The sequence below is a fragment of the Electrophorus electricus genome, chromosome 17, assembly GCF_013358815.1.
Source record: "Electrophorus electricus isolate fEleEle1 chromosome 17, fEleEle1.pri, whole genome shotgun sequence".
NCBI classification, from domain to species: Eukaryota; Metazoa; Chordata; class Actinopteri; order Gymnotiformes; family Gymnotidae; genus Electrophorus; species Electrophorus electricus.
This window is the reverse complement of record NC_049551.1, coordinates 15,907,506-15,968,453: the sequence shown is the minus strand read 5'-3', so window position 1 is coordinate 15,968,453 and position 60,948 is coordinate 15,907,506. Positions and strand designations below refer to the sequence as shown.

General features: G+C 46.1%; 4 protein-coding genes across 4 annotated transcripts; 2 read left to right on the top strand and 2 right to left on the bottom strand.

The window, feature by feature from the left end:
• The first annotated feature begins 948 nt into the window (after positions 1-948).
• LOC113573289 (bone morphogenetic protein 10-like) lies at positions 949-4,071 on the top strand. The gene is made up of 2 exons (XM_027003440.2): positions 949-1,450; positions 2,067-4,071. The coding sequence occupies exons 1-2, from the start codon at positions 1,093-1,095 to the stop codon at positions 3,104-3,106; spliced, it is 1,398 nt and encodes a 465-aa protein (XP_026859241.1). The 5' UTR covers positions 949-1,092; the 3' UTR covers positions 3,107-4,071.
• Positions 4,072-5,827: 1,756 nt separating this feature from the next.
• smad4a (SMAD family member 4a) lies at positions 5,828-13,475 on the top strand. The gene is made up of 12 exons (XM_027003451.2): positions 5,828-6,103; positions 8,059-8,379; positions 8,720-8,894; positions 8,985-9,014; positions 9,148-9,351; positions 9,543-9,668; positions 9,933-10,040; positions 10,130-10,180; positions 10,335-10,518; positions 10,598-10,766; positions 10,847-10,985; positions 11,147-13,475. Exons 2-12 carry the CDS (start codon positions 8,140-8,142, stop codon positions 11,356-11,358), a joined length of 1,638 nt encoding a protein of 545 aa, XP_026859252.1. The 5' UTR covers positions 5,828-6,103; positions 8,059-8,139; the 3' UTR covers positions 11,359-13,475.
• Positions 13,476-17,544: 4,069 nt separating this feature from the next.
• Positions 17,545-30,514, bottom strand: rfx3 (regulatory factor X, 3 (influences HLA class II expression)). Its single transcript, XM_035535656.1, has 17 exons — positions 30,435-30,514; positions 24,785-24,909; positions 24,598-24,686; positions 23,138-23,405; positions 22,328-22,402; positions 21,692-21,873; positions 21,458-21,577; positions 21,231-21,355; positions 21,035-21,150; positions 20,677-20,792; positions 20,439-20,593; positions 20,254-20,351; positions 19,801-19,950; positions 19,486-19,694; positions 18,969-19,122; positions 18,618-18,660; positions 17,545-17,834 (listed from the first exon to the last, which is right to left on the bottom strand). Exons 2-17 carry the CDS (start codon positions 24,902-24,904, stop codon positions 17,545-17,547), a joined length of 2,310 nt encoding a protein of 769 aa, XP_035391549.1. The 5' UTR covers positions 24,905-24,909; positions 30,435-30,514.
• A 1,865-nt stretch (positions 30,515-32,379) lies between these two features.
• glis3 (GLIS family zinc finger 3) lies at positions 32,380-46,512 on the bottom strand. The gene is made up of 12 exons (XM_035535811.1): positions 46,217-46,512; positions 45,144-45,507; positions 43,262-43,445; positions 41,937-43,107; positions 37,317-37,478; positions 37,089-37,199; positions 36,219-36,360; positions 35,985-36,118; positions 34,715-34,922; positions 34,125-34,349; positions 32,987-33,154; positions 32,380-32,873 (listed from the first exon to the last, which is right to left on the bottom strand). The coding sequence occupies exons 2-12, from the start codon at positions 45,454-45,456 to the stop codon at positions 32,740-32,742; spliced, it is 2,952 nt and encodes a 983-aa protein (XP_035391704.1). The 5' UTR covers positions 45,457-45,507; positions 46,217-46,512; the 3' UTR covers positions 32,380-32,739.
• Positions 46,513-60,948: the final 14,436 nt, after the last annotated feature.

The window sequence follows — 60,948 nt, the reverse complement described above, 5'->3', positions numbered from 1 at the left end:
TGTGCTCAGCGGCCGCTTTGAAGTTTGGTGCTGTTGATTGTTTTCCTGCAACGCGTCACTGTGTGCCTCGTTTTACCTTTGTATTTGCATTTATTTGGTTTGTAAGCTTGTATGTTTTTGTGTTTGCGTTGTGAATTATGAACTAGTGGGTCATCGTTGCCTACTCAACTAAAACCCAAAGGAACTGATAAGAGAAGTACTGAAGAATATAATTTAATATAAATAGCCTTGTCTATTTATATTAAATTATAACTCTAGTCACATTTACATTTAAATCGTGATGACGAGATGATGAATAGCACACAGTAAGAACATCTATTCAAACATATTTTGAGAGTAATACACAAATACGCATACGCATGTATTGTCATACTGTTTATTGTCAGCCAATGCTCTGCCCCCTTGTGGACATTCTGAAGCACACCCGCAAAAAATTATATAATGTATTATCCTTCGTGCGCTTTCTGCACAAATCAAATCAAGGGGCAGCTGACTATAATGATATACATATAACAGCATTAATGATCTAGCCAAATCTCATTCTCAGTAGCACCCCCAATAAAGTATTTTATGATTTATCATAATATGGAAGGCAGAGACAGAGAAATCCACGTCTGTGCCAACTGAGTGGTTTGTTAGCTGGTCCATTCCTGGTGGGACCTCAAGTTTGAACTGAAAGTCACAGAGTGAGGCATGCATGGAAAGAAGATACAGGATGAATGGTGAACTCTACAGCTGTCACCAGCCACACTACAAGAGGGCCAGAGACCAACCGAGTGGCAACATCTCCAGACTTGTCAGCACAACGAGGTTGACAGCATAGTCCTGCCCTCTGTGCTGGATCACAAGATCAACAAGGACGATGCGGTTTGTTCCTCTCTCTCCCACACTCTCTAGCCCACGACCACCCTCATATCAATCACCCCCACCCCCCTCCACACCAACACCACACCCACATCAATCTGCCTGCCACAGAAGTGAGAAATCGAGGGACACTTTCACAAGACTACTACAGGCACCTGGAGTCCAGTACTCTTTTGCTCTATCTCCATATTCCTCCTTCTTACATTGGCATTGGTTTGATCTCACCCAATGGCTGTTATAGAGCTGTCCATGCTCGGCTACGTTCGGACCATAATCCTTTGTGTCCTGCTGCATCCACACCGAGGTCAGGCAAGTCCGATTCCATCCCTTGATGAGCCCTTGTCAGTTTCTGAAGTGTTTGGTGCTGTGGATCCATCTATGCTGGAGCAGGAGGATAATGGAGATGTCCAGGCGTTGCTGGGGCACTTCCTCTACATGTTAAATTTAACCGACCAAGGGCCACAGGCAAGGCCTCGTACAGCTCACGTTGAGCCGCCGGAATACATGCTGGAACTGTACAACCAGTACGTTAACGACCGCACCACCGTGCCTGCCGCTAATATCGCACGCAGTTTCAAGAACGAAGGTATTAATGTTTCTCTGTTGTGTTAAGTTGCTTTTAATGTATGTTCATTTCATTGGAGGTTGTATGATTATTCTCAAATATCTTTACACCAGATGCCATAAAAGACGACAATCTGATTTCAAAGTTATTGGATTGACCAATGCAACTTGATTAGAAATTAATGTTGTAAACATATTAAAACCTAATGTTGACCATAGGCTGTTGATCTTTTCAGATCTAGGCTTAAATGTCAACAATCACACTGATGCATGGTCGTTGTTAAATACCTTTTCTCAAAAAGGACTTTTAAAGACCTAATTTGCTTTATGAATTTTTCATCATGGATTCATTTATTCACTTGTGATTAAATAATTACTGCTTTAAGAGGTGCTTATATGACTAATGCATCACTTTGCAAGTAATAATAGAATATTTTCTGTGGTTCACATGCCTTTGTATGGAAAGATCGAAGGCCGTGAAAGCATTAAATTCTTTTTGACGTAACTGCATGCAACACCATCTCTTGGTGAATAGCCCAAGCTTGTTGAGCTCAACCTTAATTAGACATACACTATATTCATATTTATATGCATATTCTAATTTAACTTATATAGAACTGTTGATGTTTGATTTACAGACTCATCTCCCCCCAGTGTGACAGGCAGAGGGGTGAGGACACACCCCCTCATGTTCAACGTCTCCGTCCCTCACCACGAACACGTTACTGCCGCTGAGCTCCGCCTCTACATGTTGGTCCATCGGGATCCTCTTCACTATAATGGAGTTGACTGGAAGATGACTGTTTTTGAGATTCTGGGTGAAGATGCATCTTCACTTTGGCAGAAGCCTGAGGGTGGGAAGAGCAGAGAAGTGGAGAACGTTCTGATTGGAGTGCAGGAGCTGGTGGCGAAGCAGGGACACCGCAAGGAGAGCGGATGGGAGGTGTTCGATTTGACGGATGCCGTCCATCGCTGGAGGAAGACGGGGACCACCAGCCACTGGCTACAGCTTCATGTTGAGAACATCAATAATGATGCCATGGAGAACCAGCTGCTGGACAAAGACCAACGAGCTGGCGTGATTTTAACTTTGCTGGACATTGACCGGAACCCAAAGGGGAAACACGAACCAGTGCTAATTGTGTTTTCAGATAAAGAGAGTGATAATCACCATGAAAATCACAAGGACAAGCCAGGGCGGATAAGCATGGGCGGGAATAATGACCTGCAGAATTTTAACGGACTCTGGGCAGGTGAAAATGAAGATGACAAGAAGCAGCAGAATGAGGCCCTTTTAATGCAAATGCGTTCCAATGTCCTTTACGACAATGCCCCCAGAACCCGTCGCAATGCCAAGGAAAGCCACTGCAAGAGGACTTCGCTCTATGTGGATTTTAAGGACATTGGCTGGGACTCGTGGATCTTGGCCCCACCGGGATTTGAGGCGTACATGTGCCATGGGTCGTGCAATTACCCAATAACGTCGCAACTGACACCCACCCAGCATGCCATCATCCAAACGCTAGTCAATCTGAAAAGCCCTAAGAAGGTCTCACAAGCCTGCTGTGTGCCAACCAAGCTGGAACCAATCTCTCTTCTGTATGTAAATGAGAATGGCCACGTTATTTTCCAGCAGAGATACGAGGGCATGGTGGTAGCAGAATGTGGTTGCAGATAGTTAGGACTGAAGAGCTATGCAAGATAACAACAAACTCTTCTGAATCAACCAATATGAGAAAAGATAAGGTCGAGTGAATGAGAGATATTAACAAGTCATCACACCATGATAATTAACACTACATTTGTGTGATAATTAACAAATTATCTAGCAGCTCCACATAGAAATAATAATAAAAAACACTGTCATTAGGACAGTAGCGTGTACAAATATCTCAACATTCATGTGCCTGTCATGAAATTAATAGAATGCTAACCAGAGGTCATGGAGCAAAAGAGATGGCCATTTGGATTTCATTAAGTGTACACCTGCTATTGTAAATTGAGGTATTTCTTTAACAGTTTTGTGTAGGTTAGAACACAGTGCTTTCCCATGCGTGTCCATATAGAATCTAGACATCTTGCAGCTCTCTTGTGTAATCATGTAATTAGCAGTAACAGTAATTAACTTTTAGCCAAACAACATTATCGCCAACAAGAAAAAACCCCGACCCTCTTAGTTGAGAATATATCTGATAATATTCTACCTTTCATGAACCTATTTAAATTTAATCACTTATGCAGTTTATGTCATGCATTTTTTTGGCTTGACAGTATGATTAAAATGCACATGGAAATACAGATTGAAATTACTTTATTACTTAAACTACCAGGTGCACGATGAAGTGTTTTCATTTGGAGTCAGAGAATTATTAACCTCCAGGTTCATGCATACCTATAATAGTATTTCTTGAGCACCCTTACTGAAAAAAACATGCAATTCTCAAGGAATGAGCAAAGAGCTAAACAAATTGGTTTCCACTGGTATCTTCAGAGTTACTCTGCCTTGTTTACTAACTTATTTTCATTTATTCCCTTGCTGTCAGACATTATTTCCAAGTGTACATTGAGATTTCAAACCTGAAGCGTCTTTCGCAAAGAGCGCGCCTGCACTGTGCAGAGAATAAAAATGAATGGATTCTCTTATTCTTGTCCTTCACCTCTAACTCTGATTGGGCACTGCATGGTTACTAAGCGCCACATGCCATACAAGCCTCTGCCACACTCTCTTCCCCACAGCCAATGATAAGGAGGTGTCAGAGCTGGGAAACTTGCCGGCCATCACTCAGGATGAGACCTCATTCCAAGTGGGGTTCCGTCGGGGGGTGGGTGGGGGGGTGGGCCGACAGATTCCTGACTTCCCGCAGTAGGCTTTCGCCGTGGCCCCCAGCCCCTTCAGCCTCTACATCCTCACGTGTGTCCTCCAAAAGCCCTGCCTTATGTGCCTCGACGTCTCACTTTTCTCCAGTTATGCGACACCACCCAGCTCCACATGCTTGAGTTGGCACTCTTGAATTAGGCATCTAATAGGGTGCTGTAGTGTGGCTGACCCAATGTTCTGACCCGCCTTGTGGATATGAGTCTGCCTCTATTAAAGGTGGTTGTTGAGATGAATACAGGCCTACATATGAAATATTTAAATGGCAAATAAACACATTCCTTCCTCTATCTAATAACTATCACGAGCGTTACAGTGTATGCCGTTTCCTGTAGTATTATGTAGATAACATGTAATGCTAAGCTCACTAAATGTTTGATGCTCTTACGCCTCTCTCTGATACCACTGAAACCAGCACTGGAAAATTGGAGAAAGGTTCAGTTTCTTTCAGTTACATCCAGAGGCATAAATTGTCATTTTCTGTAGTCAGTCATTTCACCCCTATTATAATCTCTACCCTTTAGAGTCCATCCATTTCATTTCAATAGGACATTACGAACTTGAAGAAGCCCTTTCAGAATGACTTTATCAAACATTAATTAGCCTGTCGCCACGTAACACGTGTCCACGCATTTAATAAAAGGCTATCCTGAATGCTGAGGTTAGACAGCAGTTATGAAATTATCTTCCAAGATGCGCATTTTAATATAAACTCTAGCAAAAATAATCCATGTTATTACACGAATGCTACTAAAACTGAATAATGATACTAATAAAACGCGAATGTGTTTTTTCATTATTTATACGGGCCCTTTTCTAGGTTTGTTAAGGCATCACTTGTTTCAGGGTGCAGTAGACTAATTAGCGAAGTTCGCAGAATTGCGAAATTTCAAAAAGGTCACAAAAAAATCTGTCCATGAGAATGGTGTTTAAAGACTGGGAAAAGAGGTCTCATGAACTCGCGAAGGACCGACCGCCTCGAGGTTGTCAGGACCACGGAATCGTCGCACTGCGGACACGGTCTGTTCAACACCGCACAAACGCCCTCTAAGTGGTAGTCGGGGGTTTTACACTTGCAGCAGCTCATACCGCACAAACGCCCTCTAGTGGTAGTCGGGTGTCTTACACTTGCAGCAGCTCATACCGCACAAACGCCCTCTAGTGGTAGTCGGGGGTCTTATACTTGCAGCAGCTCATACCGCACAACCTCCCTCTAGTGGTCGTCGGGTGTCTTACACTTGCAGCAGCTCATACCGCACAAACGCCCTCTAGTGGTAGTCGGGGGTCTTATACTTGCAGCAGCTCATACCGCACAACCTCCCTCTAGTGGTCGTCGGGGGTCTTACACTTGCAGCAGCTCATACCGCACAAACGCCCTCTAGTGGTAGTCGGGGGTCCTACACTCGCAGCATCTTATACAGCACAAACGCCCTCTAGTGGTAGTCGGGGGTCTCACTTTCGTAGCATATTTTTGTTTTCTCGCTGGACAGCTAGCTTACTTAGCTGTGTGCGCATGCGCGGCTCGCCATATTGCTAGCTACGAAATCAAAGCAGTCTCTGGGCGTAAGATGGTGCATCAAGACCAAAACATTGTTTTTGTTTAGCTTACTACTTATTTACATATTTGCGTTAAATAGTTGCTCTATTTTGTTAATATTTCTGCAGTTTTCACAATCCAATGTAGGGTCCCGTGTTGAGGTCTAGCAATAGCTACTCCGGCTGGAAGTTGGCACCCCGATGGAAAAGTCTGGCTAGCCTGTTAGCTAGCCTAGCTAACTCACGCAACACTGAATCGTTAAGGTAACTATTCTTTCTGTACTTCAGGCACGGCTATAGCGTAGCTGTGTTCGTATTCCTTGTGTATACGTAAATAGTAATAACTTTATTGTTAGCTAGTGGCTAGATGGCGATAGCCAGCAATGTTGTGTTGCTAGCTAGCTATATAGCCCAAGCTAACAGACACTAACTGTCTAGTTAACTGTATCTAACATCTAGTTAACGCTACATTAATTGCATATTTTGTATAGTTAACTTATTTAGTTAGCTAGCTATCCCCAGCAAATTCATATAGATAGTTAGATGTATAATTGCCGAGCGTACATCAGAACTAACACTAATATTATGCTCATGTGTGGTAGCTCGAATAGCTAAGGTAAGCTAAGTTACATTGGCAGTCTGCCTTTACATTGGTGCTAAAGTAGCCAAGCTAGTTAACGCCATCAGTGTAACAGACTGAACCTAGTCAACGTTATCAGTGTAACAGACTGAACCTAGTCAACGTTATCAGTGTAACAGACAGAACCTAGCTAGTTAACTTTATCAGTGTAACAGACTGAACCTAGTTAACGTCACCAGTGTAACAGACTGAACCTAATTAACGCCATCAGTGTAACAGACTGAACCTAGTCAACGTTATCAGTGTAACAGACAGAACCTAGTCAACGTCACCAGTGTAACAGACTGAACCTAGTCAACGTTATCAGTGTAACAGACTGAACCTAGTTAACGTCACCAGTGTAACAGACTGAACCTAATTAACGCCATCAGTGTAACAGACTGAACCTAGTCAACGTTATCAGTGTAACAGACAGAACCTAGCTAGTTAACTTTATCAGTGTAACAGACTGAACCTAGTTAACGTCACCAGTGTAACAGACTGAACCTAGTTAATGTCACCAGTGTAACAGACTGAACCTAGTCAACGCCATCAGTGTAACAGACTGAACCTAGTTAACGCTATCAGTGTAACAGACTGAACCTAGTCAACGTTATCAGTGTAACAGACTGAACCTAGTTAACGTTATCAGTGTAACAGACAGAACCTAGCTAGTTAACTTTATCAGTGTAACAGGCTGAACCTAGTCAACGTTATCAGTGTAACAGACAGAACCTAGCTAGTTAACTTTATCAGTGTAACAGACAGAACCTAGCTAGTTAACTTTATCAGTGTAACAGACTGAACCTAGTTAACGTCATCAGTGTAACAGACAGAACCTAGCTAGTTAACGTTATCAGTGTAACAGACTGAACCTAGTTAACGTTATCAGTGTAATAGACTGAACCTAGTTAACATTATCAGTGTAACAGACAGAACCTAGCTAGTTAACGTTATCAGTGTAATAGACTGAACCTAGCTAGTTAACATTATCAGTGTAACAGACAGAACCTAGCTAGTTAACGTTATCAGTGTAACAGACTGAACCTAGTTAACGTTATCAGTGTAACAGACAGAACCTAGCTAGTTAACGTTATCAGTGTAACAGACCAAACCTAGTTAACGTTATCAGTGTAACAGACTAGCTAGCCTGGTTTTCTTTTTAATTTACTTTCTCATCCGGCTTTACGATACTTTCACATAATATAAAATTGTGTTTTTGGTACTTATTACATTTAGTTTATAAGGGCACTTGGAAAAGTTTCAGAAAGTTTACTAAAACGAGATTATGGTTTCCTTTATTTCATCAACGCGCTAGCAAATATGTCAGTTGATGATATAAATCTATACATCTCATTTTGACATTAAGTGAAAGGTACACAACTCTGCATGTAAAACCTAAGGTAAAATTCTTCACACTTAAGATGAAATGTGTTTACACCTTTTAGTTTTACTAAAAATATGCATTATTTTGCTTTCATATGCACAAGTATCATGAAGCCTTAAGATGAAAGGTAAATCTTGATAACGGTACAGATCAGTTAATTGTACCCTACGTTAGTTTAAGAGTTTGCTGATTTGAATCCTGCTACATTTTTAGTTTGAGTGAATGGACAGACCAGAACCCAGTGTTTGATCATCTGCTGAGACGTGAAGTTGGGAAACAGGAACTTAAGTCAGCATGTCAGTCACGAACACACCGACCAGTAACGACGCTTGCCTCAGCATTGTGCACAGTCTAATGTGTCACAGGCAAGGCGGCGAAAGCGAGACTTTCGCTAAACGGGCAATTGAAAGCCTGGTGAAAAAGCTTAAGGAGAAAAAGGATGAGCTTGACTCTCTCATCACCGCTATTACCACAAACGGGGCCCATCCCAGCAAGTGTGTAACCATCCAGCGGACTCTGGACGGCCGGCTTCAGGTAAGGTGGCCTCAGGCACAGCAAACTCAAGCCATCAGCAGGGTGTGACAGTGATGAGTATTGTATGGATTATTCTGTCTTTTCTGGACACCACCTATTTAAGTTTATTACGTGGCCTGTAAAAGTTTCACTGTTTTTGTTTTTTTCTTCTCTTTTCAAATTTTGCCCAATCCCTTTCTTGTAATTATACGTCTTTATTTGTTCTCCATGTCTGTTCTCCATGTCCCTCTGATAGGATTATTGAATTAGCTGAAGCCAGAAGGTAGAATTAATTACTGAAGTCAACTGGGAGGTGACGGAACAGTTCTGGGCTGAAGTTCTGTCCTTGTTCTGGGTTCAGGTGGCTGGGAGAAAGGGCTTCCCTCATGTGATATATGCACGACTGTGGCGATGGCCGGACCTCCACAAGAACGAGCTAAAGCACGTCAAGTACTGCCAGTTCGCCTTTGACCTGAAGTGCGACAGCGTCTGCGTGAACCCTTACCATTATGAGCGGGTGGTGTCCCCAGGGATCGGTCAGTCAGGGTCTTTCACGCCCTTATTTGGGGTTTTGTCTCTATTTGCTTCAAACTGACATTGGAAATTGTTTTTTTTTTTATTTGCAGACTTGTCTGGACTCACACTGTCAGGTTCTGGTGAGCAGGATATTTACTTTTTGATACGAAGTTGCATCCTAGCTTTCCTTTTGCGGTCCAGCTTATCTTTATAGATTTCATAAACCACATCGCTGGTGGGACGTTTGTTTTTATTTTTCCCCCACTAACCCAGGTCCCCCTGGCCTCATGGTCAAAGATGAGTATGACTACGATTGCCCGTCATCTTTACCCAGCTCCGAGGGCCACGTCCAGACCATCCAGCACCCTCCTTCTAGACCTGTGGCCCAAGAGACCTTCAGCAGCCCTGCCCTGCTCCCGCCACCAGAGGGCAGCAACTCGGCCTCCGCGTTCTCCGGCATTGCGGTGGGATCTACAAGTGAGACCTCCTCATGGAATGTGTCCTCGAAGAGGCTGTCATGTTGGTCCTCACCCACTGGCCTGTCTTTCACCATGTCAGAGTTGGGGTCATGCTGAAAAGCTTTCTCATGAAGAGAGGTGGTGTTATTGGTGTTAATGATTCGTGTGCCTGCGTTCCCAACCCTGACTCTCTCCCTTCTCTCTTCTCAGCTCAGACCAGTAGCCTTCTCTCAGGGAGCCATAGCAGTGAGGGTCTGCTCCAGATTGCAGCAGGGGGAGGGCAGGGCACACAGCAGAATGGCTTTCCCCCAGGCCAGCCCTCCACTTACCATCACAGTAAGCTTCCGTTCCATCCGCTGGGCCTCCGCTGGTCAGCCTTTGCACTCGGAGCTGGAAAGCTTTTCAGCGTCGCCTAAATCCATGCCCCCTCCCCCGCTTCCTCATGGACAAGGCGGGGGGGTGGAACCCTTGTCTTTCCATCAGACGTTTTCTTTTAAACACCCGCTCGATCCACTGGTGCCCCGAACACGGGCATTAGGGAAGGTGTCTGAGGCTCGTTGCGCTGAAGGCCTGTGTTTTTGTTTTGCCTCTGCCCATTAGATGCCACGCCCACCTGGACGAGGAACAGCAGTTTCACGCCAGCCGTACCTCACCATCAGAACGGCCACCTCCAGCACCACCCTCCGATGCACCACCCAGGACACTACTGTGAGTCTGGTTTTCTGATGGCGCGTGGCAGGCGAGTTCCCGCCTGCCACTGTTTCATTAGAACCTTTTTGTTCGCTCTTTCTCCTCAGGGCCTGTGCACAGCGACATGACTTTTCAGCCACCCATTTCCAACCACCCGGGTAAGAGTTTGCCCTTCTTGCCCCCTTTAGTCCCGGGTTCAGTTCTGCGTGAAGGTGCATGCCGCACACCGCAGATAAATGGTCACCGTAACGCAATGCGTTCAGTTTCTGTGCAGTTCTGGTCCATGCTGTAATGTTTTCCATACTTTCCCAGCTCCTGAGTACTGGTGCTCCATCGCCTACTTCGAGATGGATGTGCAGGTCGGGGAGACTTTTAAGGTCCCCTCAAACTGCCCCGTGGTGACCGTGGACGGCTATGTGGACCCGTCCGGAGGCGACCGCTTCTGCCTGGGCCAGCTGAGCAACGTGCACCGGACGGACGCTATCGAGAGAGCGAGGTGAGGTGGTCAAGGGGGCGCAGCGCTTTCGTCCCGACGCACGGGGGCCGCAAGCTCACCACGCTGCTGCTTTCCACAGGCTCCACATCGGTAAGGGCGTACAGCTGGAGTGCCGTGGTGAGGGCGACGTGTGGGTGCGTTGCCTTAGTGACCATGCAGTCTTCGTGCAAAGCTACTACCTGGACCGGGAGGCGGGCCGCGCCCCCGGCGATGCCGTGCACAAGATCTACCCTAGCGCGTACATCAAGGTGAGGCTGATGGTCTTGAGCCCGCTGGGGGTCCCCGGTGCGTGTGTGCCGCACGGCTCACTCGTTCTCGTCCGCCGCAGGTGTTCGATCTGCGACAGTGTCACCGGCAGATGCAGCAGCAGGCGGCGACAGCGCAGGCAGCCGCAGCAGCACAGGCTGCTGCCGTGGCCGGAAACATCCCCGGCCCCGGTTCCGTGGGGGGTATCGCGCCCGCGATCAGTGAGTACACCTCTCTCTCTCTCTCTCTCTCTCTGTCTCGTCCAGCCTGTATGCCTCTAATCTCCACTTACACCCCCACATGTGGGAACATGAGTGATTTATATCTTGGCCGGCGACCTGTGCCAACACTGAGCCTCGGCGTGTTGGTTCCCCTGCTCCAGGCTTGTCGGCAGCTGCCGGCATCGGCGTAGACGACCTGCGTCGCCTGTGCATCCTGCGAATGAGCTTCGTGAAGGGCTGGGGGCCCGACTACCCCAGGCAGAGCATTAAAGAGACGCCGTGCTGGATCGAGATCCACCTGCACCGGGCGCTGCAGCTCCTGGACGAGGTGCTGCACACCATGCCCATTGCTGACCCCCAGCCCCTGGACTGAGCGTGCATCACCCCCACCCCCACCCCCACCCAACTGAACTGAGGGCGCTAGTGTTCGTCATTTGTTTTTGTTTTTCAAATCTTCTCTTTCCCCAGTCCAGTGCAGTCAGACAGCCTAATGCCGTGAGCGGCAGGTGCACGAGCCCTAGTTTGTAGGAGTGTGACCTCGTTAAAAACCACCCAGCTTCTTTATAGAAGAGCACTGGCAGGTCGCTGCTCGATTGCGTTGAAACGACAAATTATTAGTTTGTAATAATTTCGTTTTCCCCATTTGATGACTGTATTACGTGACCTTGTTCCTCTTGTGAGTACGCGAGGAGGGTGTGAGAACCTGTGATATGTCAAGTGAGGAGTCTACAGTGCAGTGCAGCGGTCTATGCAGTGGAGACGTTTGTGGTTTGTGTTTTTCAGCTCTTCACATGCAGATGTTGGGATGAATGAGAGAGGATCCAAGTGATGCTGTGTCTTTACATGGATTTATGTATTTTTCCCAGACATTTTGGGTGTTCGTTCAGTTGGCCTTACTCCGTGTCTTGGAACCCCTCCCCTCCACAGTGTTCAGGGACAAGTTTTAAGCCAACAGATAATCAGTGCTATACAGGGCAGTGTTTTATGATTTACATTAATGACTTCTTAGTCAGCCATAAAGTTACTGACATGTGTGTTAATAGAATCACTTGTGCTGGAACAAGGCCCATGTTGGTCCTTTTCTTCTAAAGCTACCTGCGGTTTCAGACTACGGGGCCAGAACTGTTGAAGTCCTGTTCTGCCTAAGTCTGCACAAATGGTTAAAACGTTTGCTCAGTAGGAGACAGTTAAGAACCGAGTAAGCCTTTAGCATATCTGACAAATCATGTAGCGTTGACTTTTTTTCAGGTGGCAGTACAATAAGACTAAATGGTTTCCCATCATTGCCTTGCTCATTAAGATGCAGAGTGGTCAAGACGGGCAGTGTGAGTTCAACTTCAGTTGGATAGGCAATAAAAAAAAAATCCTCAGTTGTTTTTCTTGTAGTTAAATGCAATTATAGCTTATTATAGCACTTTATCAACACCTCAACCAGTCCCTCTCCATATGATACATGATTCATCAATTAGCATAACCAGACCTCACCCATAGCAGGTTCCCTAAACTTGGGTGGCAGGGCTATTAAAACATTGCTGGGTTCATCTGTTCTTCTTCCTCCATTGCTGATCTCTGATGTGTTTGTTTTAAATGTCATACCCATAACAGTCATTTGTATGTAAATGCACTTAAAAGGGCTTGTGATGTTTCTCAGTCTCATACATACTTGATTCCTACTTGGCTTTGAGGCAGATTACACAGATACCTCAGTCTGGGGGAACAGTTAATGTTTTATAGCTTCGATTTCTTTTTAATTCCCTTCTTTCACTGGCATTGTAAGATGTTCAGGTTTATCAGTGAAAGATGTAATAAATTCCAATAACGTCTTGATCGGACATGAACTGGAGCCCAGGACTGTGTTTCTGTGTGAGGACTGAAAGCCATATGAAACTACAGGGGAAAGAAAGGTGCCCATATTATCTGGAGCTTGAACAAGTGCTCTTATGCGTTAAGTACAAGCTGACTGAGGACTCAGACGGTGAGTATTTGGACAATCCCAGCAACGTGGTCTGTACTACAGTCGATTTACAATGGCTTGCTTTCTTTTTGCTACTTTTACAATGTGCAGCCTGTGAAATCAACTATTTGTATGGAAAGAAAATTCAATTTAAATAGCAACACAAACTTGATCTTTTGTTCTTTTGTAGTAATTATCCGTTTTGGCAATTAATTGAAATATATTTGAAAGTAGGCTGTTCAGTGAGTTTTGCCATCTTGTGAATTTTTGGGCCATTACATATTCAGAAGCATCATGATCGTACCTCAGGGTCAGAGTTCTAGGTCAGTAAACAGGAGGCTCTAATAACATCTGGTTGTGGTGTCTGACTGAGGGCCACTTGGGTTAAAATGACATGCTTAAGTGTGCGTGCGTGCATATGTATGTTTAGCTCCTGTTCAAAAAGTGGGGAGTTAAGATTATCATACCTATTAGGAGATAATCAGAGGCTGGGTGTTCTGCACAAGCACAATAAACAAGATTTATCCAGAGACAAAGCTGCATTGAAGGAGGGCCTTATTCCATACTGACAGGACCCCTAAACCTTGTTTTCAACAAGAAAAATGTTTATTAATTGAAAGACAAGCCACAAATAAGTAAACAACACTAATAAGCTAGCCTGAGCTCAAGTCTGAAATATTCAGAAGAAACAAACTACATGTGTCTTGGATATTTCCTATATTTTCCTCAGAATGACACACTAAATGTTAATATATGCCTTTATAAATATAAAAGTTCCCCAGTTTTGTTATCCTTCATGTAAAATACACAATACAAATCACTCTACACATATTGGTTAGCTCTTACCAATTTTTCAGAGAATATAATTTACTAAGAGAAACTGAAACACACAAAAAAGAAACGGGGAGAAAAAAAACAAACCAAAACTCATACAGTGCAGATGTGAATGTAAAATACAATACATGATCAAAAAAGAGAAGGGAGAAGAACCACGATGTACACTTTAGCCATCTCCATCCTTAAACTGGTCAAAGAAAGGGAGGGTAAATAAATAACCTTCCGTTTTATTTCGTTATTTACAACCAAGACTGCTTTTCCGAGCAAACGCTGGCCCAGGTCGCTCGAAAGTACCACAATGCTTGTGCTTGCATTAGGACGCGCTACAGCAGGCGACGACTCACTAAGTAAACTGTCAAAATGGCACTTTAAAATATCCCAAAAGCATTAAAAAATCTCCAGAACATACAGAAACAAGCACTTCACTCCAAGTACAATAGAAAGAGGAAAAAAAATAAACAAAGGAACAGCATGATGACCATGAGAGTGCAGCGTTCTTATTGGCGAAATCCCAATATAGTTCTACTTGTCATAATTTTTCTATGTTAAAAGATCCATACAAAACCCCACAGTTATCAGTCATCGGAGTCAACGGCGAGGTGGAGTGGTGTGCCTGTAAATGTTGTACGTGCATATCTGCGGTAGGTCGGGTTGATGGGCCGGCTCATTGAGGGCAGTGGGGAGACCTGGACCATGGCTAAGGGTAGACCTTGCTTTGACTAGCCAGCTGAAACTCAACTGCCGTGCACCTTTTCTGCTCTTCACATTACTGCAGAGTCTGCCAGCGAGCTTCCTCTGGTGCTGGAGGTCTTAGTGAAATCAAAGGCACTGAAGTCTCTGGTCAGTGAAGCTGCCTGGCTAAAGAGAGGCTTCTCTCCTTTTCCCTCTCTCTCCTGTTTGCAGTAGCTTGGGGGTTTGATATGTTAAGTAATAGGTCATGTATTCCATTCACCGCCTTGTGCCGATATGCACCATTCGTTGTTGACAAAAAGAAAAGAAAAAAAGATCATTTTGGATTCTGACTAAAGCTAGCAAGGCTAACTTTAGTGTTACATAAAATAAAAAGGTAGGCTATCCAGGGTCATAATAATAAATTAAAAACTGTTCAAGTTGAATTAAAACAGTACGCAATTCATCTTCTGGCCAAAGGCAGCAACAGCCACATAATTTGGAACAAACACACAAGCACAGGATTGTTTACTGTGGTACGGTCCAAAAGAAACCTAGAAACAGAGTCGTGATATAGCAGCACAATCAAAAAGGCATGCAAGACCAAAAGCACTTTCATTTAGAACCAACCCATAGCTAAGAGCTGCGCTAACTCCAGGCACAAGAGGATACAAGAGAACACGACAGATCCAAACAGGGAAATTCAAATGAAACATGAGCAGATCCATGTTGGGAAGTTGGGAGGTGCCAGAAATGACATAATTACAAAATCTTCATTTTGTTGGCTGTAGCAGTTCATAAGTGGCAGCAACAACTTGTTAGTGTTGAAAAAGTGACAGTTTTCTATTTCACAGATTGCACTCTATAAACAGTCATGATTATCAGTTACAGAAATGTTTCAGGCATTTTTCTAAATCAAGACCATGATACTTCAGTCATGGCCTGGTTTCTTTACTGACATGCTGTAGGTTTGTTTTTAGTAAGTTAGGCCTTTGGAAAACTTTAAAATGTGAAGTCAGGCATACTTGATATGTAAACAGTCAAAAACATACACAAAGCAAATAAACAAAATAAAAACATATGAAACTGAAACTGTGTGGAAAAGTTACCCAAATCTAGAGAAAGAAAAAAATATATATCAGTAGTGACAATATGGTTTTCCAGTGTTTTTCCATTACATGACAGGAAATCAATAACCGTACATGTCAAGTACCTGGGGAGGAAAGTAGTCCATTATATAAATCAGCACCAGTGGCCAGTGAGAGCCAACTCATTTCCTGTTTTTTGTTGAAAAAACATTGGTCCCAATTGGTCTCTGAATTATGATGAATAAACTGGCAAATTAAACTGACCCTCCCGTTCACAGTCAATTTTAATGGCTCAACCAATCAATAGGGCTACAAAACAATACCACCTACTTAGTACCAGCTCTACCACACAGAAAATGTTGGAATTGATTTATATTTAGAGCAATAAATATTTGTCTTTAAAATGATAGCAAACAGCAACTTTTGGTCCTCTATACAGATATCCAGGGTCTTAGATGGATTGACGGTACAACGTGAATTTGGGCAGAGTCAGTGTGCTGAGATGGACGAGTGGAGATGATAGAACTATGAAACATGTCAGAACTGCAGGGCTCATGGCCAAGGGCTGGCACAGCTGGTGTGAGGTAGGGTGACGGCTCCACTTAAACAACCTAACGATCAACAAGATACAACCTGGTTCGATTCCAGCCCTCATATACACACACACACACACACACACACACACACACACACACTCCCTCATTTAACCATTGAGGCAACAGAGGGAACAGACCTAGAGCAGTTAAGAAGCAATAAAGACATCTTACCACAAAAAAAAAAAAAAAAAGCAGCTGCATTCCTGAGTCGTCAGGCCACGACTCAGAAGTGCATCTACTCAAACTGATAACAGACCACAAGTGCACGACCACTAATCCAATTTCAGAGACCAGGCATCAGCAATCTAGCAACCACAACTGGCTGGCAGTGTGCTTTCCACTACAAAAGGGACGGCCTCTCTCAGCAGGACAGCCTAGACGAAATGAGAAGCTGCTGTTGGGTTAAGGCACTGTGATGAACCCGAGGTACATTAAATCCCTGACATTCGCTCGGTTTTACAACACGGCACAGGTGAGAAAGGAAACAAAGCTTTACAACAGCCTGGAACAGCCAACCGCCACGCGTTCCTGTTTTTGGTCCAATCAGAGAAAAGGAAATGTGTTTTTTTTTTTTCTTTTCTTTACAAAACCCCACAAGTATGCACTGTATATGTAGTGTACATAAAAGGAATCCTCTCAAAAGCTAACAAGCAACTAATTCCACAAACAGAAGGCCAGGGGAACACTCCAATGCAAAAGTAAAGTCCGATGAAGATGCAAGCTCAAGAAGTTCAGAGATTCCAGCCTGCCTGAGGTTATAGCAGCACAGTATACAGCAATATTTCCCACTCCAACACAAAGCCACATAGAAAATCGTAAACAATGACCAATAGTACAAATAAATAGAAAAGTGACACATTAAAGTAAAAAATAAAATTTCCAGAATCAAACAAACAGTGATTACTTTTTCTGTTTTCCTCGGGGAGCTAGTGGATTGAATTTGAGCTCGTTGTCATTAAAAAGAATAAGATTTAAAAACCTCAATATTCCTATCATCAACACAAGCACTTTAGACATGGACTGTCAGCACCGTCTCTTTCAAGGGCTGCTCTGATCATGACGAGGTTCATAATGTACGACAAAGGACTCGAGCTCATCCAGAAAGAGCAGCTTTCATCATGGGTAGTGTTGCCGTGTGTGTGTGTGTGTGTGTGTGTGTGTGTGTGTGAGAGAGAGAGAGACAGAAAGCTTTTTATTTATATATATATATATATATATATATATATATATATATATATATATATATATATATATATATATATATATATATATATATATATATATATATAAAAAAAAATAAAAGATAAAGATGGAGGGGGGCGATGGTGGATGAAGGAGTGCGTCACGGAGAGGAAAAAAAAAACCCCCAAAAACTAAGCTAGAGAGAGTGAGGGTGCGATGGGGCCTCCACCCTTTCACACAGACGCATAGGCGTTCCCAGCGCTGCCGCAGTGGCGGATGGTGCTGGTGGTGGCGGCCGGGCCGAGCACGTGCTCGGCCGGGCCCGCGAGCGGAGGCGTCGGCTGCCCCGCTACGCCCAGCATGCCTGGCTGCAACACCCCGACCACGGCGCTGCTGCCGTCCTCCATGGCCCCCACGTGCAGCACCTGGATCACCTCCGCCTCTGCCCTCTCACGCTTGGCTAGCGGCTCGTCGGCCTCCTCCATCTCCTCGTCCAGGTCGCTGTCCACCTCGCTCACCTCATCTGGAACACAGAACGCATGCCCTGGAGCTGCTCAGCATCGCACGGCCAGCTCGGTTGTAGCGCGGCCGTCTGATACGCAAGAGTAGTAAATGCAGAACTAAATTCTTCATAAATACTTTCTAAATAAAAATGTCTGTGCAAATATTTGCATTCATGAAATGTTTGTAGTCTCAAAATGCTCGCGAGTGCAAACAAAATTTCCTGCTGCTCCTGACCATGTATAAAGTATGCAGAATTTCTGAAAGACATCCAGATGTTTTCTGTTTTTTGAGCTAATGAATTTTAGGCGAGCTGGTCTGGTCATCCTGTGAGCTGAGGAAATGGTTGGTGTTTGATCCAAGAAATATACATGTTCTTTTACTTTAAATAACAGATAAATACAAATATAACTTGAACAGTTAATCCGACAATGTCCACATGAGAAGCTCTGACATTTTCTTCCTTCTAATTTGGTTTGGACATGTCGAAAGTCTCGGATTACTTGGATTTATCAGTAAGTCAGATAGATCCCAGATATGGCAGACGTGTGTAATTCCAGGATGTGGATTATGGCAATTGTGAATGAGTGCACATATGCCTAATTTACAAGCGATTGGTATTCACTGATGTACTCACACTAGTGAATGGAGTGCCTTTACAGAAATGCTCCAAGAAAACTTTATTCATGAAGGCGAGCAGGACCGAGATCCCGCTGAATGCATTTGTGGCTCACTTTCATCTCAAGAATTCAAACGGCGCAGCAGCAGCAGAAGTCATGGCTTGTGCGCCACACCTGTAGCTTACCTTTGTCGATGTTGGTGGGTGACATGGCGTTCAGCTCATCAAACTAGAACAGAGGCAACACAAAAATAATTAAGATTATCGTCCTAACAAGCGGCACTCCGATGCTGATCTTCACCAGCCTTCGTAGAACTGTGCCATTAACTTTAAGACCTGAAGCTCTGCTGTTCATCATTAAACCACTCTTGCACAAACTCTGTCCTCCAACCCAATACCAATTAACGCTAATGACTAGCGACACTTAATCTCCATGCAAACCCACCACAGAGAATGGCTTATGTGATCCAACGTAAAGGAACCACCACAGCATGTCCCCCACTGAGGTGGGGGGGGGGGGTGGCCTCGCCTCCTTACCTCACCCATGACCCCAATGGGTGTCTCCCCGGTTGCCTGGGCGACGCGGTGCTCCACCAGGTAGAACATGTACTCGTCGTAGAGCAGGCGGATGAGGTGGAAGGAGCCGAAGCTGGCGGCACTGCGCAGGGTCAGGTCCCGGATCACCATGGAGCTGTGGGACAACACGACGGTTAGAAATTCAGGAGCATGCATGCCCCAAACTGGATCCTTTAGGATAATCTCCAATTCAATTCCTGTACGATTCTCTACAGTCCCATGACATCAAGTCTATTTTAGTACATGCGACCCAAGCAGAGGAACTGCAGTCTTAAGTCACTTAAATACTGCGAAGACGTAATGAAATATCCGGTTTACATCTGTTAACAAAATGCCTTGTGTTTAGCATCATTAGCATCAGAATCTGAACTGACATCATAAAAAGTCAATTTAAAAGACAAAAAAAGAAAAAGAAAAAAAACATTGCAAAACTGTGTAATGTGGCATGTTTGCCTGATGGGGGGGCGCTGATGCTTGCCTGTAAAAGGACCACTTGAGCAGGAACTGGCGGGCGGCTTTGGGGAAGCTGGGCCGGTCCTCGTAGGGCTTGAGGACCTGGCTCACTACGTTGTCCAACCAGGCGGCCCACTGCTCCAGGGAGCTCTGCTGCTGCAGCGTGGCCTTGAAGTCCTGTTCCAGCCGCTGAACCACGCCCTCCTCACACTGGCACACCCACGAGGCCTGCTCCTATAGGGCACAACACAAAGGGGGCGGGGCAAGCACGGTGTCAGGGCTTACGGATCCACCCGAGGGCAGAGCGGGGGACGCAGGATTGAAGTGTGTTGGGATTGACCTGCACGTTGGCGAAGTCAACGCGGTTAAGGTCACTCAGCATCTGGTTGATCTGGGAGGTGTTCTGCAGGACGGCCCGCGCTGCTTGGGCCAGGTGGTTCAGCGACGTGTATCTGCGCAGGGTCTGGGCGAAGGCACTAACAGCGGATACCTGGCGCACAGAAATGGGAGGGTCACGCTCATCTCCTAAATTTCTAAATCTGACTTCTACAAAGTAGACTTGTAAATGTTTCTAAAACCGGATGAGGGCTGGTGGGGTCAGCAGTGTGCCAGCGAGGCCGTTCTAACCGCTTCCAGCCTTTACTCACTGCTCGCCTTGTTAGCACTTTTGGGTGAATCGCTCTAAACGCACTTCATTAGATCTCCCTTTTCCACCTGGCTGCACCAAATATCGGTTACCATGGAGACAGGGCATTAATTCACAGAAGGCTAAGCAGTGAACAGGGGAGCCAACCTTGGTCTGGATCATCTTCTGGGGGATGGCGCTCATGGCGTTGGTGAGCCAGCCCTCAAGGCTTTTGGCAAAGTTACGGATGGCTTGAGTCAAGGCACCTGGTGAGGACAGAAGCAGAAGACGTGTTCACATGGGGGTGCGGGGCATTAGCAATGGGCATTAGCAATAAGACCCCTTAGTCTTACTAGGAATGGGTCTGAGCACGTCGGGGATGAGAATCTCGACCAACGCCTGGTACATCAGGTGGTCGCAGGCGCCCATCCACTTTAGCACTGCCTCGCTCCGACACAGCAGCAGCAGTCTGGGCCGCGGCAGGCGCCCCTCGATCTCACTCACGCCGCTGCACACCGTGGAGACGAACGGTTGGTGGCGGAACGGTTGTTATGACGTGGGTGGAGGAGTGGTGCGGTGAGGCTGACTGACCTGTTTTCCGTTACGGTGGCTCCCTCTACAGAGCTGGAGGGGGAGTAGCGCCAGAACGTCTGCCACAGTTTCTCGATCAGGCTGAATTGGAGGTTTACCACCACGTCCAAGATGGCCTGCGTATACATATGGCCATGGTATTCACATTTACGGCTTTTACCGACTTAAAAGTTATGACTGAGTACAACTTGAGGTTAAGGACCTTGCTCAGGGGCCCAACAGGGCTAACTTGGCAGTGGTGGGACTTGAACCAGCAACCTTCCGATTACAAGCCAAGTGCCTTAACCACTGAGCTGCCCCAAGTACCTGAACCACCTAACTACCACTGCGCCTGGAAGAAAATGTTTGAGCCACTAACTTCGCAGTGTTCTCTGTACAGTGCTTGAAGGGCTTTGACGTCCTCCACGCTTGTGCCGTCCACTCCGCTCTCTCCCAGGTCGAGATCCATGAATTCGGGCAGAGCCCGAGAGGCATCTGCAGGGCGACGGAAAGTCACGTCAGCGCCACTCACGGCTGCAACCCACACGGTGGTGCCGGCGAGTATCCGGCCTTACCCAGGAACTGCTGATGGTGCTGGCTCTGTTCGATCACGGTCTGCTCGGCGGCGCTGGGGGTGTGCTGCCCGCTGCCAGGATAGCTCTCGGCCGACATGCCGTGCACCTTCTGCACCGGCTTGAACCTGCCCAAAGGCACGGATCACACAGATGACGTGGATCGCGTGCAACTGATAGTCAGCTCAATCACTGGTTTAAGGTCACATCAAAGAGCCTGGAGCACATACCTCTGCTTCTGCTGGACAGGCTGCTGCCGGAGGGCCATGTACTGCATGTCCTCCTGCAGACGGTTCAGCGGAGAGTCGGGCTTCACCCGGATCCCGTAGTAATGGTACTTGGAGTTCCCTCTGCATTCAAAACATGGCCATGGTAAGCAGGTTGGACGCTGCATCCATGAACGTGGGGAGGCGGGGGTTTGAAGAGAGCAGGGACCTTTGTGCAGCGGGCCAGGCTGGGCCTACCTGGTTCCCAGGCGACGCGTGCGCAGGCCCATGAAGATGGAGCGGATGAGCTTGCCGAACGAGGCGGCGTTGACCGGGTCTAGCTTCTGCTCCTGGCAGTGGCGCAAGTAGTGGTTGTAGAGGGTGGAACGGGGCAGGCTCACGCCCTCGGCCGTCTCGTAGTTGTCCAGGAGCCACTGCAGCTATGGGGAGAGCGCACCGATGGCTACGTCAGCCTACTCAAGGGGAGGTCAACTCTGTATACAATCGTGAAGCGTTACATTCATGACACACAACCAACTATATACAGAAAGAAGCTTTTTTTTTTTTTTTTTTTTTTTTTTTTAAATTAGCAATTGTGGGTTAAGAAAGCGTGACTTGAAACTTTTCATGTTACAGACTTGCAACTGAGATTCTTAATGTCTTAGCTTTCCCCCCTCATATATACACACACACACACACACACACACACACCGTTAGACCTTTATTAGTAAATAAATAACAGTGGAAAAAAAAACAACAAAAAAAAAAACCGCCCAAGCCCCACCACCATAAAACGAAAAAGCAAGAAACAGCCTTATAAAGGAAACGCGGAACAGCGCAGGAAGAGAAGGCGAGGGGAAGAGTAAAGACATTGTTGTCGTGGTTACAACTTACATGGCTGTTGAGCAGTGAACTCCTCTGACTGGACAAACCCTCAGACTTTTGGAGCGTCTCAATCGCCATTTCAATCTGATAGACCAAAGAGCAAAAGAAAAAATAGGAAAAAGGGGCAGGGGGGAGACCATAACAAAAAAGGAGGGGGGTGAAAAATAATAATAAAAGGCTGTAGCAGCAGAGACCCATACTGAAAACCACCAAGGTACAGATTAGCAGAAGCCTCCCAACCACCACACAGACACGCAGTGCAGCAGGCCAACAGTCACACGGGGGCCTGCTCTGTTCTGAAGGAATAATTCACCCAAGGAAGCAGGCAGTGCTGGTAGTGGACAGTCGCCGTTGTGAAAACGAGATCCTGCCAACCACCACGCCAGTGGCTCTCTCATTTGCTGTTAGCCTCCTTAGCATTCTGTTAGCATGTCTGGGAGAAGTATTCCTTTCAAACCACAAATAAATAAATAAATAAATAAAGAGAGGGGTGCAGAATTTCTCAAGAGCAAAGCAAAAACAGGCCTATCACAGAACACTACCACACCTTTCCACTAGAGGTCAAAACTGAGCTAGCAGACACCTGCTTTTTTTTTTAATATATATTTCTGCAGGGGTAAGGGGGTTGGATGGTCAGGTTGCCAGTACTATGGGCAAAAAAATAAAAATAAAAATAGTCCCCAACAGGCCGTTTAAAAGTTGACTAAAGTTCATTCCAAGGGAAGAGCCTCGCAACCAACACACAGAGTCGTAGACGCCATAGCTCGGGGATGCAGTGGGGTTTCTGCTGTGGCAGTGGAGGCAAGGCGCGGGACCTACCGTGGCCGGGGAGGCCCTGGTGGTCTGGGCGGTGGCGTGAGGGGCAGGGCTGTCCATGGAGTTGCCCCCGATCAGGTAAGCACCCGAGCTGCTGATGATCTGGCCGCCGGACAGCCCCATGCCCAGGCTGCCGTTGCCGTTGCCATTGTTGGCCAGGCTGTGCGACGTCACCACCGTGGTCACTTGGGAGGAGCTGCCTTGCGTGTCGAAGTAGTTGCCGCCACTGTTCTGGCTGTACAGCTGAGGCTCCGAATACGAATATGTCCGGCTAGTTTTTAAACAAACGCACGCAGAGGAATCGCCACATATAGGACACAACAGTCATTTGTTTTTTTTCTTTAAACGACACCAATCAGGTTTCTTTCGTGATATAACATTTGGCTTGGACTTCTTTTACACAGACTCATTACAACAATTAATATTTGAGCAATACATCCCCCTGTGCTTTCTGAGCTAACCACCTAGAGGGATAGAGAGATTATTAAATGATGAACGCTGGTCACGTATAGTGACGTAAAATAAAAACAAAAAGGGACACTTAAAAAGCAAAAAAAAAAAAAAAGCATTTAAATTCACAGAAATACTTATGACAACCATGTTAAACGTTTTGACAGTTGAGAGAAATTCTTGACCTGGGGGGACTGGACCCCTATTTGATTAGAGAAACACAAAGCACCTGTCTGCAGCTTAGTTTGAAAGTGGCGTTTTCATGGCTACAGAGAGCACCCGAGGAGCACAGTATAATTATAATGCAGTGAAGGTGTCACTTAGAAACGTGCACTTGACTTCAGTGCGATGACAACCAGTTTCTTTGCTGTACAAGAAACATGACACCACGCAACGTTCTAAATATAACAGACTTTAGTCCCACACAGTACGGAGAGCATCAGCGTGAGCCTGGCCCGTGAGAGTTCTTTAAAGCACTCTTAGAGCGGGTGCATAGAGGGACGTGACCAGACGGGTCGTTTGGTCGAGAACACTGCCATGTAGAGCTCGTGTGGCCACCGCTGGGTACGGGGCAGCTCTGGCATGTCAGCAAAGTCTCCGCCTCTCGAGCCCAGCAGGCTGGGAAGGCGGGGCCTCCTCCTCAGCACCAGTATATCATCGGTAGGTGTTGGACAGCCCCCTGCCCCCCCACTCGTCTGCCCTCCCACCCCCACCCCAGCAAGACACCCTGTTGTGGGATGCTTCAGCCAAATGTGGGGAAGGACATTTGTGCATCTTTTGTTGCTAAGCAACGAAACGAACTATCAACTTGGGCTCTAAATGGTAGCTCGTTGTCGGTTCCTCTGACGAACGACAACGAATATTTGCAATACTTACTAGGTAGTTTCATGCAAAATCCTTTTGAAAGCTGTCCAGGCAGTGTTACGGACTGTGCGTGAGCCCCTAGTTAAGACCACAGCGCTCTCTATAGCGATGTGGGAAGAGTGCTTTAAGAAGTAAATAAATGCCCTCACATGTTTCCATTAGCGTACACGCCGCTGTTCTCCTCCACGTACTGCACCTGTGCTGGATACACATGCTGGACCTGCTGAACAGTCTGTGCCTGTTGGGACAGGAGGGGAGAGAGCTCCGTCACCAGAGGCGTGCGATATGCACTCATGCCAGCGGCGCCGTCTTTTCTGGGGGGAGGTGGAGGCTCACCTGCTGCTGGACGGGCACCTGAGAAGCCACCTGCTGGGCGGAGACAGCAGGCTGGACAGGCACGCTGGTCTGGAGGGGCACGGTAGATGCAGAGTCAGCGCCCACCTCTGGGGTTTGCATGGCGCCTGTAGAATGGAGAGGTCAGGGGGGATAAACAACCATTGGTCAGTCACCAAATTATGCACCTCGCAGTCGTGACACGAACCTGCCGGAAACACTAATGTCATGAACGGCCTCTAAGGAAATTAATAGAAGAACACGTCCCTGCTTGAAGTCGCAATCAAGCATATTCCTCTCTCTGCATGAGTGGGAGTTAATGGAAGAACTGGCCCACCAGTACAGTACCTGGCTACACTGTGCCTTTGACCACACCTCTTCTGGAAGTGCTTTAATTTACATAATGCACTACTTATCTCAAATACGCTGCAGCTTAGCACAATAAAGACGTTTAAAAGGACTTAAATTTGGTTCAGCTTGAGAAACACAGTGGAAAGTATTGCCAAATCATCTCGCTAAAACATGCACAAGCCACAGAGCCTTGCACCATGGTATATCATTAGAGCACCTTTATTGAAATGAGAAAAACGAGCGCAAGACACCGTCTGCATCGAAAATTCAAATTAGGCATATATCATAAAAACAGCAACCCCAAAACAAATAAAACCGCTGCGCTTCCAGTGTGTGCGCACTGCTTGAATCTCCTGGCTGCAATCGAATCTTGAACGCGCGAGCGCTCGCACAAGCCCCGTGTAAAAAATTGCGGGAAAAGGGAGACGGGACGGAACGCGCCGAGCTGAGAGGACGCTCATCTGGTGTCTGCGTCCATCTGCTCCAGCCCAGATGACTCGCTGGACCTGTGACGTAGCGAGACACCTGGGCCAGCTGGGTCTCGCCCACAACTCTGAAATAACAACCCCTCCCCCCCAGCTCCATCAAACATTTCAACATATTTGTATTAAGATAGTTGAAACGAGGCAGGACTGTTCGGATTTTGCACCTGCTATCGTACTTGGTGCCACTGAGCCGTCCACAGCACCGCATCCATTTGCGAGCAGATCTTAGAAAGTAATGTTTGTCGAGCGACAACTGAATCGGTTCTTCCCGGTCGCCTGTCAGAAACCTGGGCTTGGGTAAACCGTGTGAACCGACGCACGCCCCCTGCTCAGAACACGGTGACGTAATAAATGGAGCGTGCCACGGGCCGCGGTCGCTGTAATGAAGACGGTTAATAATTAATTGGCTCGGAAGGCTCCTCGGTCAGGTCTCACGTTCTGCTCTTTTTTTAAAGGCTAGTGCAAAATGGCTGCTGTCTCAGCAGTCACACATGTAGCCCGGCTGCGCGTTTCTAAAGTTTGAGTGGACAGGATTCCTCAGCCTGGAGAAGAGAACCATCACATCTTGGCAAAACGTGACCACTTTTGTCAAGCGTAATCAAGGGCGGTCTTTCTCGGATACCCACCACACCGATACAAACACGTCAAACGTGTTGAGACTGCGCGGGGGGGAGGAGAAGAAAGTGTGTGTCAGAAAGAGGCACAGAGAAAAGTCAGAGAGAACAGGAGAGTGAGAGAATGAGACACACACACACACACACACACAGAGAGAGAGAGAGAGAGAGAGAGAGAGAGAGAGAGAGCGCGAGCGAGCGAGCCAGCCAGCCACCATGAACACAGAGTGAATAAGGCTTTCCAGCTGCATCCCGGGCTCTGGCTTAAAGTTTCCATCATGAGGTCTCTCCTGGCTAATTATACCCGTGCCTCCTGACAGCCGAAAGGCTCTCCCCTGAGGCTGTGCACTCACTCGCCCGTCACCTCCTCCTCCTCCTACTCCTCATTTACCTGGACAATGCAGGTGGTGTTCAGGTGCATTTCACCTCCCCATCCCCCCAAACAAACACACACACACACACACACACACGTGTGCACACATACAAACTCTTAATGTCTGATTACACAGCAACACGTGCATGTGCTAAGGGAGCGAGGATAATCGTAGCCGTCTCCAGTGACTGCACAAGCGACTTGATTAGGCCGGATGGTTTTTGGGAGAACCTGCTGTGCGCATGTCTTCGGGACAGAGGATCGTAAAACTAGCTCGATTTATTTATTTATTTATTTATTTATTTTAAAAGAGTACACAATTTTAGGGTTGCAGAGAAGGAAGGATTTCAGTTGCCACAAGCCTGAACACCGAAGCAGTTCACACTAGGCTAACACGACCAAAATGCATCTAAACAAAAGATTTAGCCGTGTTTCAGATGTCGTTTTCCTGAGCTGTGAGTTTTTTCGTGGCCGAGAACCATCCTATGGCCCTGCGAATTGTCTTGCTGAACAGAGCCTCAAAACAAAGCCCAACTGCATCCTTCAGGCGCTCTGCCTCACTGGAAAAGCCTGATGAGGAGGCATAAACCTTTCCATAAACAGGCACCTGCCTGACTCCTCCAGCATGCCCCCCCCCACCTCCTGTCCCCCAGGCCCTCTGCACCTTCTCCGCATTCATGCGCTCCCCTGTGGCCCACTTAAGCTCTGTACTCCACAGAGCAACCGGAGCCTCAAAAGCCAAGTGCTAACAAAGGGCCAAGAGAAGGCCAGCACTTGCTCTGCCCACCCTCCCCACCCTGACAGAGGCTGCCATCGGCGACCCCACTCTCCCGCTGCTTTGCCACGGGCTGTCGACGAAGCTGGGTCAAACCCTGTTACATCATTGGGCTCGGGGCCAGGCAGGCTGAATCAGATCAAATGTCAGAGCACTGCTCCTATCAGCTGCACCTGTTCAGTCCAAGGCAGCTGGCATTGTTCTAAGTGCATTAGAGTTACAGTGAACTCACCACACATATAGTAAACAAAATATGCTCAAATATAATCTGTGTTACGGTGCACACTAGTGTCTCCTATGACAGATTTGAAAATGGCACCAAAAAAAAAAAAAAAAAAAAAAAGTCGAAGAAAACTGGCTAAAAACAAACTCAGTTGATTAAGCAGTCCTAGATTTTGAGGGATTCTTATGTCAACAACCCCCTGTACCCACACATAAGCAGTCTTAGGTTTGTTTAGGATGAAATGCAATGAAAATGGATATGAATTATTTACCCAGCCCGTCTCTTAAAGTGATTGGAAAAGGAACAGGATACAAAGGACAGGTGGCACAGGCCCACCCCTGCCCTCCGCCCGCCTTCAGATAAGTGGTAATGAGATCTGATAACTAGCTGTTTCAGACATCCTGTCCTCTGGACAGGAGGAGGGCAGGCTAGACACCCAAAATCACCCCAAAGTGCTTGGACAATAAAAGAAGGGAAGAAAAATCTGAACCGTGATTTCTTTTTCTCTAAAGCTCACTTTAATGTCTTTTTTTTAAAGAAAGCAGCAAAAACTCCCCCACCCCCACAGAGTCTGCATATTTTTTCTGAATGAAAACAATTTTTGTTGCAACTTGATATGATGGTGTCATTAGTAGTGAATACTTTCCTTGTTCAGTCCATCTCCAAATCAAAACTTTACCACCACCTGAACGCATTCCCAAAGGAAAAAAAAACAAAGAAACAAAAAACAGTGCAAGTGTTAAAAATGAAGCTCCGTACTCGACACGGGCACGAAACCCAGCCCTGAATAATTCCTCCACCAGTTCAGCCCCTCCAGGTTTGCCTACTATGCACCTGTTGCGTCCTTCCAACCTGCTCATGGTGCGCATCTGTTTCCCATGCCTAATGAACACAACAGGGTTACATCTCACAGCGGATACTGATGCAATTCTAAGAAACTGTCAGCATTTTGTTTACAAAGTTGAAAAGCAGATACAACTGACTATTTAGATTGGAAAACGTGCAGTGTGATATCCATCTGTGCTCAGACAGAAAAAATGGTAAATTCCATTGCAATGTTAAGGACAACACAGTAATCCTACAATGATGTGCACCATGTCTTGGCTGATAATATAATGAAATTGTTACTTCATAGAAAATTGTGTCCAGAGTCACTCTAGACTCTACATGTGGAAAAGTAGTGTTGCTGCACCTCCTCATTTACTCCATGGGGTATAGACTAGGAACCTACGTATTGCATCAGAAGATAACGGGTGAAGGCAACACACACACACACACACACACAGCACTGGCTGTTAATAGGTATATGAAGATTAGCAATGAAAATATGACATTGGCAGACTGTGAAAATATGATATTGGCAGTAGTGCATTTATGGCAACTGATAAAAGTCGATTTTAACAAAGCATAAAAAAAAATCTATTACACCATATTAAAGAATTTTAGGCTGACCTTGTGTATAATAACAGAGACTTTGTGCAATTTCTAGACAGTTATGAATAACACAAATCATCACTCTAGGTGAACTTACTAAGACAAACAATATGAGTTACAATTTCACAAGTAAATACAACAGTCACACAGTATTATAAAAATATTTCCAGGCACATGAATAAAGCTATAAGGTCTAAAGAAAAATATTTCTTGCTCAATTGGCAGTCAGTATTAAGGCACATAGGAGGCTACTCGGACGAGGTACTAGTGTGGAGCAGTATTCCCCCCTTCGAACAGTTTGAATGTGTTAGTGTAAAGTGTTGGTGGATAACAAGCAGGCCTACCGCACAAGTACCACTGCACAAACCATCCAAGGCGATAACAAAGAGGGTTAGCCAAGTGTGCAACTCCTGTCTTGCTAAGCTAGCTTGGTCGCTAATTAAATGGCTAGCTATGCTAACGCTAGCTAGCAATCAAGCTGCACCTTTCCGCGGAGAGCTATAACAATAGATAGCCAACAAATGGTGCTGCAGCAAGCTAGCAATGTAATGTGGACAAGGATTTGAGTATCTACTTAACATTTAAACAACATTAAGTACATGTATAAAACAAAATCAGCCCACAAAATGTTCTTATTGCTACAGGATCCCGTTCTATTAGCTAAGGCACCTGCACAATTGCATTAGCTAGCAAGCATTACTGGTGTGTTAGCTAGCTAAGATAGCCTGCCCAGAGAAGTTAGATAGCTTAGCTTGGTTGCATGAATGAAAAGCAGCCAGGAAAATACAATTACGGTCCTCAAATCACTACATGGACCACCGACAACACACACTGGTCTATTAGCTTTCTGGCTAGCTGCGTCGCTAGCTAATATAATAGCAATCAGCTTGTAAGCAGGCCATGTCTATTGGCTGGCTGAGGGGAAACACCTGCTCCGGGATTCAGGGGACAGGGATGCTGGCTAACCAAAGACCACCATCCCAGCTAATGACTGAGCTACACCAGACAGGTACACGTTTCAATACTTAATTCTCTGCCAAGTAGACACTGTTGCATCTTTGACGACAACCCATACCGGTCGAATGATGCCATGGCTATGCGGAAGATATCCGTACCTGCTGTAGAATACTGCTCGGAAAAAGTACACGAACAGCGGAGCTCGACAGGGACGCGTATAAATGAGGAACTGGCCTAGCTAGCTACAATGAAATCATTCCCAAATGGCTAGCAAACTTAGCCAGCTAGCTGACCGACACAGCTGGTTAGCTTCAAAAGGTTTTAACAATACACAATAAATTATTTTTTGCATTTCCTTCTTAACCATCAAATATTATGTGGCAAGACTATCCGACAGGTAGCGTCCGGTAATAGAGCGGAGCAAACAGCCGCGATATTCACCTGCAGTGTGCGGAGTCGTGTGGATGAGGATGGCAGCGGCGGGGATGATGGAGCGGGGTTGTTGTTGTTGGGTTACAGTCTCCAGGACTACGGTGGCTATGGCGCTCGACCACAGCAACAGTTGCTATAAAGCGCCCTGCAGCCTCAACCAAACCAGCGGTGCGCGCAGGGGCGGGGAGAGTGTGCGCGAGGAGGAACAAAGGCAAATAAAAGTTCAGGAACGGTGAGAGTGTTCAACTGGCGGCAGGCCCGGAACCGACGGCATTGACCGAATAAATGTAGGTGAACTTATAACCGTGCCGATTAGAAAAATGTACTAAAATCAAAAGCTGGTCAGAAATTAGTCTTCACCGTCTAGCTTTGTGAAGTTCCTCGGGAAGTGTCGGATAAACTGATGAATCCGAATGGACCTAATAAGCCCTCCTGCTGAGACACATATGTCTGAATCAACACCAAGTCAATTATTGATTCATTTGGCAGAATAATTGATCAATACTTTATTAAAGCGTGGCTGCGAAGGCGGGACTTCCCCTCTGACATGCCCGCCACGTCAAGGTTGGTGGAGTGAGCAGAGAAAGGCGCGCCGGGCGGAAGGAGGAGCGCCTCCCTCACGCACGGCTGCGTCCAGGCGGACGGTGCCTTGGGATACCTGCTGATGGCACATCTTAAATCGCCTATCACGAAACTAAAAATATGTTCAATTCTGGAGTTTAGGAAATACCCACTTAACATAAAATTGTAAAATAACGAGCCTTAAACTTAGTTAATGTGACTTTAATTCCAAAGTGCGTTTGAAAGAATGGTTTCTCCTAATTAGATGCAAGTTTGCCCAGTTTGTACATAGGTTTCTGATATTGCCCACACAAAATGTGATTCTTCTGCGATGTTTTCTCTCTCTCTCTTTCTCTCTCTCTCTCTCTCTCACACACACACACACAAACAAACAAATCAAGACTACAAAAAAGAAAGTAAAGTAGGTCAATGCTTTACAGTCTTGAATTTATTTTTGTGACACAGGTACAGTTTACATAATACCAAAGCAGTAGTTTTATGTCGTGCAAAAAGGACTCTTACTAATGGGCAAGTGCATTTGTCAAAGGTTAAACATGTTAGGCAGAAATAAGATTGCTCTTATTTTAAACCATATTAAAACCACAATCAAGAATTCCTAAAGCATTATTTGTTTAAGGCTATTGCTGGCCAAATCCCTGTTCTTAGCTTCCTGTAGTACTAAATGGAATTCTTGTGCATATGATTCTGGGTAAAGAGATGGAACAATCACAGAGGTGACGAGAAACCTGATATGAGTCAAAGTGCTGATGTCAAGGATACTAATGATTATCTTAGATACAGAACTAAAAGTGCTGTTCACTTTATACAATCTTAGAACGGAGAGTTCTATCATCACCCTTTTCTATGATTAAATATGTGTTGGTTGACTTTGTCAGAAGTGGCTCTTGTCGAAAAGCTTATTGCTAGAACTGTATCCTCCTGATATTTACCTCATAGGCTAGATGGGAGAGAATGCAGTTTGAGTGTGTGGACTATGTCAAATGTACCATAGAAGTTCAGAATTAAGTGACCAAATATGACCTAAGGGGGCTCTTTTCTGCACAGGCATTCTACATGGCCTGCTTGGACCCTTTCAAATGGCCTGAAAGCAAAGCTTTCATATATTCCCAAAGATTCCAGACAGCAACACTTTTAGATGCTTTCTATTCTGCAACTGAGATACCCCATTGTAAGCCAAAATAATAAAGGTGTTAGCTCTGTGGTTATCAGTGTTGCAAAAATGCTTTTCTTTATGTCGTTGACTTCTGGCTCTAGTAGAGAGCTCTCTCTAGGACAGAATGATGGCCCTAACTGCCTCTTTATGAATTTAAACAAATACATTGCAGTTAATGCCATGATACACAAACAGAATAAGCAACCTCTGATACAGTAGTAGTCATTATTTGGTGGTTTAATGTAAGAATGTGAGTGCCTTTTAAGGCTTATTTCTTTTACATACACATACTTATCCAAGAGGGGGCATCGTCCTCCAGTGAAGCAAATTTAAAAAAAAATCAGGAATGTTCTGTTTTTTTTAGACATGATTGATTAGCGTTTTCTTAGCATTATGGAAATTCAAGATATTATATAAAAATTATTTTAAAATTTAACATGCAAAATATAGACCATATTCTGTCTTTGAAAATGCACACAATCGGTCCTATGATTAAAAGACAATAAAAAAGTAAGCAGTGCATCAGATGTGTACGGTAGATGTACAATCCTGTGTGCAGAAGACCGTACTAGCTGGATTTCACCTTTCCATGTAGGCACAAGACAGCTGGCTTGGGCATTGATCCGGAGTGTATATGTGAAGATAGTTGTCTTCTGCCACCGAATGGTCCTGATTCCCCAAGGAATCTTCTGATGGAACGTGTTGATGGAACACTGCAGTGGTGAGCATGGATTTAGAGCTGTGGATTTCTCCCCATTGCAAGGTTCTCTATAGTAAGTGAAAGGTGTGGTGCACTGGTGTTAACATGGCATGAATGCTCCTGCACCTGTGATCCTTGAGAGTGGCCTGTGATTCAGATCGCCTTCCCTGTGAGTCGTGATCGAGGGACCCAGACTGTCCTCCAACACAGGGATCAGCCTCATGGAAGAAGAGGCGACCGACTTCGCCGTGTGTGGTGAGTCACTGTAGGAGGGGGAACACACACTAGGGAAACCTGAGGAGTGTTTTGACAAACACACACACACACACACACACACACACACACACACACAAAAGGTTTTGAGTATTACCTTTTTTCCTGATAGGGGTTTGCAGTGCATTCATCAAACCATTTCGATATAGGTTACTTAACTGAACTCTCCCTGCCATGCAGTCAAAAGAAGGCACAAGTAGAATTTGATCTGATATCCACTTCTGAGTAAGAAGCGTGAGCTTGGAAAAGACTGGGAGCAGGCTTACACAGTACACGATACGGACTGTATTAGAGGGCTCTATTTTTGACTTTGCCTAACAGACAGCCATCTGTTGCTGCTGCAACAGAAGTACAGATTCATGAATCATTCAGCCGGGTTTCTTCCCGTGCCGTAAAGACCGCGTGCGGCAGGGGCGCAGCCTTGCATATGCATGCGGGCTCACCTCTCTGCAAACACCCGACGGCTAATGAGATATGGTGTTAGGATGTAATGTAGATCAGAAGGAGGAAAAAAACCAAAAAACAACAACAGCAGCAATCCACTGCCTACAGAGTGAAATGAAGGTGCATTTATAACACTGCGCATGGGGCTCATGCATACAGAATCCCTGTCTTCTGGTGGGTGGACTTTTTTTTCCCCTCTCCATTAATACGCCTTATATGTGTAGGTATATGTGTGCATAATTAACAAATAATAAGAGTTCTTTCCAACTTCGTTTTACTACTTTGATTTATTGGACATGTTTTTCTTTTTACACCTGGAATTCTTCCCTCGATTCTGGGGACCCTTTGATTGTTTCGCTTTGAAGTTTTAACGCATTCTCGCGCGGGAAGGTGGGACTTAGAAAAAGGCTGACACTTCAAATGTGTTTTGGTTGGCTGGACTTTGCATCCTTTGCCCACTCCATAAACTGTATATGACATTACAAATATTATTATTATTACTACTATATTACAAAATATATTACAAAAATAAACACAAGGAACCTACTGTCCTGACGGCGGGGGAGAGACGCAGCGGAGAGGTTGGGGTCTCTGGGTAGCGAGTTTTGCTTTTGCCCTGCAATCATGTGGTGGTGTGAATGAGGAAGTACAGGAGGAGGTCGGTTATGGGGGGTGGAGCTTGGCTGCTGGACTCCAGGATCGTCGAACCTGAGAGAGCGACATTTTAGTCCAGGACCTCGAGAGTCTACCATCAGGCACTGCAGCACTGCACCTGATCCACATTTATACGGGAGTTTACAAAAAAACGAACAATCCAGGAGGTTATGGTGTGTTATTTGCAAGCTCTCTGAGAACAAAGGGCGTGCCTGGCTGTAACAACTGCATCAGAACTGTGGCAGTAGATGAGAACGACTCCCCTTTATAGAAAAATCATTGAAAAAAAGGGTCACAGGGATTTTACAATTGATTTAACACACAGAGAGATAATTACAGCAATCCGTCTGCCTCACCCTTTCATCCCATTTTCTCAATTCTTTAAAGCACTTAGTGCATTTCTGCTTTCTTCTGCTTGGTGGCCACAGCATCAATTAATGTGGGCTCTTAAGACCGGCGTGGCTGAACCTGGTTCGCTCCTACTGGACTGGATGGTCGTCTTTGTGGGGTCCCCGCCGTGCGCTGCAGGCCCGCCGCTGTCGCTGGAACAGTCGCGCAGCACGTAGCCAGAGGCATCTGGCTCGGCCAGCCCTGAAGCGGGTCCCCTCTGGGCACCTTTGAAGTGCCCCACTGAAGGAATGGGTTTTGCTGGCAGGCCGTGACGCCTGGCGGACCCCTCCCCCGAGCGCCTCTGCCACAGTGGACGTGTGAGGCTCACAAAAAGCCCATTGGTGCCTTTCACGGCGAGGCAAAATGGTGTTTTATTTTAATCAGATTATTTGGACTATGAGTCTGCAGCCATAAAGCCATGACAACCGATGTGCAAGGACGCGTTTGTTGCAGATCAGAGAAAAAGAAAAAAAGAGTGCCGGAGCGTTTAAGTCAGTCATCACCACCTTCTCTGCCAAGGTGAACTCAGACTGAATGCAAACTAAATAGCAATTCAGTCCATGGCAGGTTCTTGCATTGAGAGTAAACCAAACCGTACTGGTGTGAGGAGTAGGGGCTTTCACAATGCATTCATGAGAATGGCAAGGATTATGTGAACCAATTCATCACCCTTGCGAAGAGACTCCGACAGAAGCATACAGAAGTTAGGCCAACTTATGTGGCAGTTTCTCTGTCTGGCCTGATCTGTGGTTTCAAATGAGTACAAATGTACCTTCATTTCCTCTGCTTATAGATGAGATTTAGCATGAGCAGTCTTTTTTATCCTCCTCCTTTTAAACTTTCCTTTAGACTTCCTGTGAACCAGCAACCAATTTTAGGCACGGCAGGAGTCTTTGGGAAGGACCGGACTGCCGCGGCTCTCAAAGTACGCAATTAAAAACCCTTATTGTCATTCATTTGCTATAGTGGTCACCATGGAATATAGCGGTCTCCTTCTGCTATTACCAACAAGAGAATGAATAAATTAATGAATTTCTTAGCAGTTCAAAGCCTTTACACATTTTTTTTTTTTAGTTTGACATTGATGTTCGGTTTGTGGCATGGTTAGAGTGTTATATTTAAACCACTTTCTGCAAGACCTGTACACCTCAGTTATAGCCTGTTTCTTAAAATTGCCTAGTTCATTTCCTGTGCCATTTTCCTAATAGGGAAGTGTCTTCGTTTTGTGATTGAACAAGATGGATCACCCAAGCAATGCTAATGTGGATAAAATAAGTGTCATGGATTATTTCTCAAACCACCTAATATAAGAGGCAGACTTGCATTGAAAGAAGCCCGTAAAAGGGTAGCACCTGCAGTTGACCGGGGGCGGGGGGGGCGGGGGGGCCAATGGGAAGCGTGCTCCACTCGGAGATGGGCGAGCAGGGGTCACAGCAGGCAGCGGCGCGGGGCTGTGGACGTCGGCTGCCTGGGCACACCGGCCAGCGCAGAACACACCTGTCGTGCACACACAGAAAAACGAAGTCATCCGGCTCACGCGACGAGTGACTGATCACACTTCGGCGCATGCAAAAAAAAACCCCAAAAACCCCCAAACCTGTGTATGCGTCCGAGGCCGACCCTGGATGCTGGCACAAATCGCTCGGAATCAAATCCAGCGGTGACAGGCTGGGCTGCAGGGGCTGGATAGATAAGCACTCGGAGAGTTCCTCGCGGGAGACCTCTGTGCTGGCTCTCAGCTAAATAACAGGAAAAGGAATTAAACAAAACTCTTGGCTGTCTTTGAAAAATGGTTTTGGTTCTTAAATATGCAAACTTGCTTCCTTAAGGGGTTTTGATCATATTGACACATGAACAAATAGAAGTTCCTCTTTTGGGGTTAACTGCAGAACTATGGAAGGACAGCACATAGCCATAATATATTAATATTAATATATAGTAATATTGGTAGCATGTGTTTTCTTCAGTTCGTGTCAGTGATGTGCTTAAAAACAGCTTAAATTATAGCGTAGCACTCGCACTGGAATATAAGCATGCTATTTTTAAGCGCTTCACTGACATTAACTGAAGAAAACACATGCTACCAGTACACATTTTTTTTCATTGCAGTCAAGAAGCAGCATACCTTAAGTTGCTGTATCTATGGTGATGTGATTTTTTTTTTCTTTCTGTGATAATGAGCTCTGCTCCTACACAAGTTATAAGTTCACCAGTTTTATCAGCACATCTCCTATAAAACTGATGCATGTTGTATATCACAAGTATATGTTAGCACATGTTAAAAAAATATGTACACAGTGAGAGAAAAACAACATCTGCACATATGGCTTCCCCGTTTGCTGTGGGTAGCTTGAATATCATTGGGCCTCCGAGATATGTGCTGTTTGTTGAAGAATTACTTCCTAAATGACATGTGTGATGAGCGTATGCGACACCGATATGGTAATCCAGCCATGTTCCCTCTTACCTTCTTCCTGGCCTGTTGTTCTTTGGTGGAGTGTGATTTGACGTGTTTCCGCAGAGAGCTGGGATCCGTGTAGCGCTTCAGACAGCCCTGAATCTGGCACGCGTATGGTTTCTGCACAGATATGCACGGGCACGCGCAGGTAGCCCTGAGGCACTCCAGGAATTCCACATGGCAGCTCGTTTCTAAGATTGTGGCACAGGGGTGTAGGGCCGGTAGGCCTGGACTCACTGTGTCTAGGTGTGTGCGCTGGTGCTTCGCCCGGTCGCTGGAGTTGCTGAAGGATTTGAGGCAGCCTGGGTGCTGGCACGTGTAGGGCTTTTCTCCTGTGTGGCTCCGTAAGTGGATCTTTAGGTTCTCCAGGCGGGAGAATGCCTTGTGGCAGCCATTAAACTGTCCATGGAAGAGAGAGAGAGAGAGAGAGAGAGAGAGAGAGAGAGAGAGAGAGAGAGAGAGAGAGAGAGAGAGAGAGAGAGAGAGAGAGAGAGAGAGAGAGAGAGAGAGAGAGAGATGGCATAGAAAACAATTATTGTTGAATTGAGGAAGTACTTTTGCTGGACCATTTAGGGGCCCAAGTAGTGTCTCTGCGTGTTTTAACCAGGAGGGGGCAGTGTTCTACTGTTCAAGCCAATCAGGCACCTACCCGTGACTCCTACAGCCCTATACCCTCCCTGAGTTTGCTGTCTGCTTCCTGCGTATCTAAAAGACTCCATAAATTTGTCAAGTCTGGTAGCATAGTTAGAGAGGCCTATAAAACCTTTCCTGTACTCTTCCTGTACTGCTGCTACACATAAGCAGTGATCAGCGCTGATGAGAGGCAGAAGGTCTCTCTATCATTGTGCTTCGTTAGCAGAGTATCTCTGTCTGGGTTTTCCCATTTCGTCATGCAAAAAAGCACTCCAGTGCAGTGAGCTCACCCTCCAAGTATGTGTGGCCCCTGCACTTTGTCCTCTCCGGGCCAAGCAGGGAATGTGTCTCGGCACGGCTGGAACTACGCACAAGCCACTGAGTTGTGAACAGTACCGATGACCTTATTTAGATCGGGGCAAGAAGCAGAAAACACGATCATTATCCAGCGTCTAATTGCGCGAGGTTATGGAGAGTAGCCGAGATTGTTATCACGCCACTGCTCTCCTGCCAGAGAGTGGAAATTGGTTGTAACATTCATTACTTTTGCTGTTTGGTTTCTTGTGAAATATTCCGGACTTCCTTTTCCTTAAGGCTTCCCAGTACAGTTTTTATCCGTACATGGTCAAGTCAAATCGATCCTTCGGGGTGTGAGAATGGGCTGCTGTATGACTGGTTTTGATTCCGTCCTGGACCCTCAGAAACTGCAGCTACCAGCTGTGAATAATCACCTTGACTGTGCTCGCCTGGGAGCTCCATGATTGACCCTTAATTCTACTAAACCGTTGCCTTGCACTCTGAAGAACAAAACGTTTATCCTGTCATTCCTTAATGTGGTTTTCTCACTGAGGAATGCAGCGGTGTTGGAATAATTTGCTTCCCTGGAGAGCAGTTTGTGTTGTCTGCCTTAACTGATGTCCACAAAATAGAGGACGTCACTTTGGCCGTGTTTGTAAAGTAAATAAATAAACAAATAATAGTGAGTACCAGTGCAGCTTGGCATAATTTTTGTCGACCGCAGTGGGTACTCAGTTCCTGTGCCATCCTCTTTGGCTTCTCTTAGTCCAGCTTCTTATTACATGGTGTTTGTGTTAGAAGCTGAGTGTCTGGAATTGGGATTAAACACTTGGTTATCAAAGAAGCGGGAGGAAGGCACCGCTATTTCACAGTCTTTTCACATAAATGAAAAATAATCTCTCAAAATACTAAATAAAAAAGAACACAACAACTATTCTGCCTAATGGCTGCTTCTAAATGACAGTTGCAGACTACTGATTACACAGAATGTTTACTGGTATTGAGTTTCTAAGATGTGTCAAAAAGAAATCATGTATTTTCGCAAATATGACTGCTCTGCTTTTTGTCTTGTCTTTGTTTTTTTGCAAAGGACTCTGAACTTTATGACAAAGAACTATCGAATCCTGAAATGATAACTGCTGTCTTCTTTAATCACTATTTACTCATTAGGGGGATAAACTAGCCCTGCACAATCACGACGGCCTGCCGAGCACAAGAGGAACGCAAGGCAGGGACAGAAATGCAGCCGGATCAATACGCATTCAGATCGGGACCGTGGTGAAAACACACCGCGGTGTTAGGCGCGAAGGAGCCTTTCAGAGTCGTTTAATAATGCCTCAGACACTGGCTCCTTAGAAAGGCCACCGGGCTGAAGAGATGCGGCGTCACGGCTCCCGCACAAGGCCCGAGGGCCCGGCCAGCCTGTGGACATGCCGTGGCACCTGTGGCCCGTGCCAGACATGCAGCCTGGTAGCATCTACCCCTCTCCTCCTTCCATTGTTTCAAAGCACTGGCATCTGCAACACATCAACAACAAACTACTACACCCTCTCAGCCACCCTCCATTATTGTTTACTGCCATGGTAGTCTTTGGACATTTTTAAGTGCTCTAAATAGTTGGGGGTTAAGGCCTGTTCATGGCAAATAAAATGACAGAGTGTTGTAAAACATAGCAGAATGTAACCAGAATAAGTGTTAGAGTAATTAGAATGGTCAGAAGAGAATGTTTTAAGATAAGGGTCATTTGATGTAACAGAGGAACAGTACCCATGTTTGCATAAACAAAGGCTTGTGGCTTCAGTGATAAAAGCCAAAAAAACCCAACAAAACTAAAGTCTTGCTTCTGGATTCCAGTCTACTTTCCCTGCCCACATTTGTTTGATACTGCCAAACCTCTTGGTAGGTAACATGATTAGCACAGAATTCAGTAACTTAGACAGGGCCAGAATTTCAAGTTTCTCAGGGTGTAGGAGCCAAAATGGATGACCATAAACGTTCTTAGGGTCAAGATATCGCTATAAGTGTATGGCATTTCATTTAATGCAACTGCCTTCTTATCAGTAAGAAATCCAAAGAAAAGTTAAGATGTACTACTATCCTGAAACCTCAAATGGTAGTAGATAAATGACAGGCATCATTTAGGGCTGTGAAAAGAACCAAAATATGACCGCCCCCAGCTGCTGAACGAGAGGACAATCACAAAAACCACAAGACAGTCAATAGCAGCTGCTGGATCAGGCGGACGACTCAAGAATGATCCTCAAAGATCCCTGCCAAACCTCCTGACAGCCTGCGTTTCAAGCTGCTATTTCTGGTGGACAGCCCAAAGTTTCCACTGGATTCCATGGTAACCCTGAACATGATTACCTGCGCTTCTGATACAAAAGGGAGCTGTTATCGCTTCACTGCGGTCTATTGTTTGATGCAATATGTACTGATGAGGAGTTATGAAGGATAATTGTAAGAGCCCATGATATTTCTGCTGTGCAAAAACAGGAAAACGTCACAAACGAAATACTTTACAAAAATACTTCAAAGAAAAGGTATCTTGTTGTAGCCCTATCTGAAAAGGTAGAGTACAGCTTGATTAAAACTACACGTACTAAAATGTACCAACGTTTCTTTTTGAGCAGCAAAAACAAAGAAAATATATCTTTAAGTAAACAATAAGCTCATCACCAGAAATTCAGAACAAGCTGAGACACGTTTTGGCTAACTCCCTGCTATTGTGACCTGTAATATGATCTATTTAATTCCACTTTCAAAGCTCACGTAACTTTTTGGTCATTCAGGTCTGGCATGTCTGTCTTTTCATTCTTTATTATAAATCTTTGACAAAAGCTGCTTGCATTTCTACAGGGAGGGAAAACTTCCGCAAATGACAAAAGACTACAGAAAGGGAATGGATATTTTCAGCTTGGGTAGTGGCTGTGACCATTTTCCTTCTCTTTGGTCTGTAATTACGTGCTTGACAAAACCATCCAACTGTTCTGGGCTCCATGGCAACAGGAGCAGTTTTAAGTAATGAGTAAGTGTTTGGAGAGAAAGGTCGACCGCAGGTATGTGCGCCGTTAATGATTGCCAAGATCAGACGAGGCAAGAAATGACCGCAGATCGCCTCTTCACTAACCCCAACCCGTCGGCTATCACGGAACAGACCATGGCTGCGGATCAGTCTCCTTGCTCTGGTGTCTTCCAGGGCCTCTGGCTCTAAAGTAAAGCGTGTAGCTGCATCAGCAGAAATAACTCCGTCTGGTGTTGAATAAAAGTCAATAAAGCTAAGATGACTGTACCTCGGGGCCTGTCTGTGGCTAGACCGTGGCCTTTGGCAGGATCTCGCCTGCTGACAGCTTGTCCAGCTGGGAGAAGTCAGTGGCAGGAAGCAGAGTGTTTCCCTGACAGTGCCTAACTGTATGTCTTTTGTGCTTTTTAAAAAATATTAAATAACTATATAATTACTTAAGTCACTGTCAATCAATCATCACAGACTTCTACAAATTAGCTGGTGGCCAGAGCTGCGAGAGGAACAGGCACCCGAAACTGAAGGGTTGTTCCACCTAACCTCAGCGTGACAGCATGTCAAAGCACACAATGGATTTTAAACTGCTTGGCATCTTAAATCATTTGGAACTCCAGATTTTAGTTTCAAATGGTAAAAACCACCTGCGATGCTTCGGTAGCCTTGTCCAAACAGCACTTTAAAAAAACATTTAAATCTGCTTCCTACCTAGACTGGTTACCAATGTTTAGAGACACGACAGAGATTGGAAGATTAGACTCACGGATGAAACATGTTGAATGCCTATTATATCTTTGAAATCTGCAGATGGATACATGGTAATCAGAGTTGGGACAGGGAACTGGGTAATTCTTCACAGGTGAATGGTAATAGGTGTATTCTTCTAATAGTAGGTCAAGTCTGCATACCGTGCATTTGTTGGGCTTCTCTCCAGAATGTACTCTCATGTGGATCAGGAGCTTGTAGCGAGCGTTGAATGGCTTGTGTCTCCGTGGACACCCCGCCCAGAAACAGGTGAAGTCCTCTCCTTTGCGCTGTTCCATGTGGAGCTTCTCAATGTGCTTGACCAGCTCCTCTTTGTGGCTGTAGGTGGCGCTGCAGTCCAGCCAGCAGCAGCGGTGCACCCCGTCGGAATCCTCGAGCTCCCCCTCGTCCTCCTCCAGCATGGGGCCCAGGGCCAGGGGCTGAACTCTAGGATTGTCCGCAGGTGGTGCAGACCGCAGGTCTGTGGGGTTCCGAGCATGTCCCATGTGACCAACTGGTGATTGATGCACATGGTGGGAGTAATAGGGCGGCGGAGCACCCCGAGGGAGGCCGAGGGGCTTGACCGTGGCTGTCCTTCCGAGCTGAGGCTGTGCAGGCATTGGCAAGTTGTTCTGTGAGACACTGTTAGCTGCCACTGCGGTGTGGCTTATTGGGAGCTCCTGTTCAGACAAATGCTGATGTTCCACCACCAGGTTACTCCCTCCTGATTGGTTGTCGTGAGAACCCCCTTCTTCCAACCTCTGCATGCAGGAGGCCACTGTGTCGGGGTGGCAGTAACTGTTCAAGGCCTCGCCTAGCGTGGAGCTGACTTTGGGGCTCGGGTTGACGAAACTAGGATTGGGAATGCAGCTTCCCCTGACGCCCAGGAGATGCCCACATACTTCAGACTGCAGGGGAGAAGGGGTCGGCTGAGAGGCTGGAGAACTCTGGGAGCCCACGATGTAGGCCACCAGAGAGGTGGGAGAGGTTCGAATAATGGAGTTCAAGTCGATGGCAATGCCGTCAGACAGAGGCGAGACCGAGAGGGCCCTTTTCTTGGGGCGTCCGGAATGCCGGGGGCTGTGGGCGTCCTCCTTAAACAGATAAGCGGGAAGAGAAGCTGGATTGGAGGCACTGGTTGCCCCAGACATTGCGGTCCCTAGAGGGATGCTGAGATGCTCTGCTCCATCAGCCATCTGACTGCAGCTGTTCGGCTGCCCGAGCGGTGGAAGCACGCGATAGCCATGAGGCCAGTCCAACTTGCTGCTGCGTATCGATTGACTCTCAGCAAGGCTGAGAGTGGTGGAGGCCAGGGACTCTCTGGACAGCACAGACCTGCACCAGTGCACAAGCATTAGCTTCAAGGCTCAGTTGCAATGCCAACTGATCCAGTCTGTATCATAACCAGAACATGCATGGATTAACAAAGGGGGGAAAAAAAGAAGTACATTTATTTATTTGCATCATTCAGACTTTTGGACTATTTTACCTGGCATCTGTGAAAGGCACAAACAGACCAAGCGAGTGTGGCGGACAGGGAGCTACAGAGACTTGGACAGCGGCTGAACACACGGGGCTCAGGCTCTGCACGACCATGGCACTGCTGGACACCTGCAGGTTTGATAGCCCATTCTGTCCCAGTAGTTTTCCATTTGGCACCAGTGACTGAGAGCCTGGGAAACAGCAGAGGAATGGGATGCAAGAGAAGACATTTTTTAAATGGTTTGTCTGCATTTTTATGCCCGTAAAGAAGATATTATTCATACTTTGCACATCACAAAATTTCCATTTTTGATTGTGGTCACAGAGATTAAAGATTGAGAATGTAGACAATGATAGATCAAGAAGTTAAACTTCAAACTGTTTGAATTAAAAAAAAAAAACCTCTTTCTTAAAAAATATTCTTTCTTAAAGTCCTAATTAGTTAATTTACTAAAGTGTGTCACCATATGGCATGACTATAATAATTCTTTAGGATAAAGAGCTGATATTGTCATTCTGCCAGCCTGTTAATTCATTACAAATCTCCATTTAAATGCTGTTTGTTTCCTACTACTGGATAAATACTTATTTTAATTCTGTAAATTTAGAATCGCATTAATTTAGTTTTGGTGTAATGTACTACACTGAAAATGGGCAACTATATCTCACAACTTGAACTTAGTGACTTAACTAAATATAATCCCTCCCATCTCAAACACACCATGACATAAAATATTTACTGAGGACAGTGCGGCACATCCGCTCTGTCTGATAAAGGGAAGTGAAACAGATCATCGTGAAAGGCATGTGGTTTTAAAAGCACCAAAACGATCATATTCCTTTCATCTCATTTTGTAATAGTTGTTGCTGGCAGGTTTATTACATCTTTGTTGTCCATAAACAAACATGATGCCTTTTTTTGTTCACATTAAAAGAAACACAACAATACTCATGAAAATTCCAAACCTGCGGAGGCCCGGAAAAACCGTTCTGCTCTGTTAACTTCTAATACCTTTCCTTTCATTCTCTGGGCATGGCTGGTTTAGGAGCAAGCTTTCTGCTTGGTTAATTAACAAAAATATGAAGGAAAGGGTTTTGTGGGGAGGAAGGCACACTGGTGGTTGCTTGACAATGCAGAAGTATAAACTCCAGTTTGGAAATCAGCAGTGTCATTGTTGTGGGAAGAAAAGGCAGAATTACGCTCTGAAAGAAGCCCTCACGAAAGTATTAGACTTTGGCTGTGGCCGTGATCCCTCAGCTAGATGGCAGAGATTGAGGTCTGCTGTTACCTCATTAATGCTGAAGCATTTTAGCCGCTTGGTTTTCATAGAGCGCAGTCATTGCTGCATTGGTTTGTTGTACAAGTGAAATTCGATTGCAGAAGTCCATCAGCATCCATGCTGGCTGGTGGTCAAAACGTGTGTGTTTATGTTGTTTTATGTAGCGCGCTGAGAGGTAAAGATGGCAACGTGGCACCGTATCTCTCAAGGACCATCATGTCCCATATTCCAGATCACTGGGCTGAGAAATATGGAAGGAGTGGGGACAGGATTGAAGGCATGGAGATTGCCTATTTGCTTTGAAACGACACACCGTTGATACATTCCTGTTTATGAATTATGAGCACCATCTACTCTTTCAAGATCCCACATGGTGACATATTTGATCATCGAGGCTAGCTAAACGCAGGGAGAAAAGCTCCACTGTGAAAAGTCAGTCTTTCATCTCAAGAATGTCCTAATTAATTTCAGCATCTTTCTCAGTCACGATCTGTTTATAATTTAGAAAGAACTTGCATTCCATCTTTGCATTTGAAAAAAAAACAACAACAAAAGCCCTATAGTCAGTGTTACAGTGACAATTCAGCATCAGTAGGTTTGACTTCTTACCCTTGATGCCAGTCTGTGGTCCACTGGGTCTCACCCCACCTGGGTTGCTGGCTGGGCCAGGAAGTGAGGGTTGCCCCGACAATCGTGGGATGCCGAGGGTGCTCTGATGCTTCCCGTTGGTCAGGACTTGCCTGCGCAAGCTTAGGGTGGGCAGGACAACGGCATTCCCAGTCGGCGCGGTGCCGTAGTGTGGGGGAGAATGGGGGCAGGTGGCACGCACCCGGATGTGGGGCGTCTGATGCCCACTGGTGGCACCCAGAGACTGGGGCACCCCGGAGGGAGATACCAGTAGGTTGCAGGCTTTTCCATTCATTTCCCTCAACGCTGCTTCAGGCAAAGACGACAATGGGCCACAGGCAGCATCCTGGTGAGGAGAAGGTGAAATAGCATGTAGAGAGCAGACATAACGCTGATGGGCTTTAAAATATGGTAATTAGAACAAATGCAAGCAGTGACTGTTGAAATTGAATATATTTTAATTATTTAATTTAGATTCACAATGTCCCTGTCCATTAATCTTTTGTAATAATATAATTTTCAAGTCCATTAATGCCGTATGACAGGTTATGATGTTGAAGACAAGCGAAATTTAGCTAACGAGAGCATCGCACTGTGTCTAACCTTACAAACATGGTGACCTTACTGAATATGGTCTGACATACTGATAGATTTTGTGGTCAAGATAAGGGAGTGAGGAAAAGTCTTTTCACAGATGAAACAAAAATGAAAATAGGTTTGGCATTCCTCAAATATATAGACTGTTTCTTTAGTTCACTTTGAAACAATTCTTCTTTCGTCAGTAGAAAATCATTCACATAGCCTCTCAGACTGCTGTAGAAAAAGACGATTTTTAAAATGGTCTTTTCGGTCATTCATGAAACAGGTTTTTGGATTGCTTGTATGGAACGTCATCGCGTTATTTAGTTTAGGTACGCGGTCACGTTCATGGACAGCGCTTACGAAATACAGAATAGCTTCGTAAGAATAAGAAGCACAGTATCCACAACAAGGTAATAATTCTTTATGTTAAATGTGAGTTCTGAAGGGGAAGGTTCGTAGCGTAACGTACCTACCTGAGAAGTCTTTGTTTTTCTCAGAAGACCTCGAGGTGGAACTTCAAGCGCACACCTTGTTCGCAATGGAATGTCGCAGATGACAGCGCTTTAAACGACATCGTGAATCGTGTTCAAATGGGCATTAATGATTACAACCGTTATTTGGTATTTGGAAAAGAAACAATAAAAGCAAGGGGAAATTACAAAAAGGGGAAAAAAAAAGTTATTCCGTCATCGGCGTTACCAACTTGAATGAAACTTGGCAATTAAAGATTAAGCTCTGGTCTGTACCTTTGTGTCGGTAGGCGCGTAGCGGGCAGCGTTGCCAGGGGCGGGTATAGGTTTTGGATACACTTTTACCCCTCAGAGGGTTTCAACAACTTTGATTCCACCATCCTCCTCGTAATGTCATAATGTTGTCTATAGAACTTTTTTCTTAAGTTAATAACAATGATTTGGGCATCCGTGTGTGTATTTGACATCCACGCAGCTGTTTAAAGGCCATGCTTGGTGCTGATTAGTTTTACTGCGGCTGTGATGTATGCAGTGACCTACACATCCACTGATAGTGTAGGCTGGAATTATCTCTGATGCATTTTCCCATGTCATCCCGGTTTCTTAGAATGTCCTAGTGATAATAGACAATGTAAATTGCAGCACTACCGACACATTTACAGATAATGTACTTAAGCGTGAACTTGATGGTAAAGTGATTCACAGTGTACCCGAACATATTAATATCTAGATTCCATCCTTTCTCGCACATGTCCTCCCCAAGCAGTGCGTTGGATACTCTGGGTTTGCTGAGTTCTGTGAGCACACGCGATGTGCCAAATATAACTGATACCTGCTTAACGGTCCTCTCGCGCGCCCCTGAGCCGCAGTGCGTGCCGCATTTCGAGCTGCCTTTCTGCGCGCACTTTGAGTGTTTGCACAGAGAGTTCTGCTTCTCGTTGGCATGGCAACTTCATTGTTTATTTTAGGGCGACTCGCGAGCGCTTGCACGGGAATCAAGAAAGAAAACTCCCGAGAATCAGCCGCCTTAAAGGCAGCTCGGCGTGAAAGTGTCATTCGGACAAAGGCGCTTCCGCATGTATGACAGGCAAAAAAAACCCAAAACACCTGCTTGTGAGCGTTGAGATGACTGTGTGGCTGGACCGTAATTCTCTGGTGGTGATGATAACACCCTGCCGTATTAGACCCTGTAAAGATTGATGACTGTGTTTGAAATAAAGGGTGGCCTCTAGTGGAAACTGCTGGAAAGACTCTGCAAAAACCCAAGTGATGTATGTCTAGAATGCCTTCGCCAGTCTGCCACCTCTAGTGCAACACGAAATCGCCTGCAATTGCTGTTCTCTGTTGGGTCAGATTTTTACCCCTGGAATCATTACAGTTGGGCTTCTTTTTGTTTTCTGTCCCTCCATATTTATTTCCAAAACAATCGACCAGTGAAGCCGAGGAACTACAAAAAAAAAAAAAGAAAAAGATTCCCGTCTGTGGTGTACACACAAACGAACTTCAGCGATGCCTTGTAGGGATGAGAGGACAGCCTTAACCAGCAGAGGGCAGTGTAAGTACAGAAACGAGGTGCGTTGGCCGGCTACCCTGTGACCACCCGTCTTCCATCTCGTCACCTGCTCACGCCCACACAAGCCTCAGCGGGGGATTATGGCAATATGATTGTGTTGGGGAGAGATAGCCGGGTGAGAGACATCGCCAGAGAGGTGTTGTTACGTCTGTTGTATAATTTCTAAACGTAGCCAATCATCGTGTTCATCTATTTCTGTGCAATTCCTCCCTGTGTATTAGGCATGTGGGCTACAAAGAAATGCTGGCCATTATTTGTTCAAGTCTGAGTGCTACTCAACAAATGGAAACGGTCATTTCTCGCCACGACGCGTCAGCGGCAGGGCAACGTACATCTTTCATTAATTTCTTCATTTCAGTCTCTTTCATCACACCTGAGCTGCCACCGCCCGCTTAGATGTGGTTTCTGATAGGACCGTGGGTGGAGAATTGAAAGATTTATACAAAACGCCTTTATACAAAACGACTTTATACAAAAGTCACCTAGAAACGAGACCCAGAAGGCATGTCGCGCGGACGTCCGAATGTCCGCGGGTGCTGGCGGCTAAAGCCTCGTGCCCTTTTGCTGTCACGGGCCTCGCTCTCATTACCAGCGCTTCTGTAATGCGTGCCCTCGTGCCTTGAAGACACCAGTGGTGGGGTTTCAAAGCGATTAAACACCCCTCTGCTTTTAAAGGTTCAGAGAGCTTATTTGCTCTCTCGCGCGCGGCTAATGTCACCCGCTGTGTGAATGTCAAGGTAATGAGCGGACACGCGTCCCACGCGCCCCGCGTTTCTGCCGCGTCATCACGGCAGAGGCCACAGCCGCAGTCTCGCTCGCTTTTGCGGGGCCATTCGGAGTCCTTCGGCAAGGCTCGGAGGGACGCTGCAAACCTGCACCAGCTAACCTTGCGAATAATGCGTCTGCTATATTGGTAGACTAGCCCTCGTTAATTAGGAGGCATGGTAGCATTTGGGGTGAAGCATTTCTGGAAATTATTTTTTAATTTATCTCAAATTATACCAGCTACTGGGTACAGGAAAGAGTATATTGCGGGAAGGCCACAGATATTAAAGTTCCCTTGGTGGCTTCTCCTTTTCTGCCTACTGTATTCTTTTACTCTGGTCGTTTCAAGTAGATGATACCAATTAAAGTACAGCTGACTCCTCTGCTGAGAGAGCCGGCCGACAAAGCCAGTGTTTTGTATTTGGGAAATGCTGTAAGGTTCGCCCCGCAGCACAATATTAATCCCACTGATTCCTGTAATAAATGCCATGGCAGAGACCAGAGCGCTGCTAGTTTCATCTCTTGCTGACTGTACTGGCACAAAAGGATCTGCAGTAATGCAGGGAAATGACAGCAAATGACATAGTAATCTGCTGAAATCATCTTACAGTCACAGACCGAAATAAACAGATTCATTTGAGATTGTGTCCGTTTTTCATGAAAAAATGAAAATAAAAGATCAAAAAGATAAGGCTGTGAAGGTTCTGGCATCTACCCTTGTGGTGGACCATACAGGGTGTCAATTTGATGGGGTAGATCCATAGCAGTAAATATCTAAATATATATATTTAGATTTATATACAGTGTGTGTGTGTGTGTGTGTGTGTGTGAAAGTGTGAAGTTTACACCTCAACACTGGCTATTCACATAAAGGTGCAAAGTGCAGCTTTCATAAAACACAATAAAATACACTGAAATTTCGAAACATATCAGAATGTGTGCGTGTGTGTGCATGTGCGTCAATGTCAGTGTGGATTTTTCATAAACATTCTGTTATGTTCAACCCCATACACACAGGCATCTTTTTCAGGTTTTACCTGCCATGTTTTTCTAATTAAAAGTGTCACAAACAACATTGCTAACAACTGACCTGCTTCTCATAGTGGCACTTCAGGTCACAGAAACTGAACAGCTCTCAGCATGTGATATAACTTTGTTCCTGTGGTCACAGAGTATCAGGCACAAAGACCTGCAACAAGAAGCATTTGGTGCAGACGTTGCTAAAAAGATAAAATGTCAACGGCATGGTGTTTTAGTAGTCACGTCTGTGACAGTTGTGGCGGCATAGACTAGCGGTAGCCTAAAGGCCCAGGATTCGAGCGCGTGGGGGAGGGGCGGCGCGGTACTTTAGAAGAAGCTTGGAGTTGGAGGTTCCTGAGCCGGTGTTTGGGTGCGGCTACCCATCAGTCACTGCAGGATGTCAGGTATTACAGCTGAAGGTGTGTCGTTAGCCGCATGCTGACATCCTCCTGGTTTGGACCTTCTCCCATTCATCTTCATTAAGAGAGACATTGACTGGGTCTCGGAGAGCAGATGGTCATTAATGTGCCCACCATGTCCAGAGGGACGTTACCTGGAGGTCACGTACCATGGTGTTGTGTACTGGAATGGAGGGTTACCCCAAGAGTATGTGCCACATGGATCTGATGCCAAGATAAACTGGTATCCTTTCTAGCTTTTCCTATTGGCCAGATGGCTTTATTTCATTGTTGATGATGATGGCTGATTACTGAGCAACTGAAAGCATCGAGAAAGCTGTTACACTTAACAGTGCATTTCAAGGACAGCCACTATCTAGCTTTGTGCTGGGAAGACTGGATTAAGTACAGTCAAGGGCTGAACACAAGGTGCATGAACACAAACAGACCAACCTGTCGCCTAAGTCTATCTGACCCATACGAAGACTGGGATTTTCAAACTAATGGTGCAGACAAGGTGCTGGGGTGTAAGAAGATTTCTGAATCGACAAGCTATATGAATTCAGGGTGTGTTACTTTTCACTCTATTCCTGTACCTCCTTGTAAAAAGATATTTTACCTCAGAAGTATTGTCCCTCACACAATACATACTGCATCCTTTAGAAAAAAACAGATAGAAACACATGGTAATGAATTTGAAAGCTGAATTACCTAATATATACTTACAAATGCCGACAACAGGTGAATCACACTGGGTCCAGGACCAGTTAGGAGAATGTGTCAGATACTAAAGGGGCCAAACATTTTAACGAGAGGTATCAGTGCAAAAGGAAGGGATTAACATTGGCCAGGGCATGAGCTATGACACATCTGGTCTCAAGAACTGCATAAAAGGATTGGCTTTGTCAAGAGGAACAGTGTACAGGACAGAATATACCAAACACAGATGAAATACATCAGCGTATGGGTGCACATCATAGCTCATTGACATGGGGCGACTTGCACCTAACAGGTAGACGGCAGTACCATGGTCTTAAGATTTACTACAGAGTATAAGAACTGAAACAGCACCGCTGTAAGTCAGTAATGACAAAAACAGCATGTTGGGAGTCTCACAAAGCAGGAATTTATGGCAGAGCTGCAGTACAGAAGCCTCTTAAATGGAAGGACATCACCCAAGAATGACTGTGGTCGTGGTTGGAAGGGACGCCAAGCATGCAACTCCAAACAGCAAGAAAGTTTAATGTGGTCTGATGCACCACCTTTTAGCTGTTCTCCTACACTAGAAGGTGTTTACAGTGGAGAAAGCTAAAGGATGTGTTTGAGCCACAATGTCCATCGTCAACTGTTAGTAATCCCATATCATATTGGCAATATATAAATGTTATTAGCTAGTTTATTTATATACTTTAGATGTTTACTGTGTCCATCCCCTGTGTAAACCCATTGCCATGGAGACATTGCCTTAGGAGACTCCGCCCCTGGCCCTGGTGCTCCAGACTCTGGCTCTGATTGGCCACGCCCCCTTCCTTCTGGTCTTTGCCTTTAATTGGCCGCTGGCTGGTTTATATGCATGAGTTTGCTTGCAAGGAATCTGCCTGCCCATGCATTAGACCATTCTGTCTGTATTAACTTAAATACTGGCAAAAGTACTAATAACGCCACTTCACCTTTATATCCAACTCCCTTCGGATTCCAAATGCTGCCTACAGTTTTATACCACACAATTTTTCTTTAAAATTTTCTTTATATCACACATAATGTAAGGGATTAAGATATCATTCAGTTACAGTCACCTTCTACAATATTAGTATTATGTGACTAAAATAATGTCTATGACTGACATATGAGTTCTACATAAACTTCTGGCTGCCATTTTGCTGACTTAAAGCTCACCTCCTAAAATTTTACCATATATATATATAGATATTTTTTTTTACTATTCTAGTGTTAGCAACAGACTTTATGCGACTTCACTCTGTCTTTCTTCACTTTATCCCTCCTCAGATGGATTTGATCCTGTTCTTATCTACTGACATCTGCACTCTGCTTCGCTTCCCCCCCCACTCTCTCTCTCTCGCTCGCTCGCTCGCTCTCTCTCTCTCTCTGTGCCAGGATCGTGAGTGTAGCAGGTGTGTGGGGGCGGCTTAAAGGACAGGAAGTGAATTAAGACGTGATGAGTGGCCTTGGGGCAGTCCCAGCTCACGTGAGTACATTGTTCACTCCAAGTCAAGGCGATGTTGGAAGAGTAATGACTCGATAAGGGTTTTTTTGTGTTGGTTTTTTTTTTTTTTTTTACAACTCGCTTGTCGGTTCTACACTATCTAGGAAGACTAATCGTCTTTTCACCCCTCTGACCTAACCTGACCCCTACTTGCGGGTCAGTTCCATGTGAGGTGTATAATTCTCGTCCTGCCCGCAGTGATATATTCAGTATGGATCTTTCTTTTTACCTACGAAGAGGCAGCCACTAGTGCTCGCCGCTGAGTGTAGTGTGTAGCATTACAGTGCAGAAATAATATTTCAAAATGATGGTGGAGTGTTTTCGAAAGCTTAAATGAGATCATAGTCACGAATTGTGACAACGTCTACAAGTGCTTAAAAGATCTGAGGATTTCCTGCCGTTGTTCTTCTGCTGTCTTTCATTTGTGCCATAAGTTGATGGCGTCCACAGTGTCTTCTCTGCCTGCTCTCTGTCTTCATCATCTACTTTCGCTGGCAGCAGATGGATGTCTGGCATGTCTGCTTTCTCCGCATTATCCACCCTGAGTGACACTCAAATCCATGAGAGTCTTAACGGAGCCTCGTGGGCTCAGAGGAAAGCGAGCTGGGCTCGTTAAGGTCTCAGCTAGTCTCACTCCTCCCACTGCAGGGGAGGCCGTAGAGGCTAAGGCAGGCTTGTTGTCTTACTCATCTCGTTCCACACTGTTGCTCCTTCGGGGGAAGGTCCTCGTGACAGACCCTGTCCAAGGCTGGGCAAGACTGACCCAGGTCGGTGTCTGAGTACGTCCAATTGCGTGGTGTTGTTTGAGGGACGTGTCTAGCACGAGGCGAGGTCATGGTGACACCCTGCAGCCAATGATCTACCATCTGCCTCAAGCTTGGTGGAATGAGTACAGAGTCTGCCAGGGACACATCTGGTTTACAGCAATTCATGAAGAATCACATTCAAATGGGGGGAAGTATGTAACGGTGGTTGGAGACCCTTGTACTGTGGGGATAGTTTTGGACAAATGTTTTTTTTTTTGGTTTGGTTTTTTTTTTTTTTTTTTGCTCATGCAAAACTATTTACCTAAAACCACAGGAATGTCGGTGTCCTGATTGGCCGTGGTTCTCAGATTGTGCTCATCAACATGCCAAAGTGAGGAGCTTCCTGTTCTTGGAGAACCTGCAATTTGCTTAGTATACATCAGTTCTTAGGCCTCTGTGCTACATTTATGATTTCAGCAAAAAAAAAAAGAAGCTCTTTTTTAAGCAAAGGTTTAAACAAAAGTCCAAAAGATTTAGGCTACCCAATAAAATTATCCTTACAGCTCTTTATCAAGGCTGTTAGTATTTATGTGCTAAAAAATTGGTCTCATGGTAAAATCTTTTGACTTTGGTTGCGTATGTGTTCTTATTTGTTTAGTTCCCAAGCGGTCCCAGTTATATAAGAATATATCCTAATTATACAGCTTCAGTTTTATTGAGGGAGGGGTTCCATTCTTCCCAGTCTGGGCACAGATGTAAGTCTTCATGGGTCTGAAGCCATATCCATATTGAAAGTATGCTAATCACAAAGAGCTTTTGGAACTAAACCTGTGTTCTTTCAGCCTTCTCACCTCATTTGCACAGGAAAAAAAATTCCTTTGTATCCATATTTATTTTATTATTTTATGAGTATTTATGTTTTTATGGTGTTTTTAATTGCAGATAAACACTTACTGCCAAGATAATTGGTCTACAATCTCTTGGGTATGGTCAAGAGCACAGCATAGTATGTCCACATGTCTGACCCTGCTTTCCAACAGGTCCTCTTTCCCCTCCTAACTGCAGTTTCGGTATTGTTTTAGTCATATATTTACTACACTCCAAGTAGCAGTGCTCCGCCTCTCTTACCCACCCCTGGTTCAGAGACACGCACCTATTCTAATGACTTCTTGGTGAGTCTGTGTCCCGGAGCCAAAATCAGAACCTTTGCGGTGGAATTCGGAAGAAAAAAAAGGCAATCAAATTTTCTGTCTCGGTAAGCAGAGCGACGCTAGCTCGGGGTCGCCTGCCGCATGCTGCTGCTGCTTCCACAGGCGTTTCCCGCTAGCCCTCGGGCTTATCTGTGTAATTAACTCCCCCCCCAACATCTTTGAGTGGCGTGTTCTCCCTCTCAGTGCAAGTTCTCGGTATCCCCTATGGACCACCAGTGTGCCTTAATGACCCCCCCCCCCCCCCCAGTGATGCTCCCCTCCTCTGCTGCAGGAATACCATCCTTGCACCCTCTTGTCGGATCTGATTAACAAGCCGGAATGTTGATTAGGAGATGCCGTTTGTGATTCATGGCTTATGGTTTTCCATTCAGGTGCTTTAAAGGAAGGACCGAGGGAATGAAGTGTAATTCCATTCCCATTATTCGCACTCAGGGATTACTGTAGTGTGTAATTGTATGTGCATGCATGTTACATTAGGGAAGTGTGATTGATGATTGAACCCAGCCATACCAGAGCACTACAAGAGGTTGTAACTATGAACACAAATTGTTGTTTCCATCTTGAATGACCTAGTCACACAGAAATTGAACGGGAGGGCCTAAAACCTCCGAGAGGGGTGAGGGAGGAAGTGTCATTTACAGGACCATTTGAAGCGAGCTGCATGTTGTCTGAGCTGATCTGAATACAGCAGGAATGGTAATTAACCCAGGGGGAAGTCCTTTGCTGAATCAACATTCCCAGCTCACACTGCAGCTACTGCTTTACTCTTATGAGGACAGCAAATGAGGCATCTGTGCAGCTCTGATATACCTGAACACAAAGGTAAGCATCGCCCAACCCTTCCTTTAAAGCTTGGTGTGCGTTCCCGAGCATCTCTCGGACCCAGTGACTGTGATCAGTAGTACAGGGAGACGCGCATCTGCGTACTGACCTTAAGTGTCAGAACCCAGGTTGTTAGTTTAATGAAGCGCTGTTTAGCAAGTGTCCTATGGGAGGTGCAGTTTAATTACTATAATATTGCATTAGAGAGCTGCTCTCGCCTCCCCTTGCACTGGAAACCGCGAGGATCTGCGTTTGAAGTGAAGATTACAGCATCTCATCAATTTTAATAATGGACCAGTTTCATCACGAGACTTAATTTTAGAAATGAGTTATTTCGTTTCGTGCCAAGGGCTTGTCGCGTTCTGACATGACAAAAATTTATGATGATTTCGGATATTTATAGAGATGTGAGCGGCTGGTGCAGTTCACGTAAAAATAAAGCTCCCAAACCTTTACAGAATATCTCCAGGCTCACGCAAAGCTGCGCCCAGGGAGCAGGAGGAGCGCTAATGCAAGTCCTGCTCGTGGGTGAGGAGACTCTTCAAGGCCGACAAACTCCCTCCTGAAGATGGCACAGATGCGCGAGCCTTTTTTGAAACATTGAAGCCTCACCTTACAAATCCGCCTTCGTCACACGTGTACACACAGGGGTGACTGGTTAGGCGCTGTAGTCTCTGAGCCTCCTGGAGAGATAGCTCACGTGTGGTGGCGCTTCCTGAGGGGTGTAAAAGTTACATGTGATGTGACCTTCCACTAGCTACTTGCCTGTCTGCATGGATGTGCACTTTAACTTTGCCCCACTGAGACTGGCAGCATTGCGATGCCACAGGGCAGGTACTGTGATCTCGCTATAAACTGGTGGAGGAGACAAATTAAAAAGTTGTTCAGACGACAGAAAGCTTCTCCTTTCGACTGGAACCCTCAGGGGAGCAGCAGATGCTCCTCGGTATGTGTTAGCCCAACACGTGTCATTGGGTGCTTGGCTTCGGAGACCGTACTGCTTAGGGTTGGCTGCCCTACCCCCACCCCCACGATACCCCCACCGATACCCCCAGCATTGGGATGTCTTTGCAGAAGCTGGGCCGACGTGGTGCCCTTCACTTCCTCCGAGGTCTCGGCGGCGAGAGGAAAGTGGTCGTTTGATTTGTGTGAGGTGCTGACAGACCCCACGGGGGGAGGCGGTGGTCAGTCAGCAGGAACGTGAAGTAAGTCTAGGGGCGGCTGGAGAGACGCCCGACTGGGAGGGTTGGTTGTGTGATTTCCTCCGCTGTCAGCCTGATGACGGATGTCCAGTCGATACCAGAAGCTAAGGGGCTGACCCAACCCCTCCCCGCCCTCCCACAGTGGCCGTCTGAGGGTGTTGGGGGGTATCTCTCCGCCGGCTGACCACAGAAGACCACAGACACGTCTGGAGAGCGCTGACAGACAGTGGGGGCTGCTGGGAATTCATGCGCCTTTTCTCAGCTTGTCTCGTATACGGCGCGCAAAACACATACAGACCAAGGCCCTTGTGAACCAAACTGCAAAATCTTGAGTCTCGATAGAAAACATGATCAGATCAGGCCATTCACGCTGGGACATTATTGGCCTCCGTGGGCTGCACAGATCACCGACACGTAGCTCACGGGGCACTGAATCACCACACCGCGTGTGCTTCTCCACAGTGCATGCGCTCGTGCGCACAGATGGAAGGTGAGTGAGACGGAGTTCACAATGGCCGGAGCCGTTGATAAGCAACGCTCTGAGGGTAGTAATGGATCCATTTAGCTTTTAATCAATGTCTCTCAGTGCCTCATTGAGCGACGTGCTTGCAACGTTCCCTAGCCTGCCATTGTCTCCCGCACCCTTTTAACCTAATTGGACATTAGGTTCCTGTCGTTATTCCAAGCTTCCTGGGTTATTTATGGAGCGCCTGCGCTCTTCCTTACCTTTTCATTACACCCAGCATCCGGAAGCTAATTAAATGGATCGGATCAAACGGCTGAGAAGCATCGCGGAATAAATCTCTATTATGATCAGCCCATCTAACAGATTATTTATGTTGTTTACGGAATGCAGGAAGCGGCGCGGGAGAGCCTTCCCGTTCCAAGCCCCGCTACAGCTCGTTGTGGGTCGCGTCAGCTTGCGTGCGATGTCTAACACGTGTGCCTCTCTAATTGCTCCGGACCTTTAAACCGCCAAAGCGCCGTGTGCTGATTGCCGGCGTGCGGCAGTTTCGTGGGCATCATTACTTCACCCGGAGTCCTGCTTCACCTCTTTGTTGTCGGTTAGCGCTAACGCCACAGATGTCTCCCGGAATGGGCAACAAAATCAACAGGGATGAGTCATCCGCGCTCCAGCTCTGGTGAGAACGTGGCCTCAGCTCGGCTCTCTGTTTCCGATTAGTTTTTATCAAAAACAAATCCCCCATGTACAGAAAAGGGGGGAAAACAGGGAAAACTCTCCTTGTTTGTTGCGTGGGTCCTGGTAGTTGTTTTCTCGGCTGTGCGGGATGGGTTTGGGAAGCTTTGGGAAGATGTTTTTGTTGTCCTCTGGAGGGCTGCAGGGCACGGAAGGTGATCTTCCTCTGGCCAGTAGTATTTAAAAGAGTCCGTAATCATGCATTTATGCGTGGAAGAGCCCAGACAAAGCACCCCACCTCACGCTGCTCCCGCCACACCATCCCTTAACCTGCCTCAACAACCCCCCCCACCCCCCCAACACCCCTCCCCTTGGCTTCATGGGTGTTTAAGTGAGCACTTTAAATGGAAATGCACTTGACATTTTAGTAGCAGATGCAATCACGGCGCATTAGGATGCGGCTGAGTTTGCTGGCGATCGGCAACCGTTGCTCTCCTTTCCCTCGCTCTTCGGCGCTCCCTCGCTCTCCTGCTCCGGCTCTTCCAGTCTGTCTGCCTTCCACTGCGTTCTGTGATCCCCCGCGCCTGCACCAAACATCCCATCATTCTAAATGAGGCATATTGTATTATCTGTATCTCAGTGTGGGTGGGCTGCATTGCGTCTGTGTGTGTGTGCGTGTGCGTGTGTGTGTGTGTGTGTGTGTGTGTGTGTGTGTGTGTGTGCTTTGTGAGACAGCACCCATTCCTCTGTGATGTGAATGAGGTGTCTGCCTGCTGAGTCGGGATGCGCTGAATTGAATCTGCCTGGATTAACGTTGAGAGTATTGCTTTTACACAAGAAATAACTTGGACTCAGCACGGGCAGCTTGCTACCGCGGAGAAAGGTGGAGGGTGCAGATACATTTTCAAAATTCATCAACAAGTGCCGGACGGCCCGTGAGCCTCTCCTTTCATGGAACGCACAGAAAGAATTCAATTGAGTGTGAAGTATGTTGAAGCCGGTGAAGGGTGTTATGAACACAGGGGAGAGTCTTCACTTAAGCTCCAGTGTCCGTATGCAGCTCACATTAGCCACTAATCTATGCTATGCGAAACCTGCGGAAGACTCTTTCTTTGGCTTTGTGCTTTAACTATAATCAGAACCACTTTATGTGTGTTACATATACGAGGAATTTGCCTTGGTGATCGCTACTAGAAAGATGACACTTAACCAGGCAAGAATAAAACACAGAATAGTTATAAATAGAAGACAGTGGCAGAGTAGATATTAGAAGAGTGGTCTTTAGCAAAAATATGCAGGTGCATGCTTATTTATGGGACGCTGCAGGACAATTCAGGATATTAGAAGCTGATATGACCATTTTTAGATTTTTACAGTTTTACAGTGCGGAGGCCAGTGCGGAAGGTTTGTGGGTCCCAAAACCTCCAGATCAGATTTCACAGTTTCAGCCTCGGTTAGTGATGGCTGCAGCTTCGGGGATGAAGCTGTGTGCATGTCTGGAGCTGCTGGTTCTGATGACCTGGTGAAGTCCAGGGTGAGAGGGGTGATCTCCATCCCATGATCCTCTCTGCTGTCCTGATTACGCGTCCTCCGCCACTCATGTCAGGTGGAGGATTGAAAACAGAGTTATTGATGAAATAGCTCTCTCTCTCTCTCTCTCTCTCTCTCTCTCTCTCTCACCCATACACATACACACATACACACACCTGCACACATACACACACTCATACACACACCCGCACACATACACACACCCGCACACATACACACACCCGCACACACACCCGCACACATACACACACCCGCACACACACACACACCCGCACACACACACACACACCCGCACACACACACACACACACACACATACACATACACACACGCACACAGATGCTCCACTCTGTCTCTTGTGGTTTTCTTTCTGCCTGGTTGCCTTTGCCTTTCTCCAAACCTCTGTGGGGGAAGAACCGCCTTATTACCAAAATTACAACCTGCTCACATTTCATTAAACTAATATCTGTGGCGGGCCAGACTGCTGGTTGTGTTTGAACCCACGAACCAGCTGGAGCTTCTTTCGTGTGCCATCTTAACCTGTACTGTCTCGTACCAGAAGACTTCCTTACCGCATAACAGGTAATGGATATACAGAGATGGATATACAGCCTCCGGTATCGGGACCGGGAACACGCTGGCAAGACCCGACTCCCTCTGGTTTTCATCTCAGAGCTCTGTCTCTGTCCCACGTGGGAATGCCAGCCAGGTCTTACCTTGGGGTGTTTTGGGGGTGTTTTAACTTGTGCTCCGTTCAACGAAGACACTACTGGGGGAGGAAGGCAGTGAGCTGCCTCGAAGGTCACCTGAATCCGAGTTTTAGAAGTGGCGGGGGGATAGTCGTACCTCCTGTCCGAGGTTCTGTTTTGTTTTAGGAGAATTTCCTTCACTCGGGCTTTCTGTTGCTGCTGAGGTCACGGCCTTTTAAGCGTGATTCAGCGCTGGCACAGGAACAGCAGAGGCAGACTGGACACAGGCCTAGGATACAGCTCCACAAATGATCAGTCAAAGCAGCACTTCATAACAAGCTTCCAAATGGTCGTTTCTGTTATGTTTATTCCTCAGTTATCTAAGTGCCTGGCTAAGTACAGTGGTCTGACGTGACCTTACATTATGAATTTGACTACAGTGGTATTGGCAAGACCTAGACTTCATGAGGGATCACAGGAAGTAGATCTCCAAGGATCTCCATTGAGAACATCAACGAGTCTGCTTTGGAAGTCCACCATCAGGATGTCAAATTTGTGGATGTTTCTATCTACCAGCTCATATGGAAACCCTGACCAGAGGCACAGGCAGGTCCTGGCTGTCAACATCCCTGTCATATGAAATTCGACGCTCTCTCGTTATCTCATTTCCCGATTCTTCATCAGACGCAATTGTTTCTTCCCACCGCTCCCCTCTCGTGCACGGCCACGGGGTCGGCGAGCCCCAAGGTCGCCGAGAGTTCAGTCTCCGAGCCGCGGCATACGAACTGGGTGAAAACCCGCGCTTGAAACAAAAGAGCTGACAGATCCCAGGGGTTAGGATGCAGAGTTAGGGTTCTGGTCTTTGAAGTGTTCTCAGGGGTCTCTGCGGTGCATGAGGGGGCTCAGCGCAGAGCGCAGCCAGAGAGGCTGCACACGAGAGAGATGGAACACTTCCTGGGCACCCCCCCCCCCCCTTTGATTTGAAAAGACTTTTTGATGGGATTGGGTGGGCGCCCCTTGATGGCCCCATGGTGTATTGTATTATGTGTGTCTGAGGATTTGCGCTAAACTCCCTGGCCGAACCCTGCGTTTCCTACCACAGCAGGCTGAAGTTGAAAGATAAAGTTGAAAGAGAAAAGAAACATTTCGCTCAGACCCTGAAACCACAAACACTGCTGCAAAACAGCCACCGACCCAAAATACAGCATGGAAGACGATGCAAAACTCTCTCCGTTTTCATTCTCCTAATCCTTCCTGTAGGCTAGAGAGCGTTTTTTTTCCCCTCCCTTCTTCGCTGTCAATCTGAACTCTTTTCATGGGAAATTAATTCCATTATTAAACATGTTTCACCTCAGAAGTTTCAATTACTGCCTCCAATGTGAGGAGACGAGTGAGC

Excerpts from the sequence above, each read along its gene's own strand:
- LOC113573289 (XM_027003440.2), top strand. The coding sequence starts at position 1,093 with ATGGCTGTTATAGAGCTGTCCATGCTCGGCTACGTTCGGACCATAATC. Across the intron at positions 1,451-2,066 it reads ACGCAGTTTCAAGAACGAAG|ACTCATCTCCCCCCAGTGTG; the intron begins GTATTAATGTTT and ends TTTGATTTACAG.
- smad4a (XM_027003451.2), top strand. The coding sequence starts at position 8,140 with ATGTCAGTCACGAACACACCGACCAGTAACGACGCTTGCCTCAGCATT. Across the intron at positions 8,380-8,719 it reads CTCTGGACGGCCGGCTTCAG|GTGGCTGGGAGAAAGGGCTT; the intron begins GTAAGGTGGCCT and ends TTCTGGGTTCAG. Across the intron at positions 9,352-9,542 it reads CATTGCGGTGGGATCTACAA|CTCAGACCAGTAGCCTTCTC; the intron begins GTGAGACCTCCT and ends CTCTCTTCTCAG.
- rfx3 (XM_035535656.1), bottom strand. The coding sequence starts at position 24,904 with ATGCAAACCCCAGAGGTGGGCGCTGACTCTGCATCTACCGTGCCCCTC. Across the intron at positions 21,874-22,327 it reads GTTCACTGCTCAACAGCCAT|CTGCAGTGGCTCCTGGACAA; the intron begins GTAAGTTGTAAC and ends CTCTCCCCATAG. Across the intron at positions 20,352-20,438 it reads CGTGCTCAGACCCATTCCTA|GTGCCTTGACTCAAGCCATC; the intron begins GTAAGACTAAGG and ends TGTCCTCACCAG.
- glis3 (XM_035535811.1), bottom strand. The coding sequence starts at position 45,456 with ATGAATGGAAAAGCCTGCAACCTACTGGTATCTCCCTCCGGGGTGCCC. Across the intron at positions 37,200-37,316 it reads AGCGCACACACCTAGACACA|AAACCATACGCGTGCCAGAT; the intron begins GTGAGTCCAGGC and ends ATATCTGTGCAG. Across the intron at positions 36,119-36,218 it reads GGCCTCGGACGCATACACAG|GTGTGTTCTGCGCTGGCCGG; the intron begins GTTTGGGGGTTT and ends TGTGCACGACAG.